Below are 72089 nucleotides of genomic sequence, written 5' to 3' on the forward strand. Positions count from 1 at the left end.
CTAGGGGCCACAGGATGGATGCTGTGTTAGCAGTCATAGAAACAACATTCATCTCCATCAGAGCCCAGTAACTAGTTGCATTGTCAGTGAGCAATAATATTTTGAAAGGAATTTTGTTTTCTGAGCAGGAGGTCTCAACAGTGGGCTTAAAATATTCAGTGCACTGTGCTACGTTTGAACAGATGTGCTGTCATCCAGGCTTCATTGTTCCACTGATAGAGCACAGACAGAGAAGACTTAGCATCATTCTTAAGGGCCCCAAGAGCTCATTTACCATCTCCATATTAGCAGTAAGCCTGTTCTGCTTTCTTATCATTCATGTGTTCGTTGGAATAGCCCTTGTGATTTCCTTTACAAACTTCTCCTTTGCAGGCTAGCTGTGTGGTGCAAGAGACCTAGTTTTGGCCTCAGTTTTCAACATGCCTTCCTCACTAAACTTAATTATCTCTAGCTTTTGATTTAAAGTGAGAGACATGTGAGTCTTCTTTCACTTGAACACCTAGAAGCCATTCTAGGGTTATTAATGGGCCTGGTTTCAATATTGTTGTGATGGTCGTGTCTCAGGGAATGGGGAGGCCTAAGGAGAAGGAGAGAGATGGGGGATGGCTGGTCAGTGGAGCAGTCAGAACACACACATTTATCAGTTAAGTTTGCTATCTTATAGGCACTGTTTGTGGAGCTCCGAAACAATTACAATGGTGACATCAAAGATCACAGATGACAGACTACCATAAAAGATATACTAATAATGAAAAAGTTGGAAATATATATGACACAGACATGAAGTGAATCCACGCTTTTGGAAAAATAGGGCCAATAGACTTGCCAGACACAGACCTTAAATTTGTAAAAAATGCAGTGTCTGTGAGGCACAGTCAGGCAACGGATGAAGCGAGGTGTGCTCATGTGAACACAGGGCGAATTGGCTTCTGTGAGCACGCTGTATCTGCTTCACGTTACTTTTAATCTACTGCGTCTTCATAGTTAAAATGTGCTTCTTAAAAGCAGGATATAGCTGAGTCTTAAATGTGCATAAAATCTGACATTCTCTGCCTTTTCACTGGGCCATTTACATTTAAATTGATTACTACTTTGATTAGATAAGTCTATCATCTTGTTATTTGTTTTCTGTTTGTCCTGTCTGTCCTTTGTTCTTTTTTCTTCCCTCTTTTTCTGCCTTTCTTGGATTGAATTTTTTACAAGTTCATGTGCCTCCTTTTTTGATTTGTTAACTGTATTTTTTACAGGTTGTGTTAGGATTTAGGGCACGTAGATCTTTAACTTAACACAGTTATCCTCGAATGATACGACACCGCCTTATGTGTAGTGTGAGAACCTGACAGTCACATACTTCCAGTCTTCTCCTTCCTGCCTTAGTCGTCTGCTTATAATATATTTTATTTATGCACATGATAAACCCCACAATACTTTGTTTTTATTTCTGTTTAGTCAGCTATCTTTGAAAGAGATGTAAATAATAATTGTAAATGTTGTATATGTCTGCACATGCAGCTCCCACCCCTCATTCATGGAAGGAGTAGGGCTGTTCTTCCTTCTTCTTGTGTAGGCCCATGTGTGTTTTTATTTTTATTTATTTTTTTTTTAGGCAGAGTCTCACTGTGTCACCCAGGCTGGAGTGCAGTGGCGCGATCTCGGCTCACTGCAACCTCCGCCTCCCAGGTTAAAGCGATTATCCTGCCTCAGCCTCCCGAGTAGCTGGGATTACAGGGATGTGCCACCACACGTGGCCAATTTTTGTATTTTTAGTAGAAACAGGGTTTCACCATGTTGGCCAGGCTGGTCTTGAACTCCTGACCTCAGGTGATCCTCCCACCTCGGCCTCCCACAGTGCTGGGATTACAGGCGTGAGCCACCGGCCTGGCCTGTTGTGTAAGCCCCTGTTTGCATCCTCATTTTCCTTCTGTCTGAAGGGCTTCCTTTAATATTCTTGCAGTGTGAATCAGCTGCTTTTTGGGATATTTTAAGCTCTTGCACACCTGAAGAAGTCTTTATTTGGGAGGAGATATTTCCACTGGGTGGAGAATTCTGGGCTTTGTCTTTCTGTACTTTACAGAGGTGATCTCACTGTCTTCTTAATTCCAGTATTTCCTCTGAGAAGTCTGCTGTCATCCTCATCTTTGTTCCTCTGTCGATCAATTGTCTTTTCTTCCTCTGACTGCTTTTAAGATTTCATCTGTACTACTGGTTTTGAGCAGTTTGATTATGATGTACTTTGTGTATTTTAATGTCGTTTCCTCCCCCTGCCTTTTTTTTTTTTTTTTTTTTTTTTTTTTTTTTTTTTTTTTTTGGTGGTTGGGGTTCTTTGAACTTCTCAGATCTCTCAGTTTACACTTTTCCACACATTTCAGAAAATTGGGGCCATTACTTTTTCAAGACTCTTTGCTGTCCCCACCACCGGCGACCAGTCCTTGAATAACATCGCTGCAGAACTCAGTGGCTCGTGGCTTCTGGGGTCAGGAATCCAAGTGTGGCTGAGCTGGCTCTCTGCTCAGAGACCTCACCAGCCACGGTCCTCTTGGCTCTGCTGGGGAAGGTCCCACGTCCAGGTACACCCATGTGGCCATCAGAAGGATTCTGCTTCTCATCCGTGGTTGGGCTGCCGCGCTTGGTTCCTATGGCAGCTCCTCGCCATGTGGGCAGCTCACGCACGGCAGTTGGCGTGTCAGAGCTCTGAGAACCAGGGTGGGAGCCGCAGAAGTCACGGCTGCTGTGACGTGACTGCAGAGGGGAAGCCAGCACTTGTGCCACACTTTGCATCAGCTGTAAGTCATGCTGAAGGGCTGGCACTGATGCAGGTGATGCCTGGAGGTGGGGACTATCAGGAGCCATTTCAGAAGTGCCACCAGCCTGCCTCCGGGACTCCTGCCCCACGTGTCAGGCCACGTGACGTCGCCCCACAGCCCACGCTCGATGTGCTGCCTCCTTTATATTTATCTTTCCGTTTTTTCCTTTTTGTTTGTATACGCTTTTCTTTCTTTTTCTCATCTGTTTCATCTCGGACGGTTTCCGTGGTTGTATCTGCAGCTTCACTGATCCTGTTTCCGCAATGTCTGATCTGGCATGGATCTGTCCCCCGCACTTGTTGTCTTCATCCTTAGAAGGTCAATTTGGCTCTTTTTTGTCCCTTTTATGTCTGTCCTCAACTTTTTGGGCATATGGAGCAAAGTTACAGTGACTTAATGTGATCTGCCGCTTCTGACGTCAGGTCAGCCCTAGGTTTGTTTCACTCGGCTGATTTTCTCTTTGTTGAGTGCTGCGAGGCTGTGTGTGCATGTGTGCGTGTGCCTGTGCATGCACGTGTGTGTGTGAGTTCCTATAAATATTCGTGAGCTCTGTTCGGAGACACAGTTCAGGTACTTGGAAACAGCCTGGTTCTCTGGGTCTCGGTTTAGGAAATGTGAGGTGGAAGCAGGGCAGCGTCTGTCTGGGGCTCACAACGCCCCTTGCTGAGGGGTGTCCATCTCAGCGCTGTGCCCTGGAGCCACCTAGTTCGCAGGCTTTCCCGCGAGGCTGCCGGAGACAGGCACTGCTCCAGCCCAGTGTGAGCTTCAGGCGCCGTTTTCTGGGTTTTTCTCTCTAATGCTCCAGGTTTTCTCAACCTCTCACCGAGCACTCCAGTGAACTCAGCCCTCCTCTCTGGCACTCTGTTCTGCGCCCTGGCTCCAGCTCCAGCCCTGTCCCTCAACTCGGGTCCCCCGAGGCCCTGCCTGGGCTGTGACCGTCTCCCCGGGCTCGCCCCGTCTCTCAGGGCCCGCCACCCTTCCTGACTGAAAACTGTTGTTTCACATTTGATGCCTCATATTCTGGCTGTTTCAGATGGCAGATGCATCTGTCCTTCTGGCTCTGTCTCTGCCGGAAGCTGCTGGCCGCCCTCTGAGGTGGGAAAATAGGCATTTTGTCTCCATTTTACATTCAGGAAACTTCAGCTCAGAGAGACAAACTGATGGGCCCCAGGGCCCACATTAGATAAGAGGGGCAGCCTCACAGGAGGGCGGGCCTGCATCTCCGGCCCTCCTCACCCCGCATCCCCAGCATCACATTGCCCTAAGCATGGCGCTCCACGAAACGTCACCCCCAGCAGCATGGGCCTCGCCTGGGTGGGAGGTGAAAAGGCGCAGAGGCCACTGACGTCCTCTCCTGTTCTCATTCGGCTACATCTGGAAAGGGTGGTGCTGTCTAGCCTGGGCCCAAGAGGGGAGGACCCCACAGCCGGGCCGGGCCCAAGAGGGGAGGACCCCACAGCCGGGCCGGGCCCAGGAGGGGAGGACCCCACAGCCGGGCCGGGCTCAGGAGGGGAGGACCCCACAGCCGGGCCGGGCTCAGGAGGGGAGGACCCCACAGCCACACGGGGCTCAGGAGGGGAGGACCCCACACCCGGGACGGGCTCAGGAGGGGAGGCCCCCACACCCGCGATGGGCTCAGGAGGGCAGGACCCCACACCTGGGCGGGGCTCAGGAGGGGAGGACCTCACACCTGGGCGAGGCTCAGGGAGCCACTGGGCGACGGCTGTGCTGCAGCTCCTCCCTCCTCACCCGCGTGCCTGAGCTGAGCACCTGTCCTGCCTGCCCGCCGCGTCCCTTAACCTTCATTGTGCTCTGCGCTCCTGCTGCCCTCGGGGCTAGTCCCTGTCTTTTAACCCACACTCAGCCCCTTCTCCCTCCTTCTCCATCCCGGCCACCTCCTCTAACTCATCCCTGTGGCCTCCATGCCCTTCCACGGCCCTTGGAGTCGCCCGTGGCGGATGCCACTCACAGCAGGGGCTGCGCAGGCCGCCCACCCCGAGCCGGCGCCCCCACTCCCTCGGCTCCCCTCCGGCTGCGGCTGCAGGAGCAGCTACGTGTGGCTGTAAAGCAGAACGCCCGTGTGCTAGGGGGAGCTGTATAAATAGAATAATAATAATAATAATTGTTGGTTTGGGATTTTTCTGTGACTGCTGGGGTGCCTGGCCTTGCCCGCCCCGCCAGTCACTCTTGAAGGAAAGGTCACCCTCACCGGGAAGATAAACCCCAATAACGCTGGTATAATTAACAGGCAGTATTTAGATGCTTTCCTCGGTACAATTAGGCAGGAATAATTGGCTGAGCTATTTTCCCCGTGCCAGACACGCTTTTTGCCAGCTTCCGTTCTTTGGAACTTCATGCCGGGACATTTGTTCTCGGCGTTCTGTCCAAGCTGTCCTGACCCAGTTGCCACCAGGCCCTCAGCGCGGTGCTCACGCGGCAGCATCTGCGAGGCCTCCTTTGGGCCCGGCTGTGTCGCCTCCCCCGAGGGACGCTGGAGGGACAGTGGGGCAGAGAGGGGTGGGAGCTGAGGGTCGTGCACACAGCAGGGTGTCCTGGAGTCAAACCTGGACCTCTGGACCAGGAGCTCCGAGGAGCTTAGCTGGGCTGGGCCTGGAGCTGGGGGGCCTGTGCAGGGTGGGGCTGGGCCGGCCATGGGCATCCATGAGGGAGTGAGGCCATGAGCGGGGGAGTCAGGCATAGGCTGTAACAAGTCCTGTGGCCAGCTGGAGGAGGAGTCCCTCGGCTGAGGTAATACACCAGAGGCGAGAAGCTTGCTCTCTCCCTCCTCAGAGCCCGGACAGGCCAGGCAGTGACTATCAGGGCTCGGCGGTGGCTGCTGCTCCTGGATCACCCTCGGGCCGTGGATGTGCAGCAGGCAGGCTGGCCCCACAGCACCTGAGACTCCTGTGCAGAGCCCAGCTGTGAGGTGTGAGGCTGCCAGGAGTCCTCGGTATCCCGGTCTAACAGGTTGTGTAGACCACGGTAGCACCAGCCATTTTCACGCTGTACCCGGCAGGCTCAGCACGGTCTTGACGTTATCACGCCCGAACTTTGGGATACAGATCACTGCTGCCGAGGTCATGAAGCCAAGCTGGGACTGTGCCGACCTCTAACCCCGGGGCTGGGACTGTGCCGGCCGCCAACCCTGGGGCTGGGACTGTGCCGGCCTCCAACCCCGCCCAGGGCTGGGACTGTGCCGACCCGCCAACCCTGGGGCTGGGACTGTGCCGGCCTCCAACCCCGCCCAGGGCTGGGACTGTGCCGACCCGCCAACCCTGGGGCTGGGACTGTGCTGACCTCTAACCCCAGGGCTGGGACTGTGCTAACCTCTAACCTCCAGCAGCACCCGCTGGGATGAGGGCACACATTACCCAGGTTTATCACCTCTGGACCCTGATGCCGTGGTCCAAGGCCTTCAGCCCCTGAGACTTTTTAGGGAAGGGACGGCAGCCCTGGCCGTGGAGGCTCGTGCAGAGTTGTGTGCATGGTGAGACTGCCCAGCACTGTTCACAGGCGCTCAGATGGGCACCGCAAAGACCCGTGGACAGACAGAGCTGTGCCCCACCTGGGATTTGCACAAGCCCAACCTGGGTGCCCTGGCTTCCCGCTGGACCTTGCTTCCCGCTCTCCCTCCCCCCACAAATGAGCTCCCAGCATAACTTCCCCCGAGGGCTCCTTTCCTCTCCTCTCCCCACACACAGCCCTGCTCGGAGCGGCACTTGCAGCACACCAAGGACAGGAGGATTGGGCTTCAGGGAAGCAGGCGCCTGGAGCTGTGTCCAGTTAGGTGCGTGGCGCTTGCAGATCCGAGCATGGAATATTCATGCCTCCCCCGGCCCAGCAGCTGCGGCTTCTCATCTGGAACAAGGGGGTGCTTCTCCCAGGAAGGCCAGTGGGAGCAGGGGTGTGTCTGAGAACAACTGGGCGCTCTGCCCTCATGATGGCCACTGATGCCACAGCCCCAGCCTCTGTGCCCAGGCCACTCTCCAGCTTGGTGAGGTCAGTTCTGGGAAAAGAGAGAAGCAAGACGGATGTGGGCCTTGCCCCGTGGGGCCAGGGCACAGGCAGGAATCCCACTTGGGGTTAAGACGCTGCAGTCACCCCTCCGGGTTCTGTGCACTGGCCCCTCCAGGTGCCGGGGTCCCCTGTGGCCGTGGCGTTCTAGGAGAGATGGGCAGGGAGACGCTGGTGCCCTGTCGTGTAGCTTGTCCTTGTATCTGCTTCACAGGCTCTTCCACTGTGCAATTTCCTAAAATTTTGGCGAGGCCCATTTATCCATTTTAATTTTATTCTATGGATTGTGCTTTGGTGTTGAGTGTCAGAGCTCTGCCTCATCCAGATCCTGAAGATTTCTTTTTTAAAATAATTCTGTGTTTTACATGTAAGTTCATGATACAGTTTGAGTTAAATTTTATATGAGATGTGAGGTTTCCGTCAAAAAAAAATTTTTTTTTAACTAAGTGTGTCCAGCTACTCCGGCTCCAGCTGTAGCAAAGACAAGACTGCCCTTCCTCCACTGAAGTACCTTTGTGACTTTTTTGTGACTTTTCTGTATCGATTAATAGGATCATATGTTGTTTATTCTTTAGCCTGTTGATATAGCAGATTACACTGATTGATTTTCAAATACCAAGCTAGCCTCGTACACCTAAACTAAGTCCCACTTGGTCACGGCATAATATTCTCTGTTAGAAAGTGGCCTGGACGCGTCTGTGGGTCTCTTTCGAGTTCCTCTGTTCTGTTCCGCTGGTCTCCACATCTCCCCTCCAGCGCTGCCCCAGCCATGTCTGTCTGACGTAGGAGCCGTATAACACTGTGCTGTAACTGTACAGTTCTCAACATCAGGAAGGGCAATTCCCCTACTCTTCTTTTTTGGAATTGCTTTCCATATACATTTTAGAACAATCTTGTGTCTCTCTACCAAAAAAAAAAAAAAAGATGCTGGCCAGGCATGGTGGCTCATGCGGGTAATCCCAAGACTTGGGGAAGCCAAGGCAAAAGGATTGCTTGAGCCCAGGAGTTGGAGACCAGCCTGGGCAACACAGGCAGACCCCATCTCTATGAAAAAAATACAGCCATGAGTGGTGGTGCGCACCTGTAGTTACAGCTACTTGGCACGTTGAGGCAGGAAGATTGCTTGAGGCTGCAGTGAGCCAAGACCACACCACTGCACTCCAGCCTGGGTGACAGAATAAGACCCTCTTTCCAAAAAAAAAAAAAAAAAAATATATATATATATATATATATATATATATATATATATATATATATATATGCTGAGGTTTAGACAGCAATTACCTTAAAACCAAAGATCAATTTTGGAAAAATTGATTTACTATAAGTCTTCCAGTTCATAAACATTGTATCTATTTATACAAACATTCTTTTGATTCCTTTCATCAGTATTTCCTAACTTTCTGCAAACAGACACTATACAAGTTTTTGTTAGATTTATACCCAAATATTTAAGATGTTCTGTAAATTATATTGCCTTTTAATTTTGTTTTTCACTTGTTTGCAATTGCTTTATAGAAATGTGGTTAATTTTTGTATGTTCATCTTATTTCCTGCAACCTTCGTGAACTCACTTAGTGTTCGAGGAGTTTTCTGCAGATTGCTCAGGATTTTCTACGTGGGCCGTCACGTCATTCTAGGAGTTTTCTGCAGATTGCTTAGGGTTTTCCACGTGTGCCGTCATGTCATTTGCGAGTAGGGACAGTTCTGTTCTTTTCCAATCCCTATGCTGCTGCTTTCCTTTTCTTACCTGCATGCCCTGGCATGAGGAGCGCCCATGCTGGGTTGAGGATGAGTGGGGAAAGCCAGCTCTCCGCTGACCGAATGAGGGAAGGCGGCCAGACTCTTCCGTGAAGCAGCGTGAGCTGAGGGTTCTTCATGGTGCTTTTTACCAAGTCGGAGGACTTTCCCTTGATTCCTGCTTTGCAAGAGTTCTTGTCAGGAATGGAGATTAAATTTTGTCAAATGCTTTGCCTGTGTCAATAGGATCATATCATTGTTTTCCTTTAGCCTGTTGATAGAGTGAATAACATTGATTGATTTTCAAATTTGAACTAGCCTTCGTTGTACACCTAAACTGAATACCACTTGGTCACGGTGTGATACTCTTTTTCGTAGATTGCTGGATTCCATTTGTTAGTACTTGTTGAGTATTTTTGCATCTAAGTTCATGAGAGACTGATACTTATTTTTCTGTCTGTGCGCACCATCCTTGTTGGTTTCAGTACAAGGTTAATAGTGGAAAGGTGTTTCCCTGTCTTTTGTTAACTGAAAAAGGATTGTGTAAAATTGGTATTAATTCATATTTAATGTTTGGTAAAACTTTCTAGTGAAACCATCTGGGACTGGAGATTTTGAGTAGCATTTTAATTACAACAAACTCGATTTATTTAATGGTTATAGGACTACCGAGGCTATTTTATCTTGGCACGTTTTGGTAGTATGTGGTTTTTGAGGAATCTGTCCAGTTCGTTATGAGCATCAAGTTTTGTTGTAGTATTTTTTATTGTTATTTTAATAGCTTCTGGATCTATTATAATATTTCCATTTCATTTCTGATATTGGTCATTTCACTCTCCCCCCCTTTTTTTTTTGAGATGGAGTCTTGCTGTGTTGCTCAGGCTGGAGTGCAGTGGCACGATCTCGGCTCACTGCAAGCTCCGCCTCCTGGGTTCATGCCATTCTCCTGCCTCAGCCTCCCAAGGAGCTGGGACTACAGGCACCCACCACCACACCCGGCTAATTTTTTGTATTTTTAGTAGAGATGGGGTTTCACTGTGTTAGCCAGGATGGTCTCGATCTCCTGACCTCGTGATGCCCTGCCTTGGCCTCCCAAAGTGCTGGGATTACAGGCGTTCCCCCTTTTTAATCTTTTTCAGTTTTGCGAGGGGTTTATCAATTTATTGTTGCTAGTCTTTTTAACAAATTTTTGAGACAGGGTTTCACTCTGTTGCCCAGGCTGGAGTGCAGTGGTGTGATCATAGCTCACTACAGCCTCAAACTCCTAGGCCCACCTGATCCCACATACCTGGGGCTACAGGTGTATGCCACCACACCTGGCTGATTGATTATAGAGATGGGGTCTCACTGTGTTGTCCAGGCTGGTCTCAAACTCCAGGGCTCAAGTGATCCTCTCACCTTGGCCTCCCAAAGTGCAAAGATTACAGGCGTGAGCCCCTGCTCCTGGCCGGCCTTATTGCTATTTTTTAAAGAACCAGTTTTTGGTTTTAATAACTGTCTTTTGTTTTCCTATTCATTCCTACTTTTATTATTTCCTCCTCCTGCTTCGGGCTTGTTTTTCCCTGTGTTTCTTGAAGTAGGAATTTAGAGAAGCGATTTGAGATCTTTCTCCTTTCCTGATACAGGCATTGAGTGCTGTCCGTTTCCCTCTAAGCACTGCCTTGGGTGCGTCTGGCAAATTTCATTATGCTGTATTCTTGTTTCCATTCTGTTCTCTTTTTTATTTCCTTTGAGGCATCCCATTTGACTCGTGGATTACTTAGAAGTGTGCTGTTTAATTTCCAGGCACTTACAGTTTTCCTGTTGTCTTTCTCTGACTGGTTTCTGGTTTTGATGTCCGCTGGTGTGGCCTCCACCTCTTCACGCCACCCCACAGATGAACAGCATTCACATAACTTCCCAGTATCTCAAAGTAGCATTGTTTCCATTTCCTGCGTGTCTTCTCATTCTACTGCATTATTTCAGCTTTGCTTGTTTGAGCCAGGATTCAGGGCTTCCTTGATTCCATCTCTAGCTTCCTCCCCTCAAGTTTCCCCGTTCATGGAGTTTCTCTTGGACCCTCAGCAGCAGGGGGTCTTGTTCTTGACAGGAATCCCTCACACTTCCCCCTTGGCCTCCGAGCCCCACCACATCCTGCAGTTGGTGGTGTGTGGAGAGAGGCGCTGTCTCTGCTCTCCAAGCACTTTGTCAGCCCCCACCCCTCCCTCACTCCGTGCCTCTTGTCCGTGCCTGCTGGGACACCATGGGGCTCGACTCGGGATGGTGGGACCAGCGCTTAGTAAGACCCCTCAGCCCTAGGCACCGTGTGAGCACTGCTCACGTGGCAGAGCTGGAATGGGGGCCGGGCACACACTCCCTGGCCCACGTGTTCCACGGACGTGCTGCAGAGGTCCCCGGCCCTCCAGGGCAGGCCCTCTCTGCTTCCAGAGGGGCAGGTGAGCCCCAGGCCAGGCCAGCCAGGGTCTGGACTAGAGTGCAGTGGCCACAATGGACGCCGCGAGTGTCTTCATTAAGAGTGAGTGTCCCAGTCTCCCCCAGGGCACCTGCCAGCCACACGGCCACTATGTGTGCAGATTAGACAGGTGGCAGCTCGGGCCGGCCAGACAGAGGGAGAGGAAGCCAGAGCCTGCGCGCAGGCAGCCTCATAAATATTTCCAGCCACAGCCACCGTGTCTTACTGGCAATTTGCTTTTTAAAAAATTGTGCTCTAATTTTAAGTGAGCAGCCCCTAATTACAGTGATTTACGAGGTACCTGGGGACTGTGTGATATTTGAACATGGCAGAGGGCTGAGTAGAGATGGCAGAGATGGATGGGCCCCATGCCACTCATTCAGCAGGTCCTGCTAATGCCGGAGTGTTGGACCGAGGTGGAGCCTCCCAATGTGGCTGGGTATGCTGGGGGAAACGGAGTCAGAGGTGGGCTGCACGGCAGGTTGACTTGTTCACAGGGGGCTGGTGTTTTGCAAACGCTGGGTCTGCCTTCGTGTGGAGTTTGAGCTGGGAGAGTAGCACTGGTCACTCCTGCCTGTCTCCGTCCACCCCCACCCCCACCTGGAGGGCAGTGCGGTATCTTAGGGCGTCATTCTTCCAGAGCCGCCTGAGGCCAGCAGAGAGGAGGTGCTGTAGGAGCCGTGAGTGGGTGGCCCGGCCTACCATTGGGAGCAGCTGTCTTGCTGACGCTGGCGGGGTGCACCTGTTTCAAATAAAGAATGATCAGAGCTCACGCCTGTAATCCTCACGTCGTGGGAAGCTGATGCAGGAGGATCACGTCAGGCCAGGAGTTTGAGACCAGCCTGGGCAACATAGCTAAAGTCTATCTATCTCTCAAAAAATTTAAAAATTAGCCAGGTGTGCTGGCACATGCCTGTCATTCCAACTGCTCAGGAGGCTGAGGTGGATCACTTGAGCCCAGGAGCTCGAGGCTGAGTGACCCATCATCAGGCCACTGCACTCCAGCCTGGGTGACAGAGTGAGACTCGTCTCTAAAAAAAAATATTTTTAGAAATGAACGGCCAGGCTCCCAAAGCCTGCCAGCCTCTGAGGGCCGGGGAAGGCGGGTGCCTGGATAACAGCTATTCTTTGGTCCAGCCTGGCCAGAGTCTGCACCACAGTGCCCCAGGCCCAGCCAGGTTGCCAGCCCTGGGTTGGGAGGAGGGCGAAGGGCCGGCTAAGGAGACTTCTTCCCACACTGCCTCCCACCCCTGCCCGGCAGCTGCAGGAGAATCAGCCCCTCTGACATTTAGGGGGAGAAATTCAGAATCAAGAGCAGAAGGCAGAAATGAAAGGATTTTCTCAGTAAAAGGTCAGAGTGGTTTCTCTTGTTTTTGTTTAAAAATGGTTTGTGTTGAACTATGACAAGGCCAAATGTACTAAGGCAGCAGAAACAGGGGGAGGGCAGGCGGAGGGCACGGGGACGGCTCCTGAGAAACAGAGGAGGTGCAGGAACAGGTCAGGCCGCAGGGCCTCGGGGGCAGCACGTGCTCCAAAGGTGGTGAGGGGAGGGGCGACACCATCAGGGCGGGGCCCAGCCCAGGCATGCTCCGGTGGACAGGGGAGCTGCCAGGACCAAGCTGGATGGAGCCAGACCGCCCTGTGGCTCCTGGGGAGGGTTCCCAGAGGGCTGCCGGGCGGAGGGAGTGCTTTCCAAAACGGTTTCCAGAGCTCTGATGCACACACATGCAGCTCCCCCTCAAGTCTAGCGTTCCATTAGTCTACCGTTCCGTTCTTCCCAGCACATTCGGTGCGCAGCCGCGACCAGTCTAACCGTGGCACCTTTCCACTGGCCCTGAGCCCTGACGTGCCCCTCCAGGACATCCCCTGGGCACGGAGTTGTGTCGACAGGTCTCTGTGACTGGCTGGGCATGTTTTGGGCTTTGCCCGCGTGGCAGCGTGTCTCAGAGTTTGGCTGTACGAAGCGGTGTTGACGGGTAAACCCGGTTTTGTCTCTCCCTCCGGCGGTTGAGGGCTGGTTCCGCGTTCCATCTGTTAGTGATGGGATCGTGTTGCCGTGGACGTTCGTGCCGAGGTCCGTGTGTGGACAGCGCTCAGACCCCCTGGCTGCGCGCCCGGGCGTGCGCTGGGCCCATGGACTCTGCGTTCAGCTCTTTGAGGAGCCGCCGGCTGTTTGCAGTGGCCGCATCACACACGCTCCTGCCAGCGACGCGGAGGGTCTGATTCCCCTCGAACCAGCAGCTCATGGTGTTTGCTCTCAGTGGCCGTCGGCGCGAGGCGGGTCCGTGTCGCGCTCAGTTGCGGTTCACGTTTCCCCGGTGCCCGGCGTCCTGGCATGAGCTCATTGGCCGTGTGTGGCTCTTCTCTGGAGAAATGTTCAAGGGCCCCTTGTTTAATTGGCCCTTTCCTCTTCATGGTGGAGTTGTGGGAGTTCTGGGCATATTCTGGGTACAGGACTTTTCAGGGACGTGGTTTGAGAGGGAGCTTTGTGGTGGGCTGGGTTTGTGTCCTGCCTGACCTGGGGCTGTGTGGGTGCTGACCGGGGTGGGGCTGGCTCTCGGGGGCAGCTCAGAAGGGCCTCTGTCCACTCCCCACACAGCCCAGGACTGTGGCACAGCAGCTTGCTCAGACCTGCTGTGTGACCTGAACCCTGTGCCTCCTGCCCTGTGTCCCCTGGGGCCTGCAGCGCTGTCTGGAAGCTCCTCCTTGCCCGTTCTCCAGTTACAGGAGGCCGCCCTCTGGGCTGCAGAATCCACAGAGCCAGACTCCCCCTAGGCCCCCAGCGCCCCCCTGCACAAGTGGGGAAACTAGGTCATGGGGCCCAGGCAGTGTGGAAGGCGTTACAGGACTTGCCCAGGGCGTGGGGTCCTCCAGCCTCAGTGAAGAGTGGCACTGGGGCCTGTCACAGGTGGGGGCACAGGTGCTGGAGCCCCCCAGGTGGAGGAAGGAGCAAGGTGGCAGCCCCTCGGGTGGGCACACCCCGCAGTGCCTGGGACCCCCAGCTGCCTGTGTAGATGACAGTGTAGACAACAGAGACCTTGCCCTGGGTTAATTCAGTCCCTTTAGGTGACCTGGAATAAGGCCTGGCAGGGTTGAGGACGCATCTACCCCTGTCCAGGTCCTCAGACTGAGGGAAGCCCCCATGGCTGGAGGGGCTGTGTAGGGAGGGAGGGGAGAGGGAGAGGCCTTCGGGCTGACCGCCGTCTTGTCTCTTGACCGCCCCGCAGGCCACCAGCCCCTCGGGTTCCAAGATGCAGCTACAGGAGACAAGAGTTCTCGCACACGGTGGGCGAGCTCATCGAGGTGCACCTGCGGCGCCAGGACAGCATCCCTGCCTTCCTCAGCTCGCTCACCCTCGAGCTCTTCAGCCGCCAGACCGTGGCGTAGCCTGCAGCCTCGGGGACATAGCCGGAGCCACTCTGCTTGGCCTGACCTGCAGGTCCCCTGCCCCGCCAGCCACAGGCTGGGTGCACGTCCTGCCTCTCCAGCCCCACAGGGCAGCGGCATGACTGACAGACACGCTGGGACCTACGTCGGGCTTCCTGCTGGGGTGGCCAGCACCCTCCCCACGCGCAGACCCCATGCGTCCCGGAGCCTGGTGTGTGGGCGTCGGCCACCAGCCCGGGCTCCTCACCTTGTGAAATAAAATCTTCTCCCCTAGACACTCCCACTCGCCCTGTGTATCTGTGGCCTAGCCCTAGCAGGGTAGGCGGGAGGAGGGGAAGGAGCTCCCTCAGCAGCCGCCGCCATCTGCAGACCGGACAACGTTAGGGTGAGTCAGGCATCTCCGCTCAGGGAGTGCACAGGTGGCAGCTGGGACCAAGGGTGGCTGGGGTGCCCTCCCCACCACCATGGGCTGAGGCCCCTCCGCGTAGCAGCTTCCAGCTCTGCCTCAAGGCCGGGCCCCAGCTCTGGGGCTTCCCTTTGCTGATGGAACCCGGATGGAGGCACAGGGGCTGGGGGGACTGTCCTCACAGATAAGGGTGCATCGAGGGGAGACTGCCCTCTGTGCCCATCTCTCCAGGGCCATAGAAATACATTCCATAGACCTAAGCAGTATTTGAATTTTTATAACAATAGCATATGTGTTTCTTATGTGATTTACTAGAAACAATTTAATTTCTCGAGTTGTAAAAAGGTGTATTTTAAACCTGTGTAAAGGTACCTGGAGATCATCGTCATTCAGAATAACAAAATAAAACAGCAATGTAAAAACACAGATATTATCATAGTACAATGTTAAATACTATAATATTCAAGATGATATTAAAATTACATATATCTACATCTATGCATGTAAGGATGTCAATAAATGATATTAATGTCTAAAATTAAATTGTAATTTTTGCAGACCTCTGTGAATATATTAGAAACCATTGAATTGTACACTGTGTGTGGGTGAAATTTATGGTATTTAAATTATATCTCAAAGTTCTGCTAAAAAATGAATGGCTTGATATTCTAGTGCTAAGGGATGGTTTTATTTAAAACATAAACTAATAGTTTCCAGTAGATTCCATTAAAAATATTACAGCAGGGATTTCCAGATCACACCCACTCCCACCTTTTTAGAATTTTTGACTATTTTCCAAAGTCTTGAATTCAATGAGGTCCAGGTGGAAGAAAGCATTTACAAAGTCAGTGGGTTACGGGAGAGCTGGTGTGGGTTGAGGCAGAGTGGGGAGAGAGGCTCCTTTCAAATGGAAGCCTCTGGAACCCACAGACGGCAAGCGTAAGGCAGGGCAATCTTCTGGAGACCTACCAGAGAAAGGCTTTAGATCCAACACTCCCATTCACAAACATGGACAGGGGCATCTCAGTGTTTCCTTAAATTCACTCTTTCTATATTGACACAAGGAAATAATTAAAAGGGGATAATTCTGGTATAGTTGTTTCATTAAATTATCAACAAACAACTTTTGAAACAAAAACGGTAAAAAACAAAAATGATAAAAGTGGAAGTCAAAAAATTATTATCTGTTTAATAATCTGTATCTGTGGCTCAGATACAGATCGGGCAAACCAGCCAAGGATGAAGCCCCTGCTGTGGATGAAGTCTCCAGCTGTAGAAGAAGCCCCCAGCCTATGGATGAAGTCTCCAGTCGTGGATGAAGTCCCCAGTCATGGATGAAGCCCCAGCCCGTGGATGAAGCCCCCAGCCCGTGGATGAAGCCCCCAGTCATGGATGAAGGCCCCAGCCCATGGATGAAGCCCCCAGCCCATGGATGAAGCCCGCAGTCACGGATGAAGTCTCCAGTCATGGATGAAGTCCTCAGCCCATGGATGAAGTCCCCAGCTCATGGATGAAAACCCCGGCCATAGATGAAGCCTCCAGCCGTGAATGTCCCCTGTGTTCTCCAGGAGGTTTCTTGGGTGTGTCCCGCAGCTGCTCCGTCAATGTGGCAGCCCCGTCTTCCTCATATGGGGGCATTTTTCAAACCCGAGAAGAAATCATAAGCCCTGTGGAGACAGTCAATATATTTCTCAGGGTTATCTGAAACAGAGAAAGATCAATTATTACAAAACATGGGAGACACTGGCTGCTCGTCATCAATGCCACACATATTACTGTAGAAAGTCAACAGCAGCCTTGAAAGTGGTAGAACCACCCCAGAGAACACAATGAAATTATAATGTTTTATTACATAAAAATAGAAAACCTCAGTGTGACATGAAGTTCAATTTAAAAAAGTACAAAAGATACATGGTAAACAGGAAAAAAAACATGGCCAGGCATATCACAAAGGTTTTAATATACTTAAAATATAACAAGTCTCTAAATATAGGGAAGAAGACTACCAACAATCACATGTAAGCATGTTAGAGACGTGAACAAACAATATAAAGGAAAAAAACAGGAATGGCTTTTAATCTCATTGAAAAAATTTAAAAAATCACCTCAATACCACTTTAGAGACAAAATTTTAGAAGTTTCACATGTAACTATGGCAGTGTGGCTGTACACACGCTGTTGCTAAGAAAGCCCCATTAGGCACCTGTGGAGAGGAATTTGGCAACATTTAGCAAAGTTGCAAAGCAGTAACACTTTGACCTACAATCCGGTATCTTAAAATCTATCCTAAAGGAGACTGGCAAAAATTGAAAAGACTGGTGCACAAGACCATTGGTTGCAACATTAGAAAATGTAGAGCATACTTCTAAACTTGAATGTCAATAAAAATCATAATGCAATTGGATAATTCTTATGAATAAATAATAAAATGTGTGCAAACTGAAAATTGTGAGATGCAGCAAAAAGCATTATGTGAGAGCAATCTATAAGCTTAGTTGTTTACACTGGAAACTCAGAAAGGCTGAAAGTTGATTAAGCATACAACTCAAGTTAGAAAAAAGTAACATCAGAATAAATGCAGATAATGTAATGGAAGGATAACAGGTGAGAAGAGAAATTGATGAAATAGAAAATAAGGACAATACTAGGGAGAAGTAACAAAGCCAACAGTTGTTTTCCAGAAAAGTCTAATACAAAAGTCATTAGTGAGATTTATCAAGAAAAAAGGGAAATAATCAAAATTCATATCAGAAATTCATAGGAAGACATAACCACAGAAGTAGCAGAGATTACAAAACAATCAGTGGATATTATGAATAAATATATGTATTCAAATCTACATATGTATTCATTATGTATGTAAACATATATGAATATGGATATCATGCCAAGACATTTTAAAATGTGTACAAAGTAGACAAAATCCTAGAAAGTATAATTTTCTAAAATGAACTCATGGAGAAATAAAAATCCTGAATAGTTCAGTAGCTTCTATGTAAATTTAATCAGTAGTTAAGAAGTATCGGTCTTTGTCTCTTTCTTTCCCTTTCTCTCTTTTTCTCTCTCACACACAGAGCCCTAATAGTATTATTGGCTAAATCCAAAATTACAGTGGCGTTGTCATTCTAATCCGATTAAAATATTTCCATAAAATTAATGAAGGGGGCTACTTTCAATTAATCTGATGAGAATATTATCTCAATACCATACAAAAAATTAAGTACAAAAAGAAAAATTGCCTGCCAATCTTATTGAAGAGCACTGGCATAAACTCCCCAGAGGAGAAGGCAATGACCACGCCTCCAATAGGAAGAATCAATACAAACAAAACAGTGTGCACCCCAAAAAAGCATATCCTGACTTGCTCAACCTTATAGCCAATATTTAAAAAAATCCGGAACACACAGGGCCATGGGAGTGGCTGTTGGAGAAATTTTCATGAAGGAAGAAAGATTACAACTAAGTTTTAAAATGCTAGTTTTGTTTGTTTTGTCTTGGAGAGGAGGTAAAAGTGGGAGTAAAAATAGGGAGTTTGGTGTAAGGTGGGAAAAGCAAAGGATCCCCGCATGGATGGGCTGGAGGGTGTGATGGGAGAACAGTGAGAAGTACGTTTGGGGAAGCAATTGGAAATAGCAGCTAAGCTTAATCACAATCTATCAAAAGGGATTTGTCGAAGAATTAATGTGTGACTAGGAGCAGGGAGGTTATGGGCTTGTCAGCTCGACAGTGGGCACTCAGTTCCACTAACAAATGCTGCCCGTGTGGGCAGACAGAATGATGGACAGACAGAATGATGGACAGGCAGATGAATGCGTGGGCTTTATGTGAAACAGGTCCTCTTGGTTGTTGACAAGATACTGTTTTAAAGTTCCATTTTGCCATACTTCGAACAGCTTGTCATTAGCTAAATTTAGCTACATGTAAAATCACTAAGGCAGACTTCCAGAGTTCCCACATGAAAATCAAATGTAAACCAGCTGTGACCTACTTCAACACCATCATCGGAAGTCCGAAGTTGAGCTCCTTTTTGATCTTTAAAGCCTGCATAATATTTGCTGTATTATTATTCAGTGTATTACTATTTCCTTTGTGATGGAAATTTGGTTTGTCCCAATTTTCTATTCTATTAAAACACTGCTACATAGAAAATCCCCATGCACATATTTCTCCTAATTGTGGAAATATTTTACATAAAATACTCTAGACATGGATGAAATTACCAGGTTATTAGAATTTTAAAATAGGTACTCCCAAATTGTCCTCTTACAAATTATATGAATTCATAAGCTTCCAACTGTTATGGAGTTACCCATTTTGAGAAATCTGTGCTAAAATGACCAAATCAATGCTGATGACAATGATCAGGATAATAAGTACACTGGGAAGACAACAAAATGATTTAGATCTTAGACAAGTCATTCTAGGTGTCTCCACTGTTTCAGTTCTTGCATTCATTCTTGGGCTTTTTCCTTTTACCAAATAAAATAGCTCCTTGACATCACATGAGTCCATGCTATGCTTAATGAGTATTGGTTAGTAAAAATGCCTATAACTAGTCATCTTCATCTATGCAAGTAAATATTAATTCATAAAACCCTTCAAATGTAAGCAATTAATAATTAGTGAATGAAAAGTACATAATATATCAATTAGAAAAAAATCACTATTAAAAAGACATTATTTGTGTGATAAAAGAGATTGCCATTTTGTATTTTTCTACAAGGTTAAAGAAAACTAAGTCAACTTATACAAGTGAGTTTTAAAAGCCTTTACACCAGGCGTGGTGATTCATGCCCATAATCCCAGTACTTTGGTAGGCCAAGATGGGCGGATCACCTGAGGTCAGGAGTTCGAGACCAGCCTGACCAACATGGTGAACCCTCATTTCTACCAAAAATACAAAAAATTAGCCGGGTATGGTGGCATGAGCCTATAATCACAGCTACTTAGGAGGCAGAGGGCAGGAGACTCGCTTGAACCTGGGAGGTGGAGGTTGCAGTGAGCCGAGATAGTACTGTTGCACTCCAGCTTGGGCAACAAGAGTGAAACTCCATCTCAAAAATAAACCAATTAATTAATTAAATAAAAGCCTTTAACCCAGAATGCTGAGTAAATTGGCCAAAAATGCTAACCTATGCATTTCAATACTATAGGATTCACGTTAATAGAAATAACCAGATGAAATGCTTCTGGTATGTCACCTTCCCAACCCACACGAGCCAGTGTTTTTTTCTGTGAATAACAAAAACAGCAGAATGTACTTGCCTATCCATAAGAGGTTACCACTTCTGTGTATTGCCCCGAAACAGGTGGTGGCTGGGTGAGAAGGGGGACAGCCCTAGGGCAGGCGATGGGGGCTCCGGTATCATGGGCAAGCTTCCTAAACCTCTGCAACTTTCGGCCCCTAAATGGGATGGGCCACGTTTAGCACAATGCCCAGAACAAAGTAAGGATTTGACAAATGACGCCTCTCTCCACATTGTTCTGTCATCAGCCACCGCGTCCTGTACCTCCAAGCCCACTGGGCTCCGGCTGTTTCCATCACATGCAGAATGACTCAGAGCCTGGCCTCCAGCCACCCTCCTGGCCTTGCTGCTTCACACTCTGCCACTGACTCTTAACAGACCAGCCTGGGTGTCCTCAGACATACCACACCCTTCATTGTGGGAGTCATGCAGCCCTCCCTGCTCCTTCCCCAGGGAGCCACGGGGCTTTCCTCCTCAGGAAGACTCTGCAAGCACCTGGATGAAGGGCCCCCCTGTCTCTCATCCTCCCTTAATTTTTGTCGCAGCTCTCCTTCCTTCCACTCAGTGCAGCGCACACTGATTGAGCCTCCATCTTCCCCAAAAGACAGGAACAGCATGAGCAGTAGAGAGTAGATTCCAAGGATAGAAAAAATAGCCAGTGATTTCTCACTTCCATTGATCATCAATGAAGAAAATGTATCCTGAAGGTCATGTACCTCCTATGGGACTGCTGCATCCTCAGCCTCCTGAATTTCAGCCCAGCACCTTCCTCCCCAGCACCGCAACAGGTCAGGCCTTACCAGCATCCCTGTCTTACTGCCTTTGTGCAGAGCCAGCACCAGGACCAGGGGAGGCCTTGAGATTGTCCCTCCCCAAAAATTTGAGAAATAATCCTTTACATCACCAACAAAGCACAGCCTTATGCATTGGTGGTCAGTCCCTCCCAACACCTCTGTCACTGTAAAGCTGGCAGTGCCCCTCCAAGGTTGGCCTTCCCAGACACTGGACTTCTAGGTGACAGAGTGTGTCCTTACCTTGAGGCCTGGGCGCCCAGTCTATCCTGTCCAGCGAGTGAGCTGTGGAGAAGGGGGGATTCCAGGTTAAGGGGAGACTAGCAAGGCTCCTGCTTTTATGCTGCCCTATTGGGAAGGCTGTTAAAGAAACATAAGTTGTGAAGCAGTGAAGCTAGAACATGTTTTCATTACTTAAACCAATACATTCCACAGATGGAATAATAAGAAATGCTACATCCAAGCTAACTGAATCCAACAGCATATCAAAAAGATAATCCACCATGATCAAGTGGGCTTCATACCAGGGATACAGGGATGGTTTAACACATGCAAGTCAATAAATGTGATACATCACATAAATACAATTAAAAACAAACACTCATATGATAATCTGAATAGATTCAGAAAAAACATTTGAGAAAATCCAGCATTTCTTTATGATTAAAATCCTTCAGCAAAATCGGCATAGAAGGGACATACCTTAAGGTAATAAAAGCCATCTGTGACAAACCCACAGCCAACATTATCCTGAATGGGAGAGAGTTGAAAGCATTCCCCCTGAGGACTGGAACAAGACAAAGATGCCCACATTCACCACTTCTACTCAACATAGTGCTATTCACTACAGCATTGGTTGTAAAAGCAAGACTGGAAACAGAACAAATGGATACCCATAATGGGTGCTTAAGTAATTTTGGGAATAGTCATAGGGTGCAGTACTTTATAGCTCTGAAACAATACAGTGGATTTACATTTGAAAATGTGGAATGATAACTAAGGTGCATTGCCCAGTGATATGTGCAGAGGGGCAGAGGACTTTGTGTAAACACGATCATGCATCAGCATGCATTCCAGGCGCATGCTTCTATTTGCACATAGATTGTAGAAATGATATGCAAGCAAAAATGTTGACTTGGTATTTGGAAGTTCAGAGTGGAAGGGAAACTTCCTTGCTAACCTTTTATGATATTTAGAGTTATTTCTAACCATGAATATGTAATACATTTAGAAATCTTAGCTAACAAGAAAAGCCTCTGGTCCTGGCCTCCTGCTGGCACCTATCATGTGGACATGGCCCTATCGTGCTAATGTGTGCAAACTGAGAAAAATCCAAGAATGGGAGTCTGCTTTTTTCATCATACAAATAATTGTTAATAGAAATAGTATGATAATTATTGCTCATTGATATATACCATGCATATTCTACTAGATAATAATAAATTTCTGACATTTGAACTATACTTACACATGGAAATTGAAATATATGGATGAAATATTGTGGCTTACAGAGGCAAACAATTGTTTTATTGTCATTTTACAAACTGATCATCATTCCTCAAGGCACGGGTCCATGTGATATTAAGTAGCTTGTTATGTTTGGGAAGGGCAGTGATGACCACAAGAATGACTTCAACTACTAAAGTACAATGGAGAATTCAATAATGTTTTGTTTAATATTAAAATATTTCACTGTGCTCCCAGGTTTTTTCTCACCCTAATAGCTTTCACCCACATCATGTGGGTCCCATTAATACAGATACCTCCAAAAGCACCACTCTTCCATTATATCCAGTCAATTGCTGGTTACCTTGGGCCTACAACGGGGGGCAGGGGCTACTGGCCACCTCCTCATCTACAGTAAGAGTCAATGAGCAGTTAAGTGGATACTGAAAACCATTTATCCTGCTGGAGTGAGAAATAAATGGTTTCTTTCTTTCTTTTTTTTTTTTTTAGATGGAGTCTCGCTCTGTTGCCCAGGCTGGAGTGCAGTGGCATGATCTCGGCTCACTGCAAGTTCCGCCGCCCAGGTTCATGCCACTCTCCTGCCTCACCCTCCCGAGTAGCTGGGACTACAGGCACCTGCCACCACGCCTGGCTAATTTTTTTTTTTTTTTTTTAGTGGAGAAGGGGTTTCACTGTGTTAGCCAGGATGGTCTCGATCTCCTGACCTTGTGATCTGCCCGTCTCAGCCTCCCAAAGTGCTGGGATTACAGGTCTTCGCACCTGGCCATAAATGGTTTCTTTCAATAGGGTAATAAAATGCATCTTTTCCAAACTATTTATATGACTCAAGGCCCATCTCAATTTCAGATGTGATTAGCCTCAATTCCTGATTCTCACCAAGGTGTGTAATGCCATCCATGGCTCAGTGCAGAGGAACACAGGTGTTGCCGTCAAACTGCCAGGGTCCGATCCCGCCTCCGTCACTCACCCCGGGAGCTCCCTTTAAGCTAGGAGTCAACAGCAAGGATGGAAATATGAGTGCTTTTTAAAGTCCTAAAAGTTTAGAGGCCGACTGTCAATTTCTCCTGCACCCCTGGGCACACACCAGGAGAACTTTTTCTCCAGGATCAAGTAAGTGCCTGTGAGAGAGTTGTGTCCCTCAGATTCTGTTCACCACAGGTGACACTCAATGCAACCCCAAACCTCTTCTGCACAATCCCAAGGGGTGCTGACTAATCCAACCCAAAGGCTGTGATATTTGGCAGAGGCAGAAAAGAAAAGGCCAGGTGTTCCGGGAAAGACCACCTTTAAATAACACAGCACCCTCATAGCCCAGAGAGACAGTTCTTACTATTATGCCAATAAACCTGGAAAAGACCAAATCCAATTTGACACATATTTCCTTTTTTGTTTTGATTTCATGCCTCCTCCCTCAACCTCCCAAGCAGCATGGATACCCCGAAGGCCCCTGGGAACTCTCTCCCATTGGCTCTTACGTGGAAAGCAGTTACCTACCTGCAAAATCCTCGTCATCAGATATGCTCTCCACAATCAAATCTTTAGAAACACAAACATCAGGATAAGTCATTAGAGAGAGGCCCATCCACTCCTCCCACCCCAGCTGAAGCCATGGTGCTTCACACAGGATCCCCTGATGTTTCCTCTGCTTCACAGACATCCCTACAGCCTCTCTGGACATTGTTTTATACTTGCAAAATCATTTGCTCTCACCAGACCCCAAATCCTCCTTCCCAAAAGGAGCCCAGAATCAGGTTTCTGTGCCCTAGAGACAATGTTTTTCCCTCAGGAAGTGAGTTATTTCAGGGTACGTACCATTCTCCAGTGTCAATGGCTCCTGCAATTATAGAAAAGAAAACATTAGGAGGGTGAAATGTTGCCATGCACGTCACACAGATCTGATATTCTCTCAACAACTTGAGAAAATTAGAAGGGGTATAGTGATTGAGTCAAAGATCGAAGTCCCCCAAAACTAGCACGGAGGACACCTGTGGAAAAGACAAGACCTTTTCCCACAGAATTTATCTTTAAAGTGTATTTAGATTGGCAGTTTCATAACTCTTAACCCACAGGGGAAAACTGCTGTGGAGGGAAACACCTCTGCATTGCAGTGGATCGTGGATGCTGCCATCTACCACGCCCCAGTGTGCCCGGCATGGGTTGGTGAGAGGCTTCCAATCAATAGCACCACACCAAGGCAATTGCAGATGTCATAAATAATCCACGTTGGCAGATGTTCATGTCTACATTTGATTAAATTGCAGATGACATCGATAATGCACATTGGCAGATGTTCATGTCTACATCTGATTGGAAAGAAGCCAGGAAAGTAACATTTCTGTTCAAGACAAAGGAAAGTGTCTTACCTTGGCAGCCTCTTCTTTTTCAAAGAGGTCTTGTACAGTATCCTGATTAGCGATGTCGTATACAGCATCCTCATTAGCAATGTCGTGTACAGTGTCCTCATTAACGATCTCATACACAGCGTCCTCAATGGAGATGTCGTGTACAGTGTCCTCTTTAGCGATGTTGCGTACAGCGTCCTCATTAGTGATCTTGTATACAGCGCGTCCTCATTAGAGATCCGAAAACAGCGTCCTCATTAGTGATCTCGTATACAGCGTCATTACTGATGTCGTATACAGCGTCCTCAATAGTGATCTCGTATAGAGCGTCCTCATTAGTGATGTCATATACAGCGTCCTCATTAGCGATGTCACGTATAGCGTCCTCATTAGCGATGTCGTACACAGCGTCCTCACTAGCGATGTCATATACAGCGTCCTCAATAGAGATGTCGTGTACAGCGTCCTCATTAGCAGTGTTGTACACAGCGTCCTCATTAGCGATCTCCTATACAGCGTCAATAGAGATGTCATGTACAGTGTCCTCATTAGCGATGTTGCGTACAGCCTCCTCATTAGTGATCTTGTATACGGCGCGTCCTCATTAGTGATCTCGTATACAGCGTCCTCATTAGTGATCTTGTATACAGCGCGTCCTCATTAGTGATGTCGTATACAGCGTCCTCGTTAGCGATGTCATGTACAGTGTCCTCATTAGCGATGTTATGTACAGCATCCTCATTACAGATGTTTTGTACAGCTCATTAGCGATGTCACATATAGCGTCCTCATTAGCGATGTCCTATACAGCATCCTCATTAGCGACGTCATGTACAGCGTCCTCCTTAGCGATGTCATGTACAGCGTCCTCGTTAGCGATGTCATGTACAGCGTCCTCACAGGGAACTAGGAGAACACAGAGTAAAGGTCAGTGCCCTGGTGGTGAATCACCCAGGGGCTTGCTTGGTGTGGGTGCATGGAGGTGGCTGATCACAGCATGGGCTGAGCTGATGCCAGGCCATCCTCCCGGGTGGACCTGCACTAGTGAAGCCGAGGGACATGACTCAGAACACTTTCTGCAGTGGGAATCAGTTTCCAGGTTCAGATACGCATTATCCAGTGAAGTGGAGAAACATAAAAAAATAGAAATTGACAAATTCATGAAAAGCCTTCCATGAGTGCAAGTGTGATTTTTTTTGTTAACCACTTTACATTCAGTATGCATTCACACATACAAAATATTTTTACAAGAAATCAGAAATTTTAATTTTTGTCAGTTATGTTAAATCTAACTTAGCTGTCAACATAAAGATTCTATCTCATTTACTCTGTGGTCTCCAGAAAATCTAGCACATAATGAGTAGACCGAAATATTTATTAAATGAAAACACAGAGCAGGGGTGGGGGGGGGGGGCCGGTGGTAGGCAGAGCAGGTTGCACCTGATTACCTGGATAATAATAAACTGCACAAAACTTCAGTCAGATTAATATTGAAACTGCCTTTTGCTTGGGCTCTTTTCCCTTGCGGAAGAAGGATGACCAAGAAGATGAACAGGAAAGAAATGAGAAACAGAGGCCTTTGCTTAGGAGCTAAAGGCCACCTTCTGTAACATGCAATAGTCTACAAGTGGCCTTGAACTCTACCATGATTCAGTGACACAGTTCCCTCATGTCTTCTACCCAGGTTGAAGTCCAGCGAAATTGCGACTGTCCTCTTTACACTTGCAAGACCATGCTGCTTCTGCATTTGCCTGTTGTATGAGATTTACACTTGTTTTAAAGCAACATTTTGTTTTAGTTGGGCTGGTGGCCATACCCAGCACTAGCCAGTCAATAGTGAGATGGCTCCTCATGGAGGAGGCTTGGCTTGAGGCTGAGGGTCTTTAACCCACATATACAAGAGAGTTGCCACTAAGGGATGGAAGCCAGGCTAATAACCAAGTGCCACACAGAGTTCCTATCTGTCCCTCCTCATCATTTTCAGCTGGCAGGATTTGAGCATTTTAGGGCTTGGGAAGATAGTATTACTAAATCTACTAAAATACATCACCCATCCTTATAGGCTTTGGCCAGTTGCTGAGCAAATTAACTTCACAACTGAAGTGGGCCACACTTGCCTGCGTGGTCCCCCACTCCTCTTAGAATTTGTGAGCTTGGGGCCTACTGGAGGGTAGAAGTTGGGAGGAGGGGGAGGATCGGGAAAAATAACTGATATTAGGCTTAATATGTGGGTGATGAAATAATCTGTACAACAAACTTTCGTGACACACATTTACATATGTAACAAACCTGCACATCCTGCACACGTATCCCTGAACTTAAAATAAAAGTTAAAAAAAACACATCACATAAATAAAATTAAAAACAAAAATCACACGATAATCTGAATAGATACAGAAAAAGCATTTGAGAAAATCCAGCATTTCTTCATGATTAAAACCCTTCAGCAAAATAGGCATAGAAGGGACATACCTTAAGGTAATAAAAGCCATCTGTGACAAACCCACAGCCAACATTATCCTGAATGGGGGAAAGTTGAAAGCATTCCCCCTGAGGACCGGAACAAGACAAAGATGCCCACGACGTTCACCACTTCTTTTTTTTTTTTTTTTTTGAGACAGAGTCTCGCTCTGTCGCCCAGGCTGGAGTGCAGTGGCACGATCTCGGCTCACTGCAAGCTCCATGTCCCAGGTTCACGCCATTCTCCTGCCTCAGCCTCCCAAGTAGCTGGGACTACAGGTGCCTGCCACCATGCCTGGCTAATTTTTCATATTTTTAGTAGAGACAGGGTTTCACCGTGTTAGCCAGGATGGTCTTGATCTCCTGACCTTGTGATCCGCCTGCCTCGGCCTCCCAAAGTGCTGGGATTACAGGTGTGAGCCACTGCGCCCGGCCCCACGTTCACCACTTCTACTCAACATAGTGCTATTCACTACCACATTGGTTGTAAAAGCAAGACTGGAAACAGAACAAATGGATACCCATAATGAGTGCTTAAGTAATTTTGGGAATAGTCATAGGGTGCAGTACTTTACAGCTCTGAAACAATACAATGCATTTACATTTGAAATGTGGAATGATAACTAAGGTGCATTGCCCAGTGATATGTGCAGAGGGGCAGAGAACTTTGTGTAAACACGATCATGCATCAGCATGCATTCCAGGTGCATGTTTCTATTTGCACATAGATTGTAGAAATGATACGCAAGCAAAAATGTTGACTTGGTGTTTGGAAGTTCAGAGTGGAAGCGAAACTTCCTTGCTAACCTTTTATGATATTTAGAGTTACTTCTAACCGTGAATATGTAATACATTTAGAAATCTTAGCTAACAAGAAAAGCCTCTGGTCCTGGCCTCCTGCTGGCACATATCATGTGGACATGGTCCTGTCGTGCTAATGTGTGCAAACTGAGAAAAATCCAAGAATGGGAGTCTGCTTTTTTCATCATACAAATAATTGTTAATAGAAATAGTATGATAATTATTGCTCATTAATATACCATGAATATTCTATTAGATAATAATAAATTTCTGACATTTGAACTATACTTACACATGGAAATTGAAATATATGGATGAAATATTGTGGCTTACAGAGGCAAACAATTGTTTTATTGTCATTTTACAAACTGATCATCATTCCTCAAGGCACGGGTCCATGTGATATTAAGTAACTTGTTATGTTTGGGAAGGGCAGTGATGACCACAAGAATGACTTCAACTACTAAAGTACAATGGAGATTTCAACAATGTTTTGTTTAATATTTAAATATTTCATTGGGCTCCCAGGTTTTTTCTCACCCTAATAGCTCTCACCCACATCATGTGGGTCCCATTAATACAGATACCTCCAAATGCACCACTCTTCCATTACATCCAGTCAATTGTTGATTACCCTGGGCCTACGATGGGGGGGAGGGCAGGAGCTGCTGGCCACCTCCTCATCTACAGTAAGAGTCAATGAGCAGTTAAGTGGATACTGAAAACCATTTATCCTGCTGGAGTGAGAAATAAATGGTTTCTTTTTTTTTTTTTTTTTTTTTTTAGATGGAGTCTCGCTCTGTTGCCCAGGCTGGAGTGCAGTGGCGCGATCTCGGCTCACTGCAAGCTCCGTCTCCTGGGTTCATGCCATTCTCCTGCCTCAGCCTCTCGAGTAGCTCGGATTACAGGCGCCTGCTACCACGCCTGGCTAATTTTTTTTTTTTTTTTTTTTTTTGTATTTTTAGTGAAGACAGGGTTTCACTGTGTTAGCCAGGATGGTCTCGATCTCCTGACCTTGTGATCTGCCCGTCTCAGCCTCCCAAAGTGCTGGGATTACAGGTCTCCGCACCTGGCCATAAATGGTTTCTTTCAATAGGGTAATAAAATGCATCTTTTCCAAACTATTTATATGACCCAAGGCCCATCTCAATTTCAGATGTGGTTAGCCTCAATTCCTGATTCTCACCAAGTTGTGTAATGTCATCCATGGCCCAGTGCAGAGGAACACAGGTGTTGCCGTCAAACTGCCAGGGTCCGATCCCGCCTCCGTCACTCACCCCGGAAGCTCCCTTTAAGCTAGGAGTCAATAGCGAGGATGGAAACATGAGTGCTTTCTAAAGTCCTAAAAGTTCAGAGGCCGACTGTCAATTTCTCCTGCACCCCTGGGCACACACCAGGAGAACTCTGTCTCCAGGTTGAAGGAAGTGCCTGTGAGAGAGTTGTGTCCCTCAGATTCTGTTCACCACAGGTGACACTCAATGCAACCCCAAACCTCTTCTGCACAATCCCAAGGGGTGCTGACTAATCCAACCCAAAGGCTGTGATGTTTGGCAGAGGCAGAAAAGAAAAGGCCAGGTGTTCTGGGAAAGATCACCTTTAAATAACACAGCACTCTCATAGCCCAGAGAGACAGTTCTTACTATTATGCCAATAAACCTGGAAAAGACCAAATCCAATTTGACACATATTTCCTTTTTTGTTTTGATTTCATGCCTCCTCCCTCAACCTCCCAAGCAGCATGGATACCCCGAAGGCCCCTGGGAACTCTCTCCCATTGGCTCTTACGTGGAAAGTAGTTACCTACCTGCAAAATCCTCGTCATCAGATATGCTCTCCACAATCAAATCTTTAGAAACACAAACATCAGGATAAGTCATTAGAGAGAGGCCCATCCACTCCTCCCACCCCAGCTGAAGCCATGGTGCTTCACACAGGATCCCCTGATGTTTCCTCTGCTTCACAGACATCCCTACAGCCTCTCTGGACATTGTTTTATACTTGCAAAATCATTTGCTCTCACCAGACCCCAAATCCTCCTTCCCAAAAGGAGCCCAGAATCAGGTTTCTGTACCCTAGAGACAATGTTTTTCCCTCAGGAAGTGAGTTATTTCAGGGTACGTACCATTCTCCAGTGTCAATGGCTCCTGCAATTATAGAAAAGAAAACATTAGGAGGGTGAAATGTTGCCATGCACGTCGCACAGATCTGATATTCTCTCAACAACTTGAGAAAATTAGAAGGGGTATAGTGATTGAGTCAAAGATCGAAGTCCCCCAAAACTAGCATGGAGGACACCTGTGGAAAAGACAACACCTTTTCCCACAGAATTTATCTTTAAAGTGTATTTAGATTGGCAGTTTCATAACTCTTAATCCACAGGGGAAAACTGCTGTGGAGGGAAACACCTCTGCATTGCAGTGGATCGTGGATGCTGCCATCTACCACACCCCAGTGTGCCCAGCATGGTTGATGAGAGGTCGCCACACCAAGGCAATTGCAGATGTCATAAATAATCCACGTTGGCAGATGTTCATGTCTACATCTGATTGGAAAGAAGCCAGGAAAGCAACATTTCTGTTCAAGACAAAGGAAAGTGTCTTACCTTGGTAGCATCTTCTTTTTTACAGATGTATCGTACAGCATCCTCATTAGTGATGTCGTATACAGTGTCCTCATAAGAAATGTCTTCTATAGTGTCCTCATTAGAGATGTCATGTACAGCAGCCTCATTACAGATGTCTACAGCGTCATTAGAGATGTCACATACAGCAGCCTCATTAGAGATGTTTACAGCATCGTTAGAGATGTCACATACAGCAGCCTCATTAAAGATGTCATGTACAGAAGCCTCATTAGAGATATCTACAGAGTCCTCATCAGAGATGTCTATAGCATCCTCATTACAGATGTCATATACAGTGTCCTCATCAGAGATGTCTATAGCATCCTCATTACAGATGTCATATACAGTGTCTTCTTTAGAGATGTCTTGTACAGCGTACCCACAAGGAGCTAGGAGAACACAGAGTAAAGGTCAGTGCCCTGGTGGTGAATCACCCAGGGAGCTTGCTTGGTGTGGGTGCATGGAGGTGGCTGATCACAGCATGGGCCCAGCTGATGCTAGGCCATCCTCCCGGGTGGACCTGCACTAGTGAAGCTAAGGGACATGACTCAGAACACTTTCTGCAGTGGGAATCAGTTTCCAGGTTCAGATATGCATTATCCAGTGAAGTGGGGAAATATAAAAAAATAGAAATTGACAAATTCATGAAAAGCCTTCCATGAGTGCAAGTGTGATTTTTTTTGTTAACCACTTTACATTCAGTATGCATTCATATGTACAAAATATTTTTGCAAGAAATCAGAAATTTTAATTTTTGTCAGTTATGTTAAATCTAACTTAGCTGTCAACATAAAGATTCTATCTCATTTACTTTGCGGTCTCCAGAAAATCTAGCACACAGTAAGTAGACCAAAATATTTATTAAATGAAAACACAGAGCAGGGGTGGGGGGCTGGTAGGCAGACCGAGTTGCACCTGATTACCTGGATGATAATAAACTGCACAAAACCTTGATCAGATTAATATTGAAACTGCCTTTTGCTTGGGCTCTTTTCCCTTGCAGAAGAAGGATGACCAAGAAGATGAACAGGGAAGAAATGAGAAACAGAGGCCTTTGCTTAGTAGCTAAGGGTCACCTTCTGTAACATGCAATAGTCTACAAGTGGCCTTGAACTCTGCCGTGATTCAGTGAGAGTTCCCTCATGTCTTCTACACAGGTTGAAGTCCAGCGAAATTGTAACTGTCCTCTTTGCAACTTGCAAGACCACACTGCTTCTGCATTTGCTTGTTGTATGAGATTTACACTTGTTTTAAAGCAACATTTTGTTTCAGTTGGGCTGGTGGCCATACACTGCACTAGGCAGTCAATAGTGAGATGGCTCCTCAAGGAGGAGGCTTGGCTTGAGGCTCAGGGTCTTTAACCCACATATACAAGAGAGTTGCCACTAAGGGATGGAAGCCAGGCTAATAACCAAGTGCCACACAGAGTTCCTATCTGTCCCTCCTCACCATTTTCAGCTGGCAGGATTTGAGCATTTTAGGGCTTGGGAAGATAATATTACTAAATCTACTAAAATACATCACCCATCCTTATAGGCTTTGTCCAGTTGCTGAGCAAATTAACTTCACAACTGAAGTGGGCCACACTGGCCTTTGTGGTCCCCCACTCCTCTTAGAATTTGTGAGCGTGGGGCCTACTGGAGGGTGGGAGGTGGGAGGAGGGGGAGGATCGGGGAAAATAGCTGATATTAGGCTTAATATATGGGTGACGAAATCTATACAACAAACTCTTCATGACACACGTTTACATATGTAAAAAACCTGCACATCCTGCACATGTACCCCGAACTTAAAATAAAAGTTAAAAAAAAAAAAAGGATCTGTGAGCTGACCCAAACACCTGGGGATCTTTGTGCTTTTGACGCACTGATGACTATGCCGGTCTGTGGGGAGATGACCTATAACTGCCCTGGGTTGTGTGACCACGGAGGCCACTTTATGATGATGGGCAGTGTCTGGGGCCTTTTGGGCTCGGTGCTTTAGGGCTTATACATGAATGCTGGACTCCCTGTGTGGTGGTGAACACCCCATGACTAAGTGCATGTCAGCGTCAGCACTGGCCCACACTCCTGGGTTCGTGTTTTCACTTTTTCATTCAGGAACTCGGGAGCTGGGGCCACTCCCTTGGCCCTTCAGGTTCTCCACCTGAGCAGTGGGGATAAGAAGCCAGACCCGGGAATGGCTCTGGTGAGGGTGGAGGAGTCACTGTACAGAAAGAGTAGAGCGAGGGTGGATTTTATTGTTAGAAGTGGACACTGGCGATTAGGCTGTATAAATGGGAAATCTCTCCCGAGAAAACACACAGCCTCACCTGTATAGAAATACACACATTCACACCACACGATGCAGCCTCACACAAGACACCACCAATCCTCAAGCACCCAACTCAGCACCACCCAAAAGGGAGCACAGCTGCTTCCTCAAAAATTGGCCATAACTTTTCCCTGGGGAATTCAGGTTTTTAAAAAAACACTTCCCCTATGCTTATTCCTATCACGATCCCAGGATCAGGGTGGCTCTTCACATTGAAACCTGCAAAGATGCCACACTTTTCTTGGCATCCAGATTGTTTTCTTGGCAAGTAATTCCAGAATACTTACCAAAACCAAGCCTCAGAGGGGCCACCCGCACCACCTGCAATACAGAAACAAGACTTTATGAGGGGTACATCGTGTTGTGGACTGTTTGCACAAGGCTCTGTTTCTCTCAATGAATATTGAAAACTTGATCAGAAAGTGTAGTCAACTTCAAGGCTCCCCAAACAAGGGTAGGATACACACTGTAAAAGACACCAACTTCTGGATGGTGGATCTCTCAGGTCCACGTAGGTTGGCAAGTGCAAAATACTGAATCCAAGGAGAAGACATTGCTTCCAAGGACAAGGACCCCAAGGATACGGTCTACAACCTGAAGCCATCACAGCTAAATGTCATTTTGGATTACATATCAGTTGCTAAGAGTCACTTCTTCCACCCCCTCAGAAAACTGCATTTAATACCTGTCATGGACATTGTCATTTTTTCACATGTAAAGTCAGTTGAAAAAGAAAGACGCCAAGAAAGGAACATTTCTGTTTCAGAGAAAGCAAGGCAACCTTACCCTCGCGTCGACCGGCCTCTCTCCACCTCCTCTGTTCTTGTGAACTAGAGACTCCTCAGAGGCTAGGAGGACACAGAGCAACAGTTAGTCATAGATGCTTTTGTTCATGAGTTATTCAGGGAGCTCTGCTTAATGTGGACAACAGGACAGTGTGTGTGGATGTGTTTCATTAAAAGCACAGCTTGAGCTGCTGCTAGAAAATCTTCCCTCGTGGAAAGACAGGCAAGAACGAGGAGCCGAGGAGCAAGAAATGGAGTCCCTGGCATTTTGCTGATGGCAACTTAAGGCAACGGCAATGAGTCAGTCTACAAATGGCACTGAAGCACACGCTATAATTTGATGACAGTCCTACCGCTCACACTGCGAGGTTTGAAACCCAGCTAAATGATTTTCTAAACCCTATAAAACAATATTAGCTTGTGGGATTGATGTCCCAAGACCATTTTTACCTCTGTGGATCCACAGTGGCTGTCACTGCAGTTATTATGTGTTTTAGCATTTTGCACTTGAACAAAAGCAAAGTTTAACAGACAGATTGGATTCAATTCTAGGCAAAACAGTCTATTGTATTTATTCACTAATCCTTTGTTATAACTGCTGATGGGAGAATTAGAAGTACTGAAATTATATCCTATAAAATTAATTAAAGCATAATTATTAATCACACAATATTTTTTCATCCAGGCCTCCTTTTCTTTGTCATGCATGCATATTAATTGAGGATGGAGAATATCTACGCTTGTTCAGGCCAGCCAACATACGACAGTTTACTTCAAGAGAGGAGACATGGGTTGAATGCTGGTATGTTTTAACTCTGCAGCGCAAACAGTTGCAACAAGTGTGGTGAACTAATCACCAGATGGCCCTTTGCTGCCTTATTTGTCATTGTGCCTTACATGTAGCTTGCAGGATTTGATTACGCTTATGTTTTGTGGTGATAATACTTTCAACTATTCCTAAAATACTGCTTCAGTCTTATCTGTTTGGGGTCAACTGCTGAAGATTTCATACAAATTAATGAAGTTTGTGAATCTAAAGTTCTACACAAAGGGGGAAATATTTGCAAATCATTTATCATGTAAGAAACTAAAATTTAGAATATATGTTAAACCTCCCAAAAATCTACAACAACAAACTAGCTAAATAAAAATCAGATGACTCTTTACAAACGGGCAAAAGACTTCAACATATATTTCCCTAAAGAAGATACAGCCACAGATAGTAGCACAGGAAAAGCTGCTCAGGATCATTAGTCATTAGGGAAATGCAAATGAAAAACACAAGTAGACACCAATATACACCTACTAGGATGATTTAAAGGAAAATAAGTGTGAAGAAGGACGTAAAGAAATTGTAATCCCGATACATTGCTGGTAGAAACGGATAAAGTTGCAGCCACTGTGGAAACCAGTCTGCAGTGGCTCAGAAGGTTCAATATAGAACTCCCGTTAGACCCAGGAATTCTACTCTTAAAGAATAGAGAACGGAAATCAAACAGATGTTTGTATACTAATGTTTGTAGCATCACTTTTCACAGGAGCCAAAAGGTGGAAATAATCCAACCATCAATGAACAAATGATTGTAATAAAAGCAAGGTGGTCTGCATGCAATGCTACATCATCCATCTGTAAAAAAGGAGCACAATTTTGCTAGATTATACAACATGGGTGGACATTGAGAACATTATGCTTAGTGAAATAAGCCAGACACAAAAGGAATATATTGTCTAATTGTACTTATACGAAGTGCCTAGAATAATCAAATTCATACAAGAGAAAATACGATAGGAATCACCATGGGCTGGAAATAGGGGGAAAGTGCTATGTTGCTTACTGTGGACAAGGTTTTGTAAGAAATCATCAAAATTGTGGGTGTAGATAGTGGTGTTGGTTATGCAACACTGTGAATATTTTGAATGCCACTGAGTGCACACTTTGGTTAAAAGGTTCAAATGATAAATATTTTATTATACATATTTTCCCACAATAGAAAACACACACAGCCAAGCCCAGATGCCAGTCTTGCTAGAAGCCTTCCTTTACCTTCAAGATTAGGCCACCATGCTGTACCTCCAACACGTGCACACACACCAAGGCACCTCGCTCACGCAAGGTGTGTGTCCTCCAACAAAGTTTCACACTCTAAACCCAGATAACTTTTGAAACCCAAGTTCTGTTGATCCCCTACTTCAGGTGCTCCATAGATGCTCCTTTGTCTACAAAACACTGCCTCAGACAATTAAATAGTCCAAAGTGACCAGCAGAATTTTTATGTTAATTCTGATATTGTGCTGTTAGTATAAGTATTTTTCCCCTTCATATTTATGTCTTTGTTACTGATAAATGTAACTGATAATGCTTTTGTCAGCTATGTTGCCAAGCATATTTATATAAAAATATACTCTTAGATTGTTTTGATAATTTGACAAAGATGATAGCAACAATGATAATCTTATTTGTTTTATACTAACCTTTATGTGTTACTTTCATCATTTCTTACATGTTGGGGCCTACCATACATTGTACAGTGAAATTAGTGCTATGCATCATGGTAGGAATATAAATTGGCAAAGCTAATTTAGAAAACAGTTCTCTTGTTTCTCAAAAAAATTAGGCCGGACGCAGTGGCTCATGCCTATAATCCCAGCACTTTGGGAGGCAGAGGTGGGTGGATCACCTGAGGCTAGGAGTTTGAGACCAGCCTGACCAACACAGCAAAACCCTGTCTCTACTGAAAATACAAAAATTATCCAGGTGTGGTGGCGTGTGCCGGTTGTCCCAGCTACTCAGGAGGCTGAGGCACGAGAACTGCTTAAACCTGGGAGGTGGAGGTTCCAGTGAGCCGAGATTGTGCTACTACACTCCAGCCTGGGCCTCAAAAAAAAAAAAAAATAATGACCAAAATGTCATTATGCATTACATGACTGCATATGATGCTCAAAGTTACACTACTCATCATAGAAAAAAACAAAAATAATTAAATGTCCATTAACTGGTAAATGAATAAACACTATCTGTATGAATAAACACAGCAGACTATGAAGGAAAACACATGACCAGCACGTGCTAAAGCGTCAATTAACTTCAAACATAGTATGCTAAATGAAGGAAGTCAGATTCCAAATATATATATATGTCCATTTCTATTAAGCAAGTGGGAAATTTATGGAGATGGAATGTCACAGCAGTATTGCTTAGGGCTGGAGATGGGGGTGGGGATTAACTGCCAGTGCGCAAGAGAGAACTTGGGTGAGGGAAACATTTTTAAATTAGATCATGGCGATGGGTGCACACAGAATCAATTTAATAAAGCTTCAAATTGTAGACCTTTTCAGTGGGCAAACTTTATGGTGGGTTCACACCCAATATAGGTGTTAAAAATAAATTAATGTTATGGAAATTCTTGTCGGGTTTTTAACAAGCCAAGAGATATGCTGTTAAAGCAGCATTAATTCAAATGGTTGTCACAGGTCACTTAAAGTTAATCAGATAGTTGTCCTGTAAATATATAGCGAATGTTATCCATGAACTTCCTGAATCTATTGCAATAATCACATTTTCTCTCCATTAACCTTTTGAGTTAGCTAATTTTATTTATCACATTTTCAATGTTAATCCACCATTTCATATTTTGAGATTAACGCACATTAGTCAGAATTCACAGTATTTTAAAATATCGCAGAATTTAATTTACCTTATCTGGTTTTGGTTTCAAGACTATACTAGCCATTTCATTTAATTGTACATGTAGGGTATTCTAATTTATGGAAAACTATTACATCTTCCTTGTTTTTTTTTTAAGAAATTACTTCTAGGGATTTATATGAGGTACAGTCCATGGAGAATTATTTTAATTCTTCATGTCTTCACTGGGTATAGGATTGCTCATATTGGTAATATTTTTCTGCTCAGATTCCAATAAGAAACTTGTGGAAGAACCTGAAGGGTGGGATCTTTGAGGGAGCCTAAGACAGAGCAAGACAAGCTAAGAAGGAGGGTAGTGCCACAGCAGAACTGCTATTGATGCCCCCTCATCTAGATTCCAGAAGAGACATCCAGCTGCAGACACTGAGGTGCAGGAAAACAGTGCAGCACCCATCAGAGAAAGCAGTGCCCAGGAACACGGAGGCACTGATGGTGGCAAGGGGAAAAGACAGCTGCCACAAGGCTGTTCACATGAGGGTCTCAGGCTGCATAGACACCCACACCAGCTGAGGGGTCCTGGTTTTCATAAAGGTGTGGCTCAGCCAGGCCACCAACAAGCAGTTCACAAACAGTAGTAATACGACACTTTCCAAAGACCATACTTGAGTAACACGGTGGTCCTCACAAATTTCCAATCAGGATGGTCGCACAGTTCCTCCTGCTTTAGGACACAGAGCCTGCCCGTGTCTGTCCTGTCTGCTGACCACGGGTCAGAGGTGCAGGCTGCACTGGGGAGTAAGAATGTCACCTTCTCAACTTTGGGAAAACTCCCTGCCGGAACTGAGAATGGCACTTTCTAAAGAAGGAGGCTGACCATATCAGGTTGGCAGATGGCCAAAGATTCCCTCAGGGAGAGCCCACATCCTGGGCCATCTTGGGTGGTGGCAAGATGAGATAGATGACTGCTTTTGCAACACATACCTGACAACAAAAAATCAACAACTGTAAGAGAGCCAGAAAATCTCCAAATATTTGCACATTAGCAATGCACTTTTAAATAACTCATGGGTTAAATAAGAAGTCTTAATAGAAAGTTAAAAATACCTTTACATTAAAAGAAAATGTGACTTGACAAGATTTCTAGATGTAACAAAAGCAGTCTGTAGAGGAAAATTTATAGCATTGGATTCAATATATTAAAAATCACAAGATCTAAAATCAGTAATATCGTGTTTCAATTAGGAAACTGTAGAAAATAAAGGAATGCAATGTAAAGCAAGTAGAACAAGTAACAAACAACATCACAGAAGTCAATAAAATTAAAACACTGAAATCATCAGAAAATCATTAAAATCTAAAGCTGGTTCCTTGACATGCTCATTACAATGAATGAACTTCTGTGCAGGCTAACCAAGAAAAAGAAGATAACGCAAATGACCAATTTCAGAAATAAAAGAAGAGCCGTCTCTACTGAACTGTTGAGCGTTAAAAGGATAATCAAGGAATATCATGAACAATTCTATGACTGCAGTTTGATAACCTCAGTGAAATGTATTAAGTCCTTGAAAGACAATTTTCCCAAGGTCAACTAGAATCCTAGATCATTTGAATAAGCTTATATCTGTTAAATAGGTTGAATTCACATTAAGAGCATTCTGAAAAAGAAAGCACCAGACCCAGATGGTTTCTCTCATGAAATCTACCAAATTCTTCAAGAGGTGAATAAAAAAATCCACTCAATGCAATATTATTTGGTGATTTAATGTGCATTTTATGCCATTAAGGCATAAAAAAGACATGAAAGAAGCTTAAATATACATCAATTTAGTGAAATAAATTTATCTGAAAAAGCTACATAATATATGATTCCAACTACACGACATTCTGGAAAAGGCAAAACTGAAGCTACAGTGAAAATATTAATAGTCGCCAAGCTTCCTGGAGAAAGAGGACAGAGATTAATGAGCGAGAAGAGGAGATTTTTAGGGATGTGAACATATTCTTTATGAGAACATAATGGTGAACATAATGTTATACATATTTCAAACTTCACATGTATGTGTAACAGAAAGAATGAACATTATGCAAATGATAGACTTCAGATAATAATGTCAATATTTTCTCATTACTTTTAGCAAATGTACCACATTAATGTAAGATGTTATGTTAATAATAGATGAAATTAGGAAGTCAGGGTGAGGGGACAGAATGATATAGGAACTTTGTGTATTATATGCTCAATTTTTTTTTTTTTTTTGAGATGGAGTTTCACTTTTGTTGCCCAGGGTGGAGTGCAATGGCGCCATCTTGGCTCACTGCAACATCCACCTCCTGGGTTCAAGCAATTCTCCTGCCTCAGCCTCCTGAGTAGCTGGGATTACAGGCACCTGCCACCACACTCTGTTATTTTTTTGTATTTTTAGTAGAGATGGGGTTTCACCATGTTGGCCAGGCTGGTTTCCAACTCCTGACCTCAGGTGATCTGCCCGCCTCAGCCTCCTAAAGTGCTGGGATTATAAGCATGAGCCACCACACCCGGCCATATGCTCAGTTTTGATGTCAATTTAAAACTCTCTAGTTAAAGAAATATATTAATTTAAAAATAATAATATAGCACCACTCTTTCAGGGAGATCTATGCTAATGTTTAACAATCAGGGAAGTTCTAGACATTAGCTTGAAACATTGTCCATCCTTAAACATGAACCAAAATTGACTTTTAAGTGGATATTTACTTTTGTGGTTGTAGCAATACTTACTGACTAAGCAAATTAGAATTCTGACACATTAAAAAATATGGCTTAATCTCTTCATAGATTCCTCTTACATATGGGACACTGAATACTCCCCACAACTGCGATTATTGAATCAACTTAATTAATGAACTTCCACAGTACCTTCTTGTGGCTGTATCTTCTTCTTTCTCCAGAAGTCATGATGCCTCCGATGCTGGTTGGCGTACAGGCTGTATCTTCTCAAAATTTCTATCAGAGAAGATGCTGGTTAATGCATTTACAATAGAGAGGACTGTTGACACCTTGCTGACAGAAGACCAGAAGAAAATAGTGATCATGTGTTCCAAGTTTAATCTTATGATCCCGCTCTTTAAAGGCTTCCAAGCAGAGCCCACTGAATCAAAGTTGGGTTTCAGGAAGATCATGGAGTTCACTGAGCATTCAACACCTCTATCAGACAGACTTCGAGGGCAGTGAAGGCTGACTCCATATCACACAGAGACAACTTAGATCTTTCTTCTCAGAAGTCCAATAGTCTTCAGAGGAACCCCCCATTCTTACACAACTATGTCATCCAGGTCTCAGGCAAAAGCCCCCAGTATTCTGTAAAATTTGAGCTATCACAGTTTTACTAGCTTTTATGTTATTACAAAGCTTTGTCCTCTTTTAGTATGGATTTTAGCAACAGTGACCTAGTTAGTAAGAAATAGAAGAAACTACTGGAAGAAAGCGTGGAAAGAACACACGAGGTAAAATCCGACCTAAAATGACCAGTCTCATTCACTAACCTCACCATAGTCTCATGGGTTCAATGGACCTGTCCAATCCTTTGCTCTGTTCTCTCCATCACCTTCCTGTGTAATTGTCCTCTACCACACATATAATAGAAACATGGCACAGGGGAGCTAATCACCTCCTTTATCCCCCACTTCAGGCTCATGCATAAGTTTACAGTAAAAGCCTTTTCAGATGACTGCTTTAATTGCTGCTATGGCACGTATCATCAGTTGAATGGGAACTCTCATGTGACTTTAAGCAAGCCTTTATTGAGAGATGTGATTCAATACTAGGGACAGTATTCTAGTGTAGTAAATCATTGATTTTACGTTATGAAGATCATCAATTATTGAAAATGTATAAATAACGAAGCCCAGCCTTACTCTTCAATGCTGTGTGTGTAAATCCACTGAGCGTGCTGACCCCCATGCTTACACCCACCTGCTAACACAGGGAGGGTCCATTCAGAAGGGAGGCACGGCTCTAGCACTGACGCTCTCCACGCCAGCTTCACAAGAGAGTTGCCATGGACAACAGACACCCGGATAACCACCAAGTGGTAATTTGAGTACTCAATGATCATGATCCCTAAAGTACGTAGCTCAGAGGGCTTGTGGTGAACTGTGGCCAAGACTCTAAAGCATCTCCCCAATTCTTACTGGACTTAAGCCATGTCTTGAGGAGACCCAGCTATGACACGCAGGCACCACATTGTCCTACTTAGTGACTCCCTTAGTGTTTCAGAACCTGTGATTTGATCAGAAACATGGGCTTTCTATGTTGGTTTCACACTAAGGACTATGTGACACCTGCAGGAAGATGCCTACATAGCTACATTATAAGATCACTGAGCCTCTCTTACGTGAGGGATGGCGTTTGGGATCGCTGCAGGCGTGGGTAATTCCAGGCATAGAGGGTGCTGGAACTCCCTTGCATGGTGAATAGTGATCCCTTCACTGGCTGATAAATAGAAGTTGTAGTTCAGGCCTTCAACAATGGGACCGTATGAGTAAACATCTTGGCTCCTCACTTCATAGCAAGTGAGCTGGGGCACATTTATTTCTGTGGCTTAGTTTCTCCATCTGGTGTGGGGGTTCAATAAACAAGCTCACAACATATGGCCATGATGAGGTTTGAACTAATGTAAGTAAAGTATGTGGTCTGATTTGTTAAATTAAGAAAAATGGCCCTGAGAGTTGTGCTGGGTAAACACACTTTTTTCCTAGGGGCAACACACATAGACACACATTCACAAACAAATCAAGCAGACTTGCACATAGACCACCCCACTCCACCCCTGCCTTAATACACACCCCCCACACATGACCTAATGTGAACACCACCTAATGTGAACACGTTTCCAGGAACTATACATAGGTAAAAAGAGTTTGTCACCTGGAAAACCAGTTTCTTTTACTCTACCCCACATCCTCATTCCCACCAGGTGTCTTTGATCATGGAGGCTCTCCAGACCAAAGCCAGCAGTTAGGCTCCAGATTTCCTACAGAATCTTTTTCTAACAGCCAGTGAGTGAGTCCAGAATACGTACCATTGATTGGGCTCAATGAAGTCACCTGTAATTAGAGAAGGAAAACACTCTGAGAATCAGGCTATGCTATGGATGGCTCACACAGGTCTTTTGTTCACTTGGAAACTCTGGGTAACCAAGATTGGAAATAAGGTTCAAGTCAAAAGCCCCAACTCTAGAGTAGAGTTCCCTTAGGAAAGCACAGGAGCTTTTCTGGAAGGATGTTTCTATCTAGACAATTTTTGGGTAGCAATTACAGAATTCTTATCTAAAGTGGAAAACTTGTTCCTGAAGAAAATATCCCTCAACATGCAGTGTACTATCTGACACTGCCAATTGTGTATGTCCTCTGGAATCAGGTGTCAGTTGGTAAGATACACCTCCTCCATTGCCAAGGAAACATTATCTAACATCTATAGTGTAGTGGATAATTTTCCCATAGCTGATATCAACTGAAAAATAAAGGAACCAAGAAAACAACATTTACATCTTAGGCAAAGACAGGCTACTTTACCTTGGTAGTAGAGTAGGGCTCCCTTTTCACATGCTTTTTGGAAGGCTTCTTCGAGTCACCTAGGGGATGTGGAAGGACACAGCATGGCTGTCAGTTCATTGGCAGTGCTACTCATGAATGACTCAGGGACTAGAACTTAGGGGTGTGCCTGGTTAACAAGCATGGATTGAGCTTCTTCTGGACCATTCTCTTCATGGACCAAGGAAGGCAAAGAAAGAGCAGGAAGGAAATGAGTAGAGCCCTTCGCTTTCCAGGCAATGGCAAATGAAAGCAACATGAAATAAACAAACTCCAAATGAACAAATACTAAAATACATGCTAGGATTCAACCACAGCGTCCTGTCACTTCTTCAGATGCTTTAAAAGCCCAGCAGGACTGCCACTACCTTCTTGACATCTACCAAGTCCCTTTCAACCTCCACAGACCCACATACACTGCTACTGCAGTTATCATCGAGGGTCTGGGGTTCTGCTCTTGTTTATGTGTGAATTTTTTAAAAACTAGATTTAATTCCATGCACCAGCATTAATTATATTTATTTATTTTCTTTGTTATAAAAATAATCAGCCAGGTGTGGTGGCTCACACCTGTAATCCCAGCACTTTGGGAGGTTGAGGTAGGTGGATAATTTGAAGTCAAGAGTTTGAGACCAGCCTGACCAACATAATGAACCCCGTCTCCAGTTAAAAAAAAAAAAAAAAAAAAAATTAGCCAGGCATGGTGGCATGTGCCTGTAATCCCAGCTACTCAGGAGGCTGAAGCAGGAGAATCCCTTGAACCTGGAGGCGGAGGCTATAGTGAGCTGAGATCGTGCCACTGCACTCCAGCCAGGGCAACAGAGTGAGACTCCATATCAGAAAAACAAAACAAAACAAAAAAACCGGCAGGGCGCAGTGGCTCACGCCTGTAATCCCAACACTTTGGGAAGCCAACGTGGGCAGATCATGAGGTCAGAAGATCAAGACTATCCTGGCTAACACAGTGAAATCCCGTCTCTACTAAAAACACAAAAAATTAGCCAGGCGTGGTGGCATGCGCCCGTTGTCCCAGCTACTTGGGAGGCTGAGGGAGGAGAATTGCTTGAGTCCAGGAAGCAGAGGTTGCAGTGAGCCGAGATTGTGCCACTCCAGCCGGGGCAACAGAGCAAGACTCTGCCAAAAAAAAAAGCTCCCCACCCTCAAAAAAAATCAATTATTAAAGATTAGAAAATACTGAAATGCTTATATTTTAAAATAACCACTATAACCATACATTTTCCGTTTAGTCTTCCTTTGCCCTGTGTTTGCAGTCATCCTGTGAGGGGCTGCCTATGTTCAGCCCAGGCAATCCACAGGGAGAGAGGGCATAGCGGGGAGATGGCCCCTGGTGAGCACTGAGGCTCTTCAAACCAGCTGTCAAGGGAGTTGCAACCAGGGTGATACATGAGACTAATGATTAAGTGGTATTTTGTGTTCTTGTCTTGTCCCCAGGTTGTGTAGCTCACAGACTTTTTTTTAACATTTATTTAGCGGTCATTTGAAGTTCATAATGCCATCAAATATCAATAAAGGGTCTTCCCATTATTTATCAGCTTTGGGATATGTGCTGAGGAGTGGCCGAGCACTGAAAGAATGTGATCGGTTGTCCCAAGTGTTGTTCTCCAACTCAAAATCCGCAACCAGTTCAAAAGCATTTGGACTTTTATGTGCCTTTCACATAAAGACTATGACATACCTAAGTTATTCATGTACTAATACCTGCCCTGAGCTATGTGACCATGGACACCATGCTATAATGTGGCTAGTGTGTAGGAACTCTGCAGGCTCAGATCATTCCAGACATACATGCAGATGTTGGAAGTCCCTTGCACAGTGACTCATGATCCCACGGCTGAGTGCTGAGGGCAGGTCAGTAGTTCAGAGCCTCAGCATTGGGGCCCTGTGCTTCGGTTCCCATCTTGGCTCTTTTGCTTAGAGGCTCATAAGCTTGGGCACATTCATCTCCGTCTTTTTCTGCCCAGCAAAAGATGATAGTAAATCAATCATGCCATATGTCTGTGGTGATGGCTGAATGATTCGATGTAGCTAAAGTATACAGCATAAGTGCTCATGAGGTTTAATTATCAGTGAAATGTCTTGCTTTAGATTTCACAGCTTAATAAGGTTCAGAGATTCATTCAAGTCCAGGATTCTGAACTCCCAACCCATTGCTCTATGAAATACACCTGCTTGGCCTAAACCCAACAACTTTATCATAATTCAGACCCAGTTTTGAAAGAAGCAGATAAAGTTGTCAAAAGTGCTGTGTCTGCCTGAGTGCACACTCAGTGCCCTCCATGATAAATAATGGGAAGAACCTTTATTGATATTTGATGGCATTACAAACTTCAAATGACAGCTATAGAAATGTTAAAAAAAAAAGTCTGTGAGCTACACAACCTGGTGACAAGACAAGAACACAATATACCACCTAATCATTAGTCTCATGTATCACCCTGGTTGCAACTCCCTTGACAAAGGATACCACTATCTGCCACAACGACCCAGTGGCCTGGCTGGCACAGACAGGGGCAGAGCAAAGGGCAAGAGATCCCTAATCCCATCGCTATGGCGATAGGGCATCATAGACATTTGAGGGTGAAGGCACAATCCACATTGTGAGGTCCAACTGCTGCCATGTAGACAGGTGTGCTTCTACATATACAGGAAGGTCATTGAAGATAAGTGTTTTATATCCACGATCAACATATGAGATGACCATGAAATGAAGACCAGTGTACTGGGTGGAGCAGCTTATCTATTCAGTCTTCTGCACTAAAACCTGTGAAAGAATATCATGTTGCCTTATTTACTAACAAATACAAGTGCCTCTAAACTTAGTTTCCAACTCACAGAACTGATGAGCACTTAGCTCCTGGAGAGAGCTCTGGATGATGGGTCAGGAGAACTAAGTCACACAATACATCAAAACAGCATTAACAAGTAAACAGGTTTTCAAAGCTTTCTACATGCAAACTTACACAATTATCCCTTTAATTTTTATCTTCATATATATGTACATGATCTATTTGTTTCTGAGTATAAATAAAACTGTATGTTCTTAGTTAACAGTCTCTACCAATTCATTCTATTTACTTTCTGTGTTGAAATACTGCATTTCATTGGGAAACAAAAAAAAAAATATTTGACTAAGACTACTCTGGAAAGGTGAGTAGGTTGGGTGATTGACTGTAATTGACAATTCTATGATTTTGGATAACTCCCAAAGCATAAAAATAAATGTGTTTTTTATTTCACACACAGACAATACGCATTCTTATTACATTTAAAATTGATATGTGAATGGACATGACTTACTACAAATTTATTAAACTAAATACACATTTCACAACAAAAGAAGAGAGGAAGGAAAAACATGTCAAAAACAAAGATAGGTACATTTTATTGTGTGAAAAGCCTCAAACCCATCTGTACTACTGTGGCTTTTCTCCAAACTTTTTGAAAGTAATGATTTCATAGGTTCTTAATTAGGTTAAAAACTACATTAAAATAGACTTTGCCATATTCTCCTCAACGGAATAACTTAATTTGGGGCGGGAGCATTGAAAGGTGCAGGATGTAAAAGGAAATGATACATATTTTTTAAATGAAGAAAAAGTTCAAAGGCACCCTGCTTGATACAAGAATCAAATATATAAAATGAGGAATAAAACATAACCACAAAACTTATTTATAACTGCATATGGAAAATACAGAGGATAATTTTTTAAATAACATATTTTGAAAGTATTAACTAGTAATTTGAAAAGACAGCATTTGACAGGCCAGTATGAACATACCTCGAATGCAGGAAAAGTGGATCCCCATAAGAAAAATCAAAATCAGGAAAAACGAAAGCACAAAGGTTCAATCTGCTCTGACCTTCGAAAAACTCAGCACAGACAGTGGCACTTAAGACTGAGGGCAGGAGATCCCTAATTCCATCACCACGGTGATGGGGCATCACAGACATTCCCAGGTGAAGGCACAATCCACATTGTGAGGTCCAACCGCTGCCATGGAGACAGGTGTGCTTTTACATGTACAGGAAGGTCATTGAAGATAAGTGTTTTATTTCAAAAACTGAATCCCAAGCCTACACATTATTATTCTGTGTTTCTTAAAATAAGTTATGAGATGGGAAATAGGGTACCCCTACATATAGCCAATAGTGAGAATTTCAAATTGAAGAGGGGCACAACTGATTATTCTGAAAACAAGCAGAGATTCCATTCTTTTTTTTCTTTTTCAACTTTTATGTTAGATTCAGGGTGTACACGTGCAGGTTAGTTACCTGGGTATATTGTGTGGTGCTGAGGTTTGGGGTGTGAATGATCTCAACACCCAGGTACTGAACATGGTACTCAGCAGTTTTTCAACCTTTTCCTTCCTCCCTCCCTCTCTTAGCAGTCCTAGTGTCTATTGTCACCATCTTCATGTCCATGGGTACTCAGCGTTTAGCACCTACTTGTAAGAACATGAGGCGTTTGTTTCCTGTTACTGCATTAGTTCACTTAGTGGCTTCTAGCTCTAGCCATTTTCCCGCAAAGAACATAATTTCATTCTTTTGTAGCTCCATAGTATTCCATGGTCTATATGTACCACATTTTTATCCAGTCCACTGTTGACGGGCACCTAGGTTGATCCCATGTCTTTGCTATCGTGAATAGTGTTGCAATAAACATACGAGTGCATATGTCTTTTTGGTGGAATGATTTGTTTTCTTTTGGATACATATTCAGTAATGAGACTGCTGGGTTGAATGTTAGTTCTGTTTTATGTTCTTTGAGAAATCTCCAAACTGCTTTCCACAGTGGCTGAACCAACTTGCATTCCCACCAACAGTGTATAAGCATTTCGTTTTCTCCTTATCCTTGCCAGTATCTGTTATTTTTTTTTTTACTTTTAAAAAAATAGTCTTTCTGGCTGGTGTGAGATAATATCTCATTGTGGTTTTGATTTGCATTTCTCTCATGATTAGTGATGATGAGCATTTTTTCATGTTTGTTGGCTGCATATATGTCTTCTTTTGAGAAGTGTTTATTTGCCCCTTTTTAAATGGGGCTGTTTTTTGCTTGTGGAATTAAGTTCCTTATAGATTCTGGATATTAGACCTTTGTTGTATGCATAGTTTGTGAATAATTCCCCCCATCTTGTAGGTTGTCTGCTTACTCTGCTGATGGTCTCCTTTGCTGTGTGGCAGCTCTTTAGTTTAATTAGGTCTCACTTGCCAAGTTTTGTTGCAATTTCTTTTAAAGACTTAGTCATGAATTATTTCCCATAGGCCATGTCAAGAATGGTACTTCTGAAGTTTTTCTTCCAGGATTATTGTAGTTTGAGGTCTTAAATTTAAATCTTTAATCCAACCTGCGTAAATTTTTGTATATGGTGAAAAATAGGTGTCCAGTTTTTTCTTTTTTTCTTTTTTTTTTTTTTTTTTGAGAGGGAGTCTTGCTCGTCACCAGGCTGGAGCGTAGTGGCCGTTTCGACTCACAGCAACCTCCGCTTCCCGGGTTCAAGTGATTCTCCTGCCTCAGCTTCCCGAGTAGCTGGGATTACAGGCACGTTCCACCATGTCCAGCTAATTTTTGTAATTTTAGTAGAGACGGGTTTTCACCATCTTGGCCAGGCTGGTCTTTTTTTTTTTTTTTTTTTTTTTTTGAGACGGAGTCTCGCTCTGTCTGGGTGCCCAGGCTGAAGTGCAGTGGCGCGATCTCGGCTCACCGCAAGCTCTGACTCCCAGGTTCACGCCATTCTCCTGCCTCAGCCTCTCGAGTAGCTGGGACTACAGGCGCCCGCCAGAACCGCCCTTCTAATTTTTTGTATTTTTAGTAGAGACGGTATTTAGTAACATGGTATTTCACCGTGTTAGCCAAGATGGTCTCGATCTTCTGACCTCGTGATCCACCCACCTCGGCCTCCCAAAGTGCTGGGATTACAGGCATGAGGCACCACACCTGGCCTTTTTCTGTAATTTCTAAAAGCTTCTTATATCTGCAGGAATGCACAGATTGACTAAGTCAAAATGTTTCAGGGACTAATATTTAATAATTTCTTAAACACTGGAAGGCCAAGGCGGGCGGATCATGAGGTCCGGAGATCAAGACAATCCTGGCTAACACGGTGAAACCCCGTCTCTACTAAAAATACAAAAAAAAAAAAAAAAAAAAAATAGCCTGGCGTGGTGGCGGGCACACACACACACCCACAAAACTATCAAGAAGATTATTCAGAGTAGAAAAACAGAAAGGAAAACAGTCTGAGTTGAGGAGGGAAAAGGAAACAGGCATAGTTTTAGAAAAAAAGAAATGAGACGAGAGATCATGTGAAGACTTAAAGACTGTTTTAGGAAGAGATCTAAAGATCTGCACTAGAACAGTGGTAAAAAATCAAAGGGATGCAAAACCATGCAGAGAAAGACAATGAAAAAAAAATATTCATTGGAATCAGAGAACAAATTAAAGTTCTCATCAAATGGAAAAGCAGCCATATTTGGGGCTTCAAAGGCACTAAGGAAAAATTTTTTTTTTTTTTTTTTTGAGCCATCTCGGCTCACTGCAAGCTCCGCCTCCCAGGTTCACGCCATTCTCCTGCCTCTGCCTCCCGAGTAGCTGGGACTACAGGCACCTGCCACCACACCCGGCTAATTTTTTGTATTTTTTTTTTAGTAGAGACAGGGTTTCACCGTGTTAGCCAGGGTGGTCTCGATCTCCTGACTTCGTGATCCGCCCACCTTGGCCTCCAAAAGTGCTGGGATTACAGGCGTGAGCCCAAGACGGGGTTTCGCCTTATTGGCCAGGTTGGCCTTGAACTCCTGACCTCAGGTGATCTGCCCGCTGCCGCCTCCCAATGTGCTGGGATTACGGGCATGAGCCACGGCACCTGGCCTCTTTTTCCCTTTAAATACTGAAGTCCCCAGACCCTCTGTGGAAAAAAAGCATGCATCACAAATGTTTCCTGTGATTTTCATTCCTTTTTTCTTCAGCCTGCATCCTCAACATTGGCAAAATAACCTCTAAAAATTACTGAGACACACCTCAGGAATTTTCTTTGATTTACAAATGTTTACCAAATTCAGATGCTTTGATTCAGCAAAACACAACAGCTAAAATCAAGGATATCAGAAAAATGTTGGATAGCTGGCCAGGTGTGGTAGTGCACACCTGTAATCCCAGCTACTCGAGAGGCTGAGGCAGGGGAATCACTTGAACCCATCAGGCAGAGTTTGCAGTGACCAAGATCATGCCATTGCACTCCAGCCTGGGCGACAGAGGAAGACACCACCATCTCAAAACAATGCAAAATTCAAAATAAAAAATAAAATAAAATGTACTTTTTTTGGAGACAGAGTCTTGCTTTGTTGCCTAGGTTGGAGTGCAGTGGCACGATGACAGCTCACTGCAGCCTCAACTTCCCGGGCTCAAGTGATCCGCTCACCTCAGCCTCCCAACTAGCTGGGACTACAGACATCCACCACCACAACTGGCCAAATTTGTATTATTTTTTTTTTCTTCTGAGACGGAGTGTTGCTCTGTCACCCAGGCTGGAGTGCAATGGCGAGATCTTGGCTCACTGCAACCTCTACCTCCCTGGTTCAAGCGATCCTCCTGCCTCAGCCTCCTGAGTAGCTGGGATTACAGGTGTGTGCCACTATGCCCAGCTAATTTTTTTGTATTTTTAGTAGAGATCAGGTTTCACCATGTTGGTCAGGTTGGTCTCAAACTCCTGACTTCGTGGTATGCCCACCTCTGCCTCCCAAAGTGCTGGGATTACATGCATGAACCACCGTGCCCAGCCCCATCTTTTGTATTTTTTATAGAGACAGGGCTTTGTCATGTTGGCCAGGCTGGTCTCCTACTCCTGGCCTCAAGTGATCTGCCCTCCTCAGCCTCTCAAAGAGCTGGCATTCAGGCGTGAGCCACCAGTCCAGGCCAAAATACATTTTTGAAGTAATTTTGAAATATACATTATTAGTAACTATCATTCCTAATGAATAATAATCTTGCTGTGCAATACATCTCAAAAACCCACTCCTCCCATATAACTGAAATGTTGTACCTTTTGGTCAACTCCAAGAGACATATTTTATTGAATTTTTTAAATATCACAAAGAGGTCTTAGGAATCATTTGGCATCTTCTTATTTCTGTAGATCTTATTCATAGACTCTTAGATCTTATTCATCAGCCTGCTGATCTGTTCCTTTTTCAGAAATGTAGATCATATCCGACATTTTTCTTTTTTTGTTTGTTTGTTTTTTGAGACGGAGTCTTGCTCTGTCGCCCAGGCTGCAGTGCAGTGGTGCGATCTTGGCTCACTGCAAGCTCAGCCTCTCGGGTTCACGCCATTCTCCTGCCTCAGCCTCCCGAGTAGCTGGGACTACAGGCGCCCGCCACAACACCCGTCTAAATTTTTTGTATTTTTAATAGAGACGGGGTTTCACCGTGTTAGCCAGGATGGTCTTGATCTCCTGACCTCATGATCCACCCGCCTCGGCCTCCCAAAGTGCTGGGATTACAGGCGTAAGCCACCGTGCCTGGCCTTCTTTTTGCTTTTTTTGAGATGGAGTGTAGCTCTGTTGTCCAGGCTGGAGTGCAGTGGTGCAATCTCAGCTGACTGCAACCTCCACCTCCCAAGTCCAAGCAATTCTCCTGCCTCAGCCTCCTGAGTAGCTGGGGACTACAGGTGCACACCATCACGCCCTGATAATTTTTATATTTTTAGTAGAGATGGGTTTTCACCATGTTGGCCAGGCTGGTCTGAAACTGCTGACCTCAGGTGATCTTCCCACCTCAGCCTCCCAAAGTGCTGGGATTACAAGTGTAAGCCACAGCACCCGGCAAAAAGTAGATTTCAAATGTTCTCACTACAGAAAAATGATACACTTGTGATGTTATTGATATGTTAATTAGCTTGATATTATCATTCCACAATGTATTCACAGATCAAAACATCACACTCTGCCCCATAAACATATACAATTATGTTCATTAAAATAAAAAAATTAAAATTTTATCTTAGGAAAAAAAATTAGTAAGAAGTCCCAGACTTGTAATTTCAGCTCCTTAAACCTCAACTTCTTCACCTATAACAGAAAAAGGATAACTCCATTTTCCCGTCCTTTGGAGCTGTAAGACTCCCTTAGCAGAGGGGCTGTCCACGGGGCTGCTATTATTATTCCCATCAAGCAGTGGGAATCGAGCGGCACCCCACACAGCACAGGTTACTTTTTTTGTTTTTGTTTGTGTTTTGAGACAGGCTCTCACTCTGTCGCCCAGGCTGGAGTGCAGTGGTTATCCATGCTCACTGCAGCCTCAACCTCCTGGGCTCAAGCAATCCTCCCACCTCAGCCTCTCAAGTAGCTGGACTACAGGTGTGTACCACCATGCCAGAATAATGAAAACAATTTTTTTATTTTTATTTTTTGTAGAGATAGCGGTCTCACTATGTTGCCCAGGCTGGTCTTGAACTCCTGGGCTCAAGCAATCTGCCTGCTTTGGCCTCCCAGAATGTTGAGTTTACAGGCGTGAGCCACCACGTCTGGCCACTGCTGCAGATCAGTTTACCCAAGTATTACTCTACATGTTCTGGGGGTGGGGCCCATGACACTGTGCTTATGGAACAATGCGGAGGATTGGTTTCCAGAGAGTCGCAGTTTGCCTAAAGCCTGACAGCCAGGACTCCAGTTCAGGCCCTTGCATGCAAATGCAGTGATAGCTTCTGTCGCGGCAGGGAGAAGGGAGAGGTTCTTTCTGGTGAGAAAAAATAGGAGCTGGCATCTGAGCCAGCCTTAGAAGGATGACCTGGAGAACTGGAGGCGGAACACTGCAGACTCTGAAACAGGCCTGGGAAGGTATTTCTGGGGCCCAGGAGCAAGTGTCTAAGTAGATGTGCAGTGAGGGATGAGGAGAAGTACAGAAAAGTAGTTTGTGTTTTAAACTGCGGCCAGGCACGGTGGCTCACACCTGTAATCCCAGCACTTTGGGAGGCCGAGGCAGGCAGATCACTTGAGGTCAAGAGTTCAAGACCAGCCTGGCCAACACAGTGAAACCATATGTAAAAACACAAAAATTAGCTAGGCATGGTGGCACATGCCTGTAATCCCAGCTACTCAGGAGGCTGAGGCAGGAGAATCACTTGAACCCGGAAGATGGAGGTTGCAGTGAGCCGAGATAGTGCCACTACACTCCAGCCTGGGCACAAGAGTGAAACTCCATCTCAAAAAAAAAAAAAAAAAAAAAAAAAGATGATGACAGAGTCTCAAGTATGTTGCCCAGTCTGGTCTTGAACTCCTGGGCTCAAGCAATCTGCCTTGGCCTCCCAAAGTGCTAGGATTACAGGCATGAGCCACCTTGCCCAGCCCCGCGGTTATCTTTGAATCCTGGGCATACAAACTGGAAGTAAGCTCCTACCAGGGAAACCACTTGGCATTTAGGGCCCAGAAACAATCAGTTCTTCCAGGTTGACTCCTCCTGCGAAAGCACGTGGGGCCGTGTAATCATTTTCTCGTGGTCCACCTGAAAATCCTGCATAACCCTTCCTAAGGCAGTGCCAGCCAATTTGAGCTCAGAAATGTTCCCTCTCTAAATTTTCCTCGCAGCACCTGAAGCTCCCCCAGCCCAAGGAGAACTGGTGGGTGGCAGGAAGGAGAAGCATGACCTCCAGTGCACACTGAGTCCCAGCAGGGCCAGCTCACCCAGGAGCTGAGCGGGAGGGTCTCTCTGCCCTGTAGACACTGGGTTCAGGATCAGGAGCTGAGACCCCAGATCAGACAGACCTAGACCCTGGCTCTTCCTCTTAGCAGCTGTGTGAGTCTCCATCTCTCCAGTTATAGTGGGAATGATATGGGGAACCAAGTCTCCATCTTATTGTAAAGATTTATAAAATAACCTATGTAAGGTGCTTGTGGGGAGAAATGGCTCAAAGGACAGTGCCTGCTCCAATGACAACTACGACTATTGCTTTTTTTTTCTTTTTTTTGAGAAGGAGTCCCGCTCTGTCACCCAGGCTGGAGTGCAGTGGCGCATCTCCACTCACCGCAAGCTCCGCCTCCCAGGTTCACGCCATTCTCCTGCCTCAGCCTCCTGCATAGCTGGGACTACAGGCACCCGCCCCCACGCCTGGCTATTTTTTTGTATTTTTTTTAGTAGAGACGGGGTTTCACTGTGTTAGCCAGGATGGTCTCGATCTCCTGACCTCCTGATCCATAGGCCTCGGCCTCCCAAAGTGCTGGGATTACAGGTGTGAGCCACCACGCCCAGCAGACTATTGCTTTTCTAATCCATGCCACAGATCTTGACGTTCTGCCTCCTGCGCACACCTCCCAGCAGGCAACGTCCTCCTGTCTGGCAGTTGGCACTCTAGGCCTGTTCTGAGCCCCTAAGACTGGGCAGGTCCCCTGCACACCCTACGTACTCTGCCTTTCTCCTTTCTAGCACTTTCCAAAATCATGATGAATTCATTATTTGGGTGGAATGCTGCCCTCTAGGCAAGGAATCTCGTGACAGCAGGGGCTGTGATTATTTCATTTGTTGCCATAGAACTCGGGCCCAGTGAAGGGCGTGGTGTGGCAGGGAATCATGGTGAATGCTGTAGAATGGGTCGTTCATTCACCTAGCCATTCATTCATTTACGCAGGGCTAGAGGAATTTCACTCTCCACCTCCGTCATTTACTTTCCGGGTGATCTAGAGCAGCGTCCTTCTTCTCTTAGCCTCAGTTGCCTCATCTGTAAAATGGGGCTAGCACTGCCCTCTTAGAGTATGGCAAGGAGTCATTGAGATAATGGGGCTATGACACAGAGATATTTTGAGCACTGGCATCTAGCGATTGTTCAATAGCCACTGGTGTAGTAAGAGTCTTATTTGGCCAATTGTTATTGTGAATGTGCTCCCTGAAACTACAACAGGAGTTTGCTCTGTCCTTTCATGTCAAAATCCACTGGACTGACCCACACTGACTGACTACTGGAAAGGTAAGGAATGGCTGATAAAAGTTCTTTCTCTTTCCTTCTTCACTTCCTCCCTTCCTCCCTCTCTTTTCCTTCCTTTCTTTTTTTGAAACAGAATTTTACTCTGTCACCCAGGCTAGATAGAGTGCAATGGTGTGATCCAGCTCATTGCAAGCTCCGCCTCTCAGGTTCATCAGTTCTTTTGCCTCAGCCTCCTAAGGAGCTGGGATTACAGGCATTTGCCACCACACCCAGCTAATTTTTTGTATTTAGTAGAGACAGGGCTTCACCATGTTGGTCAGGCTGGTCTCGAACTTCCGACCTCAGGTGATCCACCCACCTTGGCCTCCCAAAGTGCTGGGATTACAGGCATGAGCCACTGTGCCCAGCCAAGCTAATATAGTTTTTAAATGTTTTGTAGAATCTCAAGGACAAAAAACCAAACACCGCATGTTCTCACTCATAGATGGGAATTGAACAATGAGAACACATGGACACAGGAAGGGGAACATCACACTCTGGGGACTGTTGTGGGGTGGGGGGAGGGGGAAGGGATAGCATTAGGAGATATACCTAATGCTAAATGATGAATTAATGGGTGCAGCACACCAGCATGGCACATGTATACATACGTAACAAACCTGCACATTATGCACATGTACCCTAAAACTTAAAGTATAATAGTAATAAAATAAATAAATAAATAAATAAAAATAAAATGGAATAAAACTTCAAAAAAAAAATGTTTTGTAGAGACAGAGGTCTTGCTATGTTGCCCAGGCTGGCCTTGAAATCCTGGCCTCAGGCAATCCTCCCAAAGTGCTGGCATTTGTCATGAGCCACCGAATCATTCATTCATTCATTCATGCACGGTGAATCCACAAACGTTTTCCAAGTGCCCTCCAGGGGCTGGGCCCAGGACTAGGTGCTGTGGTTGGAAGCAGAAAGGAGAGTCCTGGGCTGAGAAGAAGCCATCAGTTTATCCTCTGTGCCAAGGGAAGTGGCTGAGCCCTCTGCCCGCATCCTGTCACCCGCACCCCCGCACTGGTTGGTCTGTCTCTGTCCTTTTCCTGAACCTCTTTCATCCTGGCTTGGGCAGGGTGCTCGGCACCCCCACCCCACCGTTCAGCCATTTCCTGCCCTTCTGTCATCTGCTTCCTTTGATCCTTTTGTCAGAAGACTCTTGGAAGCCTCTAAGCCATTGGCAACCCCGTCTGCTGGGCTGGGGCTGGTGACCCCACAGGGGCTGGGACCAAAGTGGGCTTCCCTTGGGATCCTGCTCTGGGAGGCAGATGGATTCTGGCCACATTCATTCATTCGCTCATTCACTTTTTCATTCACAGGTTCCAGGCTTTGTGCTGGGCCCAGGGGCCACAAAGTAAGCAAGACAGCCATCGTCCCTGCCCTCATGGAGCTCCAGCCCAAGGGACAGCAGCTTATCCTACGCCAAGGGGCTCCTCTCAAAATTCCCACAGCAGTAGTGATCTAAGGACCTGGGCAGGGGCACTGGACTTCAAGTCCCAACCTCTGGTGAGTGTCTTTACTCCCGAGCCCCAGTTCCATACGTGGGTACTTGCGGAGGGGCTGGACTTCACATTCCCTAAGGCCTTCCAAGCTCAAAGACTGAGAAGATGTGGTGTGGCCAGGACACTGCTAGAGTGAGATCCCTGGATGCAGGAAGGGGGCCCTGGGCCCAGCAGAGAGGCAGGGTGAGGAGGCCAGAGGTGTGGGGAGCCCAGTTTGACAGGAGATGGAATACACATTATTTTAATTTTTTTCTTTTTTGTTTAATACTGTTGATGCAACAGTAAGAATACACATTGTTGATCAGAAAGTGAACAGAGCCTTAGCCCCAAATACAACAAGCCTCTTCTCTTTATCTTGCATGGGGTCTCCACAGCCAGCTCAGGACAGGAGTTCAGTAGATGCTGGGAAGGGGCTAGCATTTATTGAGCACTTACTATGTGCCAGGGATGCTTGGGTGAGCTCTTTATGTCAGGCATGAATCCATGGAATCCCTACTCTGGTCCTATGAAGCAGATACAATCATTCTTCCCATTTTACAGATGAGAACAAGGAGGCAAGGAGAGATGAAGGTTGCCCAGGGCCCCATAGATTGCAGGTGGCACAGCTGGGTTTTGAACCCTGTTTGCCTGGCTTCAGCCCACACACTGTTCTGTCCCCTGGTGACTGAATGGGGGGAACTTCTGGCAACAGGATGCTGAGCTACACAAGGTAGCAGACTTGCCCTTTCTGGGGTCTGCCTCAGTAGTTCCAGCCAAATGTCTGGGTGGTTCACCCCCTTTCCCCCAGAGGGTGGAAAACAGTCAGAGAAGAAAGCAGAGGCCCATCTGCCACAGGAAGTCCTTCAGAGGACTGCAGTAGGGACTCTTAGAGTGGCTTCCCCTCCGACCCTCTGGGGCTCTTGCAGTCCCAGCAAGGCTGGCACCAGTTCCTTCAAGCCCTTTTGGGAATTTCCAGTAGCTGAGCTTCTCCCAGTTCTTAGTATGATGGACTCCTATACAGCCCTCAATGCCCTGTTCAGGTGCCCCTCAACCTCCCTAGAAGGACTCGATCCCTCTTCCCTCTGGATGCCCTCCTCTGCATCTGATACCGTTTCCTGTCCCACACTGCGACTCATATTGTGGAAACCTGCAAATGTGTCCTCATTGTTGATAGCACAGCAATACCAGCCTCTTCCATCCAGCATTTTTCCTGTGCCAGGCCCCATGCCATGTGCATGACAACCCTCACCAGCCCCTGGGACTGTTCTTACCCCCACTTTACAGATAAGCAAGTTAAGTCACAAAAACACTTAGGTGTCTTATCCAGTGATCCAGGGAGGCCAGGCACCGTGGCTCAAACCTGTAATCCCAGCACTTTGGGAGGCTGACAAGAGCCGACTGCTTTCGCCTAGGAGTTTGAGACCAGCCTGGGCAACATGGCAAAACCCCATCTCTATGAAAAATACAAAAATTAGCTGGGCATGCTGGCACATGCCTGTAGTCCCAGCTACTGAGGAGGCTGAGGTAGGAGAATCACCTGAGCCTGGGGAGGTCAAGGCTGCCATGAACTGTGATTGCATCACTGCACTCCAGCCTGGGAGACAGAGTGAGACCCCATCTCACAAAAACAAAACAAAACACAAAACTGCGACCCAGGGAACAACCGCAGGGAGTGCTTGTCCTGCCCACGCCTGGATTTCTAGCCCCTTCCTTAGTGTCTACCTTCTGGCCTCCTGGGTTTTACTGCCTCACAACAGGCCCTATACATATATATATATATATACACACACATATATATATATACACACACACATATATATACATACATATATACATATACATATGTGTATATATATATATTTTTTGAGACAGAGTCTCGCTCTGTCACACAGGCTGGAGTGCAGTGACGTGATCTCACCTCACTGCAGCCTCTGCCTCCTGGGTTCAAGCGATTCTCCTGCCTCAGCCTCCTGAGTAGCTGGCAGTATAGGTGCACACCACCACACCCAGCTAATTTTTGTATTTTTAGTAGAGACGGGGTTTCACCATGTTGGCCAGGCTGGTTTTGAGCTCCTGACCTCCAGTGATCCACCCACCTCGGCCTCCCAATGAATAATTGTTGAATGAATAAATGATTGAAGAGTCAATTTTCTCCAAGTTGCTTCTGGCTGACTTGTCCTGCCCGAGACCACACAGCTCCCCATGGATTTGGGTCCCACTGGGTGGCAGAGTCAAGAAGCCCTGCCTCGCCTCAGCCTGGACTCGCTTGTGACCTTGGTCAGAGGGAGCAACATCTCTGGATTTCTTTTCTTCTTCTGTGCAGGAGTCCCTTCCCAAACCACATCATCTCTCTCTTGTGATGCTCAGACCAAGGAGCAAGCCATGGGGTGGGAGGACCTCCAGTTCCTGGAAGGAGCAGGGGGTGCTTCACACACACTGTGGCGAGGCTGAGACCATGTTCTCAGGGGAGGAGGGTGGCTCTGGGCCTCACGACCTCACACCCTCCCTGTAGGTACCCAGCTATGCATCCCTGTCCAGGTGCAGCTTGTGTTGGAAAAGGGTCCCTGCCATCCGGAGGCCCCAGAGCCCTGCCCACCCTACTCTGGTTGCAGACCCTTCCCGCATCTTTGGCAGACTCGCCACCCCTGGGCACAGCAGGAGCAACCCCAGTGCCCGGGGATGAAGCATCTACTATGCTTCAGGCCTTCCTGGAGCCCCAGCTCACTGACTAACAGTGACCTCCTGGGGCAGTCCTGTTTTTATCCCCACCTGGTGGGTGGGAAAACAGGCTCAGAGGGGCCAGGTCACCAAGTGTCACAGCTCCCAGGAGCATGACAAAAATTGCTAAATACCCATTCCTGGCATTCCTGCCCCCCCCACCCCCACCCCCCGTCGGCAGAATGAACCTCTGGGCTGGCAGGGAAACTGCAGCTTTCCTCAGGTGCACTCTGCTTCGGGGAGTTTCATGTAACCTGTCGTCCATGGAGGCACAGAGAAGAAAGGGCCAGGGCCGGGGTCCCACAGCAGGGAAGGGCCAGGGCTAGGACCTTGGCCTCCAGGCTGGCGGACTTGGCACATCTCAACAGCCAGCGACTCTGTCCCCATGCCAGGATCTGTCCCCTGGCTTCCTCCTCCTTACCCATGGGGAAGGACGCATGGCTGGACTCAGGCAGTCTAGACGCGTGTGCACATGTGCACACACACTAGACACAGTGTCACACCGGCACACACTGTCCACACGCACACGCACAGGTACACTGTGCACACACACACTAGACACAGTGTCACGCCGGTGCACATGGTCCACACACACACAAACAGGTACACTGTGTGTGATGGTACACCATCCATTCATTTTATTTCTATTCTGAGCCTTGCTCTACACCTTTTGGTTCTGAAACATATGCTTCTGTGAGCTGGCTGCTGATGCTGTCCCTGTGGAAGTCACCAACTCCCACCCCTGGCTTAGCACACCAGTTCTGACAGGTCCCACCAAGGCTGCAACTCCTACATAAGGAGTTCAGCTCCCCTCTTCCCGCCTCACCTCCACTTGGGTGGGAATTGGACTCTGGGTTCTTTTCCTTCCTTTCCCGAGTCACTTCACTTCTCCACCTGGGTATTTCAGTCCCGAGAGAGGCCTCAAAAATGTGGAAAAAGAACAAGCCACTAGCCCACTCTCAGAGCCTCACCAACCTGCAAAGGGACATCGATTATCAGGGCACAGGGGAGCATGCCATGGGCACCTGAGCCAGTCCTGGGACCAGGCACTAGCAGGACAAGCTGGGCTGGAACTGGGCGGCCTCCGCAACTGCTTCCGGCCTGCTGTGTGGCCCTGGACAATGGAGAAGTAAGAATAATCGCCCCTGTCCTTCTGAGGGTTGGAAGGGAAAACATGGAGCCTTTAGACAAGGTGACAGCCCTTCAACCCTTCAGTGACAGGGAATAGAAAGCCCTGGGGGAGGAGAGGGAAGTGGGGGAGGAGAAGGAAGGTGGAGGGGAGAGGGAAGGGAGGGGAGAAGAGGAAGGGACTGACTTCCTTGAGTACCTACTATGTGTCTGCAAGGTAGCAGGTGTTCCCATCTCTTCATCTCACTGGATTCCCCAACAACTCTACGCAGCTGGTATTCTATCCCCTAGCACACATGTTTCACTGATGGGAAAGCCGAGGCTCAGAGAGGGCCAGCAACTTCTCCAAGGTCACACAGCTTTCACATGCTAGATCTGGGACACCAGCCCAGGCACCTTGGTCTGACTCCAGAGTTTGGCACCTTTGCTCATGTCCCTACCCTGAGCATCTCCCCCTGAAGGTGACGGCAGGGCAGAAAGCGCCATCAGCACTCGCCTCTTAGGCGGCTTTGGAGGTTCATGCAGCCATTCAGTTAACAAATACTTATCCACTCCCTCTCTGGGTTAGGCCCCTCCCCTCCTTCTTGGGGCTCCCTGGTGGGGGCTGCTGTAGGGACTGATCTCAGCTGGCAAAGCCCTGCTTCACCCAGGCTCAAAAAATAGTCCTGCTGCTGTCCAGCCTGAAAAGTGGGGGCCACAGGCTCCCAGAACCGAGGCTGGGGAGGCAGGAGGCAGAGCTGTGAGCTTGGAGCAGGCTCCATTAGCACGGGGCTCCAGCCTCCCAGCTTAAAGATCGCCCCGGGTGCTCTCTTAAAGATGTTAACGTCGCAGCTGACAATTGGGAGATCTGGCAGCTGATCAAATCGGCTCTGAAGATCCTGGCAGCTGAAAATCGGAGCTGCTGGGTGGGCGGTTGGGGTGGGCACCAGGCAGCAGAGACCCGCACTGGCTGGGCCGACTGGGGCCCAAGGCAGCAGGGCTCAGGCGGTTGGTTGCTGGCTACGGCTGTGCCTTCAGTCTGGCCCAAGCCATCTGGGTATCCTGTGCTTTGCTGGAAAGACATGGGAGGAGGAGAAGGAGGAGGCAGAAGGCGAGAAAGGAAGCAGGAAGAAAATGGACTTGTAGAGACCTGAACTTCTTTCATCCCCAAACACCGGGTTCTCGCCAGTAATCAGACCAGTCGGCAAAAAGGCACCCACAGGTGAAGACTTGTGGGACGGGGTAAGATGGAGGGAGGGTCCTGGTGCCAGTTACATCTCTGGCTGCAGTGCCCAGTGGGTCCCTTTCAGTGTAGGGTGTACTCTGAGGAAGCTGAGAGGTCTGAGGAGGAGTCAGGAGAGGAAGATTCCTACTCATTCCGCCCATCCACATTGGGGGGAATGGAGAGATAGGGCACACCTCGGCCTGCCTGAGCCAACCTTGTCTCCTTTCCATGCATCCACCCCGCCACCCACCACCTCCACCCACCACCTCCACCCACCGCCTCCACCACCCGCCACCTCCACTCACCACCTCCACCCACCACCTCCACCCACCACCTCCACCCACCGCCTCCACCACCCGCCACCTCCACCCACCACCTCCACCCACCACCTCTGCCACCCGCCACCTCCACTCACCACCTCCCCCCACCACCTCCACCCACCACCTCCACCCACCACCTCTGCCACCCGCCACCCGCCACCTCCACCACCCGCCATCTCCACCTCCACCCACCACCTCCACCTCCACCTCCACCTCCACCCACCATCTCCACCCACCACCTCTACCACCCACCATCTCCACCTCCACCCACCACCCACCACCCACCACCTCCACCCACCATCTCCACCCACCATCTCCACCCACCACCTCCACCCACCACCTCCACCCACCATCTCCACCTCCACCCACCACCCACCACCCACCATCTCCACCCACCACCTCCACCCACCATCTCCACCCACCATCTCCACCCACCACCTCCACCCACCATCTCCACCCACCACCTCCACCTCCACCCACCACCTCCACCCACCACCTCCACCCACCACCTCCACCTCCACCCACCACCTCCACCCACCATCTCCACCCACCACCTCCACCCACCACCTCCACCCACCACCTCCACCCACCACCTCCACCCACCATCTCCACCTCCACCCACCATCTCCACCCACCACCTCCACCCACCATCTCCACCCACCACCTCCACCCACCACCTCCACCCACCATCTCCACCTCCACCCACCACCTCCACCTCCACCCACCATCTCCACCCGTCACCTCCACCCACCACCATTTCAACCACCCACCACCTCCACCCACCATCTCCACCTCCGCCACCCACTGCCTCTGCCACCCACTGCCTCCACCACCCACCACCTGCCCTTTCCTCTGTCCAGTCCACTCCTCCCCTGCCCTTCCACCTGCCCAACCTGCCTGTGTGCCCTTCCATCCATCATCTGCCTATCTAGATCTCCAGTCACCCCCCGTCTATCCATTCATTAATTCATCCATTCACCTTACATCCCTGTCCCTCCATCTCCCATCCTCCATCCCCCATCCCCCATCCCTATCCCCCATCCCTCCATCTCCCATCTCTCATCCCCCATCCTTCCATACCCTGATCCCTCCATCCCTCTATCTCCCATCCCCCTCCCCAACCTTCCATCCCCCATCCCTCCATCCTCCCATCCCCCACCCCTCCATCCTCTCATCCCCATCCCTCCATTCCCTATCTTCCCATCCCCCATTCCTCCATCTGCCATCCTCTAATTCCTCCATCTGCCATCCCCCATTTCTCCATCCCCCATCTCCCATCCCTTCATCTTCCCATCCCCATCACTCCATCCCCCATCCTCCATTCCCCATCCCTCCATCTTTCAATCCCCCATCTTTCAATCCCCCATCCCTCCATCTGCCATTCCTCCATCCTCCCACCCCTCCATTCCCCATCCCCCATCTCATCATCCCCCATCCCTCCATACTCCATCCCTCCATCCCTTCGTCTCCCATCCCTCCATCCCCCATCCCTCCACTCCATCCCTCAATCCCTCTATCCTCTATCTCCCCTCCTTCACCCCTCCACCCCTCCATCCCCTGTCCTTCCATCCTCCATCCCTCCCTCCTTCCATCCCCGTCCCTCCATCCTCCATCCTCCATCCCCAATCCCTCCATCCCCCATCCTCTCATCCCCCATTCCTCCATCCACCATCTCCATCCCTTCATCCCTCCATCCACCATCCCCATCCCTTCATCCCTCCATCCCTCCATCCCCCATCCCTCCATCCATTCATCCTTCCATCCAAAGAACATTCTTCAGCATAGGAGAGGTGCACCCAGCCCAGTTTCGGGGCTAGGAAAGGCTTCTAGGAGGAAGAAACCTACACTGAGACAGGAGAATGAGTTGGAGGCACGTGGGCTAGCGGGGAAGGGAAGGTATTCCCAACAGAGGACAAGAGGCAAGAGGCCTCTTGAGGACCATCCAGTCACATTCTGGCAGTCACTTCAGAGGGGGAGGCCCACCAGAGCACAGGAGAAGCTACTGAGGCTGGAGTGGGCAGCAGGGCCAGGCTGTGGAGCTGGGACAACCTGCCCGGCACAGAGCAGGGCCACGCGAAGAGGGAACGTGGAAGGTACGGAAGGCCAGGTCCTTGTCCTCCAGCTGTTTACCACTGACCCTTCCAAATAGGCCTGTCACCCACATCCCTCCAGGCTCCCTAATCCTTTGGACTCCCAATATGCTCATAGTTAAAGCCTACAGTTCCACCCCTGCAGGCTTTTTGTTGCTGTGTGTGGATTCCAGCTTTGGGCAGGGCTGTGCCTTATCCTTCTTGGTGTCCTGCCCCATGGACTCAGCCAGATCCCCCCAAATATTCAAGAGATGAAAAAATACAGGTGGCCAGGCACAGTAACTCATGTCTGTAACCTCAGCACTTTGGGAGGCTAAGGTGGGAGGATTTCTTGAGGCCAGGAGTTTGAGACCAGCCTGGGAAACAAAGTGAGAACCTGTCTCTCCATAAAAACAAACCAACAAACAAAAACACACAAAAAATATGAAACCTCCCCGTAAAACATCCTCCTCCTCCTCTTCCTCTTGGGGCTCCTGAGTGTCGGCCTTAGCCCCTTCCTGTCTCCCCAGCACCCCACCATATCCAGTCAGCAGGACCTAACGATTCTGCCCGCAGCACACCTGGACTCTCCACCATCCGCGCCCTACCTGGTCGCCAACATGGGTGGGCATGGCAGCCGCCTTCTCGCTGCCCTTCCTGCCTCCAGGCCGCACACACAGTGCAGTCAGAGGGGTCTTCCTAACACATAAGCTGGGCCCTGCCACTCCCCACTGTCATGCCTCCTGCTGCCCTCTGGATAAAGTCCTAAATCCCCACCACGGCCTGAATGGCCCTTCCCAGGCCAGCCCATCTCCACTTCTCTGGGCTCCAGGTTCATCGCTCTAAGACACGACGGCCATTAAGTTCATTGCTGTCCACACTGCGTCGCTGAATCCACAGTCCTGGCTCCAGCCCCTGGGCCATCTTGGCTAATAGCCTAGAAGAGTCCCAAGTCTTCAACTGCCTGGTCAGACCCCCATATCATCCCATCCCGGTGAGCCCGGGACCAAGTCCACGTCATCCACACCACGTCCAACACCTGATTGGCCCTCGGGCAAAAGAAAATCTTGCTTTGGCTGCCTGAATATTAGAGTTTACCCCCCAGGCCCTCCCTCCCTGGGTCTGACTGCTCCCATTTGCTATTTGTGCCTTAAACCAGAGCCAACTGCTTGGCCTCTTCTCTGCCTACAAAACATTTTTACTGATTTATGGCTGCAAAAATTTCCTTCCTGTCCTCACATTCACAGGAGAGAGCCCTGGCCCTGACTCAGAATTGGGTTCTAGCTGGAGGCGTCCTCTCCGTGCTGGCTCCAGAGAAAGGGTTTATCTGTTTGTTCCTTGACCTTGAGCAGCCGTTGAGGCAGCCAGAAAGAGGAGAGGCAGAAGCTGGGAGGAGAGCGAGGAGCAACCCTGGGGACCCTGCCCTCTGCCCCAAGGGACCCGCGAGCCAGGTGATAGGAAATAAGTCAGAGGGAGGAGGCAGCTGTGCTGTGTGCAGGGCCAGGGCCACGGAGGCCCAGGGGGACGTGAAGCAGCACCTCTCTGCTGTGGCTCTGCCAGTCCGGAGGCTGCACCGCCTGCCTTTCTCCACCCCTGGTCCCCCCCGGAAACTGGACAGAGAGCTGGAAGGAGACATCAGCCATCCAGGCAGGAGCTGACCCTGCCAGCCATTCTGGGGCAACTGTGGCTGTCACAGACCCTGCCCCAGTGGAGGGAATAGCCCCAGGCAGCCTGACCTTGTCTACTGTTTATTTTTGCCAAAATAATCTCATTCTTATTACGTAAGTAATGTATGCCTATTGTAGATATTGTAGAAAATATAGATGAATCCAATGAAGAAAATACAACCACTCATTCTTTTTTTTTTTTTTTTTTTTTTTTGAGATGGGGTTTTTCCATGATGGCCAGGCTGGTCTCGAACTCCTGGCCTCAAGCAATCCACCCACCTCAGCCTCCCAAAGTGTTGGGATTACAGGCGTGAGCCACCGCACCTGGCCTAATACAATCACTCTTTTTTTTTTCTGAGACGGAGTCTTGCTCTGTCACCCAGGCGGGAGTGCAGTGGCATGATCTCAGCTCACTGCAAGCTCCGCCTCCCGTGTTCACGCCATTCTCCTGCCTCAGCCTCCTGAGTAGCTGGGACTACAGGTGCCCACCACCATGCCCGGCTAAATTTTTTTGTATTTTTAGTAGAGACGGGGTTTCACCATGTTAGCCAGGATGGTCTAGATCTCCTGACCACGCGATCTGCCCCCCTCGGCCTCCCAAAGTGCTGGGATTACAGGTGTGAGCCACCTCACCTGGCCAATACAATCACTCTTAATCCCATCCCTCGTCAATGATCCCCTTTGGCTGACCCCCTTTGATATTTGGAGGGGTTGGGTCTCCTCTCGGTCCTCTGTATCTGGCATTCACTTCTAGCCCTGCACACAGTGGACATGGAAGGATGACTTTATGGCTGATCCCTTATCTGTTTTTTCATTCTTCACTAACCCCAGGAGTATTCATTGAACCCTCAGGAGGTCACAAGTTAGTAGTGTTTTAAATTATTTGGGAATAGACTGGATGCAGTGGCTCACATCTGTAATTCCAACACTTTGGGAGATTGAGGCGGGTGGATCACTTGAGCCCAGGAGTTTGAGACCAACCTGGGCAACAAGGTGAGACCTTGTCTCTACTAACAATACAAAAAAATTACTGGGTGTGGTGATGTGCGCCTCTACTCAGGAGTACACAGCTACTCAGGAGGCTGAGGTGGGAGGATTGCCTGAGCTTGGGAAGTCGAGGCTGCAGTGAAGCGAGATCATGCCATTCACTCCAGCCTGGGAGACAGAGTGAGACCCTATCTCAAAAAAACAAAACAAACAAACAAACAAACAAAAAATAGGCCAGACTCTGTGTCTCACGCCTGTAATCCCAGCATTCTGGGAGGCCAAGGTGAGCGGATCACCTGAGGCCAGGAGTTCAAGACCAGCCTGGCCAACATGGCGAAACCCCGTCTTTACTAAAAATACAAAAATGAGCCGGGTGTGGTGGCACTCGCCTGTAATCCCAGGTACTCAGGAGGCTGAGGCAGGAGGATCACTTGAACCTGGGAGGCAGAGGTTGCAGTGAGCTGAGATTGTGCCACTGTACTCCAGCCTGAGCAACAGAGTGAGATTCTGTCTCAAAAAAAATAGAAAAAAAAGGCCGGGTGCAATGGCTCACGCCTGTAATCCTAGCACTTTGGAAGGCCAAGGCGGGTGGATCACGAGGTCAGGAGATCGAGACCATTCTGGCTAACACAGTGAAACCCCATCTCTACTAAAAATACAAAAAAAAAAAAAAAAAAAGCTGAGGCGTGGTGGTGGGTGCCTGTAGTCCCAGCTACTCGGGAGGCTGAGGCAAAAGAATGGTGTGAACCTGGGAGGCCGAGCTTCCAGTGAGCGGAGATCGTACCACTGCGCTCCAGCCTGGGCGACACAGCGAGACTCTGTCTCAAAAAAAAAAAAAAGAAAGAAATAAAAAGTAATAAAATAAGCATAAGTAACTTATTTGGGAGTGGAAAGAGATGTGTGGAAACCCAGATTGGTGCCAGTGTAACCCAGATAAAAGCTGGGCTTCCACATAGCTCCGTCTCTGCCTCCCGGGACCTGATAATCCAACAGTCACAAGTCATTTAAACTAACTTTCTGAATGTCCTTGTGACTCCCAAAGAACCTCAAAGGGGCCTACTTCAAACCCCACAGCAATAGTTCTCACCAGGGCCCGTCTCCTTGCTCCGGTTCTCTCCGTAGACTAGCTGTTGTTTTGCACATGCCCAAGGCTCCCGAACAGTCCTGACACCAGCCTGCGTCCTCTCGCTTTTCCCTCGGATATTTGTTATGTAATCTACTCAGTGGGCAGACCCTTCCCCACCCCACCTTATGATCCATGCCCCTCTGGTGAGTGGTTCAGAGCCCATGCTCTGCAGCGAGACCCTCTGGGTCCAAATCCTGGCCCCACCAGTCACACTCTGTGACTTGACCCCAGTGCGTGGTCCAAGGACCGGTGCTGGGCCACACACTGTTTGTGACATGACACGCTAAGTATAGAACTGAGAATAAGCATTTAGTAACTTTCATAGCAACTTGACACTGCCTACATCCCATTGTGACCCCATGTATTATAAAAATAGCATTCCTGACAGATTGGAACATGTTTTCTCGAAGTTCCTTCATCGCAGACAGTTTGGAAGGCGTGGACTCAGCCTACTGTGTGCCTCAGTTTTTTCATTAGTGAAATGGGAATGATGATGGTCTCTAACCTCACCACATCCCTGAGAAGGTGTAAAGGCGTGAAATTAGGGAGGGCTCTGAGACTGGGGGCTGGTCACTGCAATCTCTCAATAAATGTCAGTGTCACTATCATTTTGACACATTCTCCAGATTCTGCATTACAAGCACCAATTTCTCCTCTGAGGGCAGAGGAGGGAGAGCTGGGGAGAGAGTGGACCCCATTCAGTGTATCCTTCCCCACCCCAAGTTCATATGGCTTTTAGCCAAACCTTGAGATTGGAACACCTCTGTCACTGCATCCAAAACCTTTCAGGTTTCCAAAGGGTAGTTTATTCGTCCACTTAACAAATATCTAGGGCCAGCACCATGGCTCATGCCTGTAATCCCAGCACTTTGGGAGGCCAAGGTGGGCAGGTCGATTAAGCCCAGCAGTTTGAGACCAGCCTAGGCAAGATGACAAAAGCTCATCGATACAAAAAAAATGCAAAAATGGCCGGGCGCAGTGGCTCACACCTGTAATCCCAGCACTTTGGGATGCTGAGGCAGGCAGATCACCCGAGGGTCAGAAGTTCAAGACCACCCTGACCAATATGGAGAAACCCTGTCTCTACTAAAAATACAAAATTAGATGGGCATGGTGGCGCATGCCTGTAATCCCAGCTACTTGGGAGGCTGAGGCAGGAGAATTGCTTGAAGCTGGGAGGTAAAGGTTGCGGTGAGCCAAGATTGTGCCATTGTACTCCAGCCTGGAAAACAAGAGCAAAACTCCATCTCAAAAACAAAAAAAAAAAAAAGCAAAAATTAGCCGGGTGTGGTAGCATGCACCTGTGGTCCCAGCTACTCGGGAGGCTGAGGTGGGAGGGTCACCTGAGCCCAGGGAGGTCAAGGCTGCAGCGTGCCATGATTGTGCCACTGCACTCCAGCCTGGATGACAGAGAGAGACCCTGTCTCAAAATAAAATAAAACTAAACTAAACTAAACTAAACATCTGTAGCTCACGATGAGAGCTGGAGAGTCCAGTGGTTAAGAACTTTAGAGCAAGATGGCCCTGGGGTCCAGTCTTGCCCTACCTGAGTGACCTTGGGCAACTCACTTAACCTCTCTGAGCCACAGTGTTCCCAGAAGATAGCCAGGAGGAGTCCTAAGCTCAGGACTCAGTTCAGGGCTGAGATTTGGCCGACAATGTGTACACACCTGCAGAAAGCCCGGCCACCCCAGGCACTCACTACATCCAGGTTCGGATTTGCAGGCTGTGGTGACCTCCCAGGCTCCCCACCCTCAGTGAGTTCTTGTGGATTAAGAAGGAATGGGTGGCGCCTTGAGATACCAGACTTGCCAGGTGTTACTTCTAGAAAAATAAATGAATTTAAGGGCTTTGAATATTTGAGAATGGAGAGATTTAAAAATATAAAGGTTTTTGCTGGGCGCGGTGGCTCACGCCTGTAATCCCAGCACTTTGGGAGGCTGAGGTGGGCAGATCACGAGGTCAGGAGATCGAGACCATCCTGGCTAACATGGTGAAACCCTGTCTCTACTAAAAATACAAAAAATTAGCTGGGCGTGGTGGTGGGCGCCTACAGTCCCAGCTACTCGGGAGGCTGAGGCAGGAGAATGGTGTGAACCTGGGAGGCGGAGCTTGCAGTGAACCGAGATCACGCCACGCCACTGCAGTCCAGCCTGGGCGACAGAGCGAGACTCCATCTCAAAAAAAAAAAAAAAATATATATATACACACACACACACACACACACACATATATACACATATATACATATATATACACATATATACATATATACACACATATATACACATATACATATATACACATATACACATATACATATATACACATATATACAGATATATATATATTTTATATATATATATATATAAAGTGTTCTTAAGATGGATAGAAGTCTTACCAATTGGATTTGTATTCTGTGGAACAGGGAGGCTTGTCTGAGGCCTCTCTCTAGAAAACACAGTTCTGTTCAAAGGGAAAAGTGCAGGCAGGCTGGCCAACCCATGTGATGGCTCTTGAAGCTTCTCTTTTGAATGGCCTGCTAGGACCTGGGCTCCGGATTCACTGGCTAAAGCAAGTCACACGGCCAAACCTGATTTGGTGGGGAGGGGAAGTGTATCCAGCACTGGAGGCCCTGCACGTCGTGTAGCAACGGGGCAGGATGAATAGTCCTCTCACTGGGAGGACGGTGAATAACTGGAAACAGTGACCAATCTGCTACCATGCACCATCTTGGTTGCAAATATCACTCCTGTCTCTTGCGTGGGCATGGTGGATTGGAGGCGGCTGCGGATTCTTAGTCATTCCTCCCAGCAAGACATGGAGTATTTTTCTCCTCCCCTTGGACCTGGGCTGACTCCAGGACTGGCTTTCATCAACAGGATGTAGCAGAAGCGACGCTGTGTGAGTTCCCAGGCTGAGGCTGCAGAGATTTGAGGCATCTGCTCTCACCCAGCTTGAAGTCCTTCCCCTTGGAAGCCAGGCACCGTGAAAAAACCCGCCATGCTATGAGGAAGCCCAAGAGACCTGCATGGAGAGAAGGGCCTGTGGAAGAGCTCTGAGGTGCCACTCACATGAAGTGAGCCTTTGTGGACCTTCCAGCCCAGCCACCAGCAAATGCAACCCAGTAAGTGTCCCCAGTCAATGCTTCTCTCCATAGGAGACCTGTAAATGGGCGGTGGGGGGAGGAATTTTCTGGTCTCACACACTGTTATGGGTTGAATTTTCCCCCCTCCCAAATTCATGTGTTGAAGCTCCCACCTCCAGTACTTTACAAAGTAATATATTTGGAGATAAGATCTTTTTTTTTTTTTTTTTGAGACGGAGTCTCGCTGTGTCACTCAGGCTGGAGTGCCATGGTGCAATCTCGGCTCACTGCAACCTCTGTCTCCTGGGTTCAAGTGATTCTTGTGCCTCAGCCTCCCAAGCAGCTAGAATGAGAGCCATTGTTGTAGGGAAAAGAAAGAGAGATCAGACTGTTACTGTGTCTATCTAGAAAGGAAAGACATAAGAGACTCCATTTTGAAAAAGACCTGTACTTTAAATAATTGCTTTGCTGAGATGTTGTTAATTTGTAGCTTTGCCCCAGCCACTTTGCCCCAGCCACTTTGACCCAACCTGGAGTTCACAAAAACATGTGTTGTATGAAATCAAGGTTTAAGGGATCTAGGGCTGTGCAGGACCTGCCTTGTTAACAAAATGTTTACAAGCAGTATACTTGGTAAAAGTCATCGCCATTCTCTAGTCTCAATAAACCAGGGGCACAATGCACTGCGGAAAGCCACAGAGACCTCTGCCCTTGAAAGCTGGGTATTGTCCAAGGTTTCTCCCCATAGGATAGTCTGAAATATGGCCTCGTGGGATGAGAAAGACCTGACCATCCCCCAGCCCGACACACGTAAAGGGTCTGTGCTGAGGTGGATTAGTAAAAGAGGAAGGCCTCTTGCAGTTGAGATAGAGGAAGGCCACTGTCTCCTGCCTGCCCTGGGAACTGAATATCTCGGTATAAAACCCGACTGTACATTTGTTCAATTCTGAGATAAGAGAAAAACCGCCCTATGGTGGGAGGAGAGACATGTTTGCAGCAATGCTGCCTTGTTATTCTTTACTCCCCTGAGATGTTTGGGTGGAGAGATACATAAATCTGGCTTACATGCACGTCCAGTCATAGTACCTTCCTTTGAACTTAATTATGACATAGATTCTATTGCTCACATGTTTGTTGCTGACCTTCTTCTTCTTATCACTCTGCCCTGCTACTACATTCCTTTTTACTGAAATAATGAAGATAATAATAAAAACTGAGGGAACTCAGAGACCGGTGCCAGTGCAGGTCCTTGGTATGCTGAGCTCCGGTCCCCTGGGCCCACTGTTGTTTATCTATATTTTGTCTCTGTGTCTTATTTCTTTTCTCAGTCTCTCGTCCCACCCAACTAGAAATAGCCACAGGTGTGGAGGGGCAGGCCACCCCTTCAGCAGCAAATTCTGGGGGAAAGTGGGCTGGTCCTTTGCCCTCTCTGTGCCTCAGTTTCCTCATTTGTAAAATGGGGACATAATAGTACCTACTTC

At 47.1% G+C, this 72089-nt stretch overlaps 1 protein-coding gene across 7 annotated transcripts; it reads right to left on the reverse strand.

Annotated features, from left to right (window-relative positions):
* Nucleotides 1-15400: 15400 nt before the first annotated feature.
* Nucleotides 15401-46747, reverse strand: LOC115931947 (uncharacterized). 7 transcript variants are annotated; one of them, XM_055375108.2, is made up of 16 exons: nt 46649-46720; nt 42831-42889; nt 42338-42362; nt 40174-40260; nt 33633-33694; nt 33134-33167; nt 30513-30922; nt 30033-30054; nt 29715-29756; nt 24671-25555; nt 24120-24141; nt 23802-23843; nt 23184-23293; nt 21543-21627; nt 21084-21125; nt 15402-16470 (listed from the first exon to the last, which is right to left on the reverse strand). In XM_055375108.2, the coding sequence occupies exons 1-10, from the start codon at nt 46674-46676 to the stop codon at nt 25452-25454; spliced, it is 873 nt and encodes a 290-aa protein (XP_055231083.1). In that variant the 5' UTR covers nt 46677-46720; the 3' UTR covers nt 15402-16470; nt 21084-21125; nt 21543-21627; nt 23184-23293; nt 23802-23843; nt 24120-24141; nt 24671-25451. The 7 variants fall into 7 exon arrangements, with proteins under 7 accessions (XP_063561091.1, XP_055231083.1, XP_055231084.1 ...); XM_055375109.2 differs by having other exon boundaries at nt 15402-16504; XM_055375107.2 differs by lacking the exon at nt 21543-21627.
* Between the last annotated feature and the right edge of the window lie 25342 nt (nt 46748-72089).

This window comes from Gorilla gorilla, chromosome 23 (assembly GCF_029281585.2).
Source record: "Gorilla gorilla gorilla isolate KB3781 chromosome 23, NHGRI_mGorGor1-v2.1_pri, whole genome shotgun sequence".
Lineage (NCBI taxonomy): Eukaryota > Metazoa > Chordata > Mammalia > Primates > Hominidae > Gorilla > Gorilla gorilla.

What these genes read in the sequence shown, in the direction of transcription:
- LOC115931947 (XM_031005613.3), bottom strand. Translation starts at nt 46,676, where the DNA reads ATGGGGATCCACTTTTCCTGCATTCGAG. An exon ending in GAAGATACAGCCACAAGAAG is followed by an intron (nt 33,695 to 40,173) that starts GTACTGTGGAAG and finishes GTGTCCTCCTAG; the next exon opens with CCTCTGAGGAGTCTCTAGTT. An exon ending in AGAGGCCGGTCGACGCGAGG is followed by an intron (nt 33,168 to 33,632) that starts GTAAGGTTGCCT and finishes TCTGTATTGCAG; the next exon opens with GTGGTGCGGGTGGCCCCTCT.